We start from the raw sequence: 64,204 nt of genomic DNA, 5'->3' as shown, positions 1-64,204 counted from the left end.
TTTGCTTAACAATCATTATTGGAGTAACTAAAGTTGATTTAGGAAAGAAACATACAGTATCATGTAAAAGTACACATAAATTAATATAAAGAATATATTATTTACCTCTCGACAAAAATTCGTCCAATCAACTACACCGCTATCATTTAATTCCAATTCAATCTTTAAAAAATTCTGTCGTGGTGGAGGTAAGATTAAAAAATATGCAATACATCGACAAATTTTTGGTAAATCCATATGTGCTCGTACGAAACATGTTCCATGAAATGCACTAAGTTTAAAATTACACGTTACTTTTTGTCCTTTTGTCGTGTTTTCGATCTTTAACAATTTTGAAATATGTTTTTGTACAATGGAATAGATGGTTTTCCGCACTGTTTACTAATATTAATACGTTTTCACATCTTGGACACGTTATTTCGTTACGAATGACTTTCTTTTCGCACAAAAAATTCCATAAAGAATTAAAATTGTGTATCATATTAAGGAATTCGTATAAACGCATATTGAAAATTCGGATAATCTTTCCTACTGCGTAATAAAGAAGTCTATGACACACTTGTCTGACTTTTGAAATTTGACTATTCTAACTGTAAATATCGACGCTACATCCTGAACATACTTCTTTTTTAAATATTTAAAGCGTTGATGTTTAGTCACAATAGTACCAAATATTTATAGACGATAATACAAATTCCAAGTTAGATAGCCAGTAGTATGTTATATTTATGTATACCAAATTATATATTTACCTTTGAAATGTACACGGTGTCAAAAAACTATACTCTTTTGAAATGAAACTTTTTTCTTTGTAACTTTCTTTGTTTTTCAATAAATAACGAGCGACGGCTAAAACCTTTTAAGCGTGAAAAGATACAGTGGGACTATATTATATATTATGTTATAATTAATATTGTATAAGGTTTAGAGTCTTTATCGTTGTTTTTCTCGAAAACTATCACTCGTATAATAAAAATGAATAGAATATAAAATGTGTATTTTGAAGAGACAACTTTTATTTGAAACATTTTTTCAAATTTTCAGTATTTGATAAAATAATTGCAAGAAACGTCAATTTAAAAAAAATTTTGTAACTTTTTAGTAAACAACGGCTAAAACCTTTTAAGCGTTACTCAGGGTGATGACCTTGACAACATATGTCAAAAGATCAAAGACATCGGAGCATCTTCCCCTAAACAGGATATTTACCAAAGTTTGTTTTTGTAAGAGTTATTGGAAGAGAGTGAAAATATTTAAGGAGTGAAATAGTTTCATATTTTAAACTAGAAAAAAGGAAGATATCAAGAAATCTTTAAAGAAAAATTTTGCAAAAATTTGTTTAGAATTAGAATTGTATGTGCTACTCTAAAATTATAATTTTTAATCTAAAAATTTTTAATTTTTTTTTTACATTTATTAAAAGAAAGTTATAAAAATTTAATCAACCGAAAAATTATAGATCATAGTTTAAAATTTATAAAAAACAATATTTTATTATCTTACTAAATCAACTGCAACCTGTGTTCTTAAAATAGACTATTGCTCAAAGAATTCATCCAATGATAAATGTGCTATTTTTCTAATAGGAAAAGATAATTTCCAAGGATGAAAAGTTTCATGTTTGGGTTCACGATTATGCATAAGCCATATCTGACTCTCTTGCATTTCTCTTGATATATCTAAAAAAATTATAAATTATTTTCCATCACAAATATTTTCTTACAAATTTTAATACATTTAAATTAATAACATTTTAATTAAAATAATTTCCTATAACAAAGAATTTTACTAACTATAAGCTAATAATTTCATATATAATTCAAATTTACCTTGTTTTTCCTTTAATACTTCAGGAGTTTCAGAGTCTATTAAAGTTTTTCTTAGTTAGTTTATTTCTGTGTTTATCTATTAATTTTCCTTTAGCTACTTCTGGTTTATTAGGACGTGATCTATTTTTTCCAATAGAGCTAACATAATACGTAGATCTTTTTTCTTCTGGAAACATTTCAACTATTTTATCTACTAAAATGCTTATCGTTGCATTATTTAATTGTTTTTCTTCATTTAAAAAATGGCATATAATAATATCACATAAATGATTGCGATCTTTATTGTCAATACATTTTGCTTTTTCATATTTCAATAATATAGCCCTTCCTATGATATGATTCTTTAAGAGAGATTTTAGATCAAAATTAATAACATCACGTGTTCTCACAACAATATTAACATTCATTGTTTTATTTTCGATGTTTTCAGAAGTCTCTGTTTCATGAGAAAAGGATAATGTAGAAACAATACTAGAAGTACTAGTAATACTAGATGTACTAACAATACTAGATTCTTCTGAAGATAAAAGTCTTAGTTTTTTTGCTGAAGGCTCTTTCTCCGTTTGTGTAAAAATTTCAATATTTTCCGAAGGCATCTAGAAATAAAATTATATAAAATAAATATTTAAACAAGTTTATTTTAAAATAAGAATGATAACATTTATTAATAAAGCATAAAAATAAATAATGAAATTATTCTCATCTCAAAAACTAAAAAAAGAATAGTATAAATACATAATAAAAAAAAAAAAAATTAAATAAAAAATAAGGTATAATTTAGCTAATATGGATACTTTTTATTTGGCAATACACAAGTCCACACAAACATCATTCTATCTTTGTTGTTTCCTGGTGTATCGCTAAATGAAAAGCACTTTATAAAGTTATAAAGATGTTTCACAATTAATTTTTATCATTTTTAATATATAAATTAGGTTATTTTAAAATATCAAATAAAAATATCTATTTTAATAATTTCCACATAACAGAAAATTTATAAATATAAAATATTTACTATTATGTTTTCACATGACAATATTGAAGGTAAAGTTTAGGTAAAATTTTTGTGCAAAGCCATTTTAAATCTTTTTCTATCTCCTAGAAAAGGAATTAATTCCTTAAGTTCTTCATCTGTTAATAAATCCAAAAGAGTTATGTTATCTATTTTTTGTTCTGAAATGATACAAAAAATAGGAAAAAAAATAATTTTTTAACTTATATATTGCTATATATGTAGCTTGAAACATAATACAATAAAAATTGATGAAAAGAATTTAAGAACATAAAATATTAAAAGAAAATAACTGAATTATCTCACAAATGAGAATATAACTGGATAATCTCACAGATGTGCATAGTATTGAAAAGATAATAGTTAAAATAGCTATGATAGGTTCGGTGATTATATTTTTATAACAATTTTCAGGAAATGCATAATTATGGAATATTATAAATATGATTGGAAAATATATGGAATATATTACTATACTTACCGACAAATGCTGAAGATAAGTGCGCTAAACCGCAATCTTCCAGAAATGATGTGACGATATTGGAACACATCTTTTCTTTCCAAAATATCCGTAGTGTATAAAACGAAATGTGCGTAGTCGGATACATGGTAATCTCTTACGTACGTGCAAATTGAGACAATGCCAGATAATGCTACCGACGATTATCGGTATAAGCAATCAATTACTAGGCAGACACTTCACCATAATAACTTTTACAACAATAGCTTTTACGACAGTAGCAATAGTTTTCACGACAATAGCAATAGTTTTTACGACAATAGCAATAGTTTTCACGACAATAATGATAGTTTTTACGACAAGCTTTTGCGACCGTTCCCCTGCTCGGCTCAACCAAGACTAATCACAAGTTTCTAGAAATGTAACACTAATATTAAAACACGTTTTTTTAAAATACGCGAAACAAAACGTATATAATGACCGAACACGCAGCAACGTGTTACGTGTATATACGTGCACGCTGAGACAAAGAGATAATGCAACATGGAACGCTGGGACACCGGGTAAATGCTAGCTGGCGCTATAACCACAGTCAGTGCCGTGATTAAACAGTACGCAATAAATGTTTAATGCGCCCTAGCATAAGGTGCAAAATTTTAATAAATATCAATAAAATTTTTAAAGTATCTACAAATCTTTTGGTATATGTTACTCCTTAATAGTAAATAATGTAGCTAGTGTAGCATTAAAATTATTCAAAATTTTTATATATAATATATATAAGAATTTTTTTATTTTTTTTCTACATTATGATGGGACATTTAAAGAAAAATATTTCAAACAGCTTAAGGCTTATTGGTAAAATATTTTTATATGCTATGATTTTTACGAATATAATTTATTTATATAAGTCTATATGAACTTAATAATTTATATGTGTATGTTACATCATTTCAAATAATAAATTAATTGAAACAAAACAAGCTTTTTTTAATTAAACAAATTTGAATTATTATTTCAAATAATAGTTATTTTTTCGTTAAACAATATAATTTTTTGAACAATATGATCATTCCAAATAATAAGTTAATTGAAACAAAACATGCTTTTTTTGAATTGAACAAATTTGAAGTATTATTTCAAATAATAGTTATTTTTCCATTAAACAATATGATTTAATGCAACGAAATAATCAAATTTCCATTTAATAAAATTTTGTTTTATCTAAACAAATGTTATTTCAATGAAATAAATATAAGTCAAACAAATACATATTTTAAATTCAAAGAAACGTTTCTCTCTGTGTATTTTAGAATACCACGAGCATCATTTTTTATAAAAATTATTTTTTCTATGTGATAAAAGACAATGTTGCCATAGTAAAAGTTACACTGAAATCATGTAAACATTTTAAATTCAATAATTTGAGAAAGAAACTCGAGAAAGAAGTGATAGACGCTGCTCGCAAGAAACAGTCAAAACGCGTAAATCTTGTTGAACATGTAACGCTGTGCGCAGCACATAATACGCAGTCATTTGCGTGCGTTAGTCCTATGTCCTACCACATTCAGCGAGCAGCATTGTGATATCTCCGAACGGATAAGAACATTCTGTATGTCTCGGCAATTTTTCAGTTTTCTTCAGTTAGTTATAGTCCCAGATAGGAAGGCATGCAGAAAAATTTTCGTATTATTTTAATTTTAAAATGTAATGTGTAACATACTATACTATAACTCTAAATTAAAATTTTGAAATTACTGATCCTAAATTTAATTATTGTAACATGTAGTGATCTTTGTGAAATTGACACCTAAAATAGATGCTAATATAATTGTAATATTAGCAAGAAATATTTAGCACAATTATTGCTGAATACATTTTAGAAACTAATTTTGTAATTATTGTGAAAATTGTTACAGCATAAAATTGTACAATTATTATCCAAACATTCTTAAACAAAAATTTCACATAGAAATTTGAAATAGCATGCATAAAATAAATAAACTATTTCAATATCATTTATTAAATAGAAATTAAAGAAACATAAAGTTACAATTATTGCGGCATTTTATAAAAGTCGACTATCAGCGTTGATCGCGTCGTTCTATCCTTGTTTATCTTTCAGCGAGTGACGAGGATAGAATGACTTTGTCAGCGTTGATAGCGTCTTCCCGAACGTCACGTTAGTCTCTCTCCTTCTCTACCGCTACCGTTGCGTGTCCGTTCCGGTTTATTCTGAAAGGAAATATCAACAAAGTAGTGTCATGATTCGTGATCTATAGTGATTTTATAAGTGCTTTTGCATTAATACTATTTAGCAGGTAAGCTGTGTAATATACATATATATTATTAATCTTTATTCCTTACACATATATATGTGTATGTGTAACCTTCGACAATTAAAGATTGGGCGTCCGAACTGCAATATAAGAATATTGTCTGTCGGCCACGAGACCTTTGTTCTCGGCGGTGACGCATTTCGGAAAATTGTTTTGTGCAGAAAATACAAAATACGCTAACATGATGAAAGCTTTCGTTATAATCCAATAAAAGTAAAAATATTTTATTAGACCATTATTTATTATTGTACAAGAAGACGAAGAACAAGGCATTATTGGATTCTAAAATTGGTTTCACGATTGGTTTCAGAAATCTGACAGTAAAAAAAGGTGACTACCTAATATAGATCGATAGAGAAAGAAAAGCAAGAAGTTAATTATGTCCTGCCTCTTGTCTGCACTGTAAGTATGGTCAACGCAAGATGTTAATTTTTCTATATATATATAATATTCAAAAACAACACATTAGCTATAATTATAAAAATTTGATAAAACATTAATTAATAAGAATAATTACACAGTGAAATATAGTCGATCAGAACAAAAAAATCATAACTCCAATTTTATTAAAAATTATCAAGTGAGTCTCAGAGAAATTTAAAGAGAGGGAGAGAGAGAGAGAGAGAGAGAGAGAAAGTGTACTAATATTTTTATGAAAGAATGCAAGGACTTAGTGAAATGACATATACTTGACATATAATTTTAAAACAATGCTTTATGTGGTTTAAATCTGTGTATTTAAATACATACACATATAACTATCTTGTGTTTCAAGTTTGAAATGTGTATATATAAAGATAATGTTTGCAAGAAATAACATATATATAAAAACAAGAAACTAACGCTTTTACTGCACGATTATTAATAATAGATAAGTTTTATAAAATATTGTTTTAAAATTATAAGTCAAGGCCTTAGCAGAATGGTTGACTTATATAATTTCAAGGCATTGTTTTATAAAATATTTGTCTATTATTAGGAATTGTTACTTGTTTTTTATGTGTTTTTGTACATATGTTATTCCTTACAAACATTGTCTTTGTATACATCGACACAGGCGACAGCGCGGACCATAAAGAGTGCCGAAATTGAACCAAGCTCTCTCATTGGTTCTAACTCGCTGCCTGCCGTTAAGCTGCGTCTACACTATATAACAAAACACTGTTATATAACAAATTTGTTTTTATCTTTGTTGTACAACTTGTTATATAATTTGTTATTGGATTATACTATTGTTGTAAAAATAATTTTATGTAACAAGTTGTAAAACATTTTTCAGTTTAGTATTGACGTCTCAGTATTTGATAATGGCGTCAAACGTAGAGGAAACAATTCTCGCAGCAGCAAATTGTGTAATTTTGACAACATATTAGGACTAAACGACTAATCTGGATGCGGCCATCATTAAAAGCTCGAGAAAAATAGTGTTACAACTCTTCTAACAGATCTTGAAAGAGATGACAGAGATCTATTGACCGGAGAAATTCGATGTGACGGTAGTTTCAAAAACTTTGCTAGGATGACAAATTCTAATTTTGAATATCTCATAAACAAAATCGGCCACAAGATAGGTAGAAAGGACACAACATTTCGAGATGCAATACCAGTAAAAGAAAGACTAACAGTTACATTAAGGTTTTTAGCTAGTGGAGATTCATACCAAAGTTTAAGTTTTTTGTCCAAAATATCTAAGCAGAGTATTTCAAACATTGTGCCAGAAGTATGCAAAGCTATCATTGACTTTTTGAAGGATCAAATCAAAGTAAGTACAAGACAATCCTTTTAAATTATTTTATTTAGATATTATTTAGATAAACTATTTTATTTAATAACAATAGAATGACTCAACTCTATTTTATTCAGATTGATAGATATAAAATAAACTTATAAATAACAGTAAGTCAATATAATGTCTTATAAATCAAAGTAAGTTTTATAAATTCATTAAAACGTTTTCAAATTCAACGTTATTTCCATCATTTTCTGTATTCCATGAATGATTTGAGGGAACTGATGTAGCATTAAATGAGATAGGTGTCGATGTACCAGAGAATGTAGCTGGACTAGATGTGCTATTTGATGCTTGCTCGTCATTTATCTCAGCTCGATAGAGAAATCTACTTATCTCAAATTTTGTGTGGCTTTGAATTGATCTGCTCTTTAGATTTCGCAAAGAATTCGCAACATGTTCCCCAAACACATCAAACTCATCTCGTTTCTTCACGTTACTTGATAGCTGTTTCATTACTGCATACGCTTCTTCAGACATCTTGTCTACTTTTCTCTTGGTGCTTTTAACTTTGGATTTGTGAGGAATGCTTTTGTCTACAGTTTTTTGTTGACAGCTTTCTGTGTCATCTTGCACTTGATATAACTCATTTAATAATTGTCCATCATTCTAAAAACAAATGAAAATAAGTATATTTTTAAAACAACTATATTTTTAAAATAAATCGAATTCTTTTTTCAGATGCCTAATTCTCAAGAAGAACGGCTAGCAGTTGCAAGTGATTTTTACAAGAAGTGGAATTTTCCCCACTGTTGTGGCAGTATTGATGGCAAACATATATGCTTACAAGCTCCAATAAAAAGTGGCAGCGACTATTTTAATTATAAGGGATTTTTTAGTATTGTACTTTTAGCTATAGTCGATGCTAAGTACTGCTTTACATTTATAAATGTAGGATGTCAAGGACGTTTGTCTGATGGTGGTGTATTTGCGAGTACAAAATTTAAAGAGCTGCTTGAAACGTCATCTTTGAATTTGCCACCAATGAGAGTTCTACCTAGAAGAACGTCGCTGACACCTTTTGTATTTGTAGCTGATGATGCATTTCCTTTACAACCACATATTATGAAACCCTTCCCAGGTGCTCAACCTAAAGGTTCACTAGAGCGAATTTACAACGGCAGACACAACAGAGCAAGGCGTATCGTAGAAAATGTGTTTGGCATTATATCTACTGTGTTCAGAGTCTTAAGAAAACCAATGCTTCTTGAACCTGAGAAGGCAGAAAAAGTGATTCTAGCATGTGCTTATCTCCACAACTTCTTGCGGAAGAGTCAGTCGTTTTCATCGTACTGCCCACCAGGAACCTTTGACTCAGAAGACACAGTCACCGGTGAATTAATACCTGGCGAATGGAGAGTTATAGGCCAACCAAACGACACTTTATTAAAACTTAAAAGGATTTCAAGGAAAGCTAGTGTGCTTGGTAAACATATAAGAGAAGAATTTTCTTTGTTCTTTTTGAGTGAAGAGGAAAAGTACTGTGGCAGAATAATTATTAAAATTTCGAATTTGTATTTTAAATGTTTATTTAAATGTTTATTGAAAAAAAATATTTAAATATTTATTTAATTAAGGCCAAGTCACACTTAGAACGTATTGTTCTGTTGCGACAAAAATTTGAAGTTGAAATTTTGGCATTTTCATATATTGTACATTACTTTATTTTCAGGTAAAATCATTGATAATATTGGAAAAATTTAGAAAAAAAAATTTTATCAGTTTAACATTAACGAACTGTAACGTTTTTAATTGTGACACATGAAAAATAAAAACGGAATAAAACAACATGACACGTTTTAATTGTGATCCAGGATTTACCATTCCTACTTATTTTTATTACTGTGTAATTTGTAACGTACATATATATATCTATATACAGGGTGTCCGATAATAATTGTCCAATCTTTTATGGGTAGATAGAGCAAGTCAAACCGAATAGTAAAGTCCTTTATCATTTTGCGATCTTCGTAATAATTACCGAGAAATTAATTAACAAAGATTGACAAATCCGAGCGAGTACAAGCGCGCTGCAAAAAAGATGGCGAGAAGGACGACCCACCACTAGGCCGGTCGCTAAATAATAACCGCTAATCTATTATTCTTATCAACGCTTCTCGTCTGCCCCTGGTAACCGCGAGACAATGGCGCCTATTTACGCCGCGCGCGCTTAGCGACCGTCCTTAGGGCCGTCCTTCTCGCCATCTTTTTTGCAGCCGGCTGATACTCGCGCCGGATTTGCCGATCTTTGTAAATTAATTTCTCAATAATTATTCTGAAAATCGCAAAATGGTATAGGACTTTACTATTCGGTTTGACTTGCTCTATCTGCCCATGAAAGGTTGGGCGATTATTATCGGACACCCTGTATATATATATATTATATATATATATTTTTTTCATTTTATATTTTATATATAATTATATATAAAAATATATATATATATATGTATTTATGAAAATAAATAAAAAAAGAGAGAAAATAAATAGAGTTTTTAATTTACTTTAAATTAATATTTAATATTAATATATGTATAATTTAATCATTAATATTTAAAAAAATTTTATGAAGATATCTAAATTTTTGTAATATTACGCAGCATAACGTTATCTTCCCTAAATTAGTTACATTTTTATATAAGTATTGTAAATTTACAGTTAAATGCTCGTTGGTTCATTTGTGACAAACCATGAATTCGATCAGATATCGATATTGTGTTATAAACCCGGTAAAAAATTTTTATATATAATCAGACAAAAATAGTCGTATCTAATTATACAAATTTATATACGAAATTTGTCCATTTTATATATAATTATATATAATTATTAATAATTATACATAAAATGTTGCAGGCATTGTGTATAAGTATGTATAAGCTTACATATACATAATTCTAATTGTAGCTATCAATCCATTTATATATAAATATACGTAACGTTTCATACGGTGTCATCTATAATAATTATACATATTTTTACACAATTGTGTTGAATCCTGTATTATAATATTCAATTCTGCATAACTATACATAAGAAATTTTTTATAGGAAATTTAAAATTTGAGTTTTGTAATAATACAATTACGAAAAATATTTTATATCACGAATTATCATTTCTACACATTTATTTATATATAATTATAAATTTAATTACAAACGGGTGCAAGTTTACAATTACTGTTCTAGTGAATTTCAAAATTACTCATAATGATACATGTATATATATTTTTCACCAAATTTTTTTACATAAATAGAAAAAAAAATTACGCAATCATAAATAAATTAATATTTAATTAGAATAATCATATGTTTTTTTGCTATATATGAAACCGAACTTCTAATATTAATATAATATAATTATAATTTTACGAATGCCGGCATTCGATGCGCAGGGTTCAGCCACGTTTCTTGAAGGAATAAGAAAGAAAGCATGATATAAGTGCGAGAGCGAACGAGACGCATATAGAGACAACGCGGTGTCCTATAGCTCTCTCGCTCATTCCTTCTGCATTCATGCGTAGAGTGAGTGAGGCAGTGCTACAGGACACCACTAATCGGCATTGTCATGCTTTTTCTCTCGATCGTGCGGCTTGCGCTAAGGATGCAACATCGGATTGCCTCCCACTTTTTTCTCCTCCGCTGCATGAACTCCGCCGCGCTTCAAGTGACACGTACGTACACGCTGCATGTGTATGTGATGCTCTCGGTTGTCATACACGTACGTACATACACATTTACCGACGGACACCATTTATGCCGGTGCGTGTGCCCGTACAGTAACGACAATCTGTTATTTATAAATCTGCGTTTTAGTAACATATGCGGGAGAGTCTCATTTGATCACGTTGTTATTGACCACAGATACTTTTGATCACGTTGCATTTAACCACATTGCTTTTGATCACGTTGCATTTGACTACGTTACGATTGACCACGCGTTGCATTTGACCACCTTGCGATTGACCACGCGTCGCAATTGACCACGTTGCGATTGACGACGTGGGTTTGCAACTTTCTACGCGAAACGAGGTGAACAGGATGGGTGCGAGAGGAGGAGGACCGGAGGCTCCCCCTTGCATCCTTGCGTGTGTGTGTGTGTGTGTGTGTGTGTGGTCAATATTTACGTGATCAATCGCGACGTGGTCAATTGCAACGTGGTCAATTGCAACGCGTGGTCAATCGCAACGTGATCAAATGCAACGCGTCGTCAAATGCAACGTGGTCAAAAGTATCTGTGGTCAATAACAACGTGGTCAAATGACTCCCACTCACACAGGCGCATATACTTTAGTTTCGTCCCGTGTTACTATTGTAAGCGCGACAAAAATTGTAACGATAAAATAGCGATCGATCCCCCTAATCTGTCAACGCCGAAAATCTCTTGGTTTTTACCTTGAAAGTCAAAAATTGAGAGAAGGAGCAGCAGTCAGCCAAAAACAGTCGAAGAGCAAACACGTGTGAGTTAGCGAAGGACCGTCTATCTCGAAAGATAGTGAGTGAAGGACTGCTTCACTTATTTAAAGTTTGCGAAAGTGTATAAATCACGGAATATCTTGATTTACTTTTATTTTATATTTTTTTGTAGTGCAATATCGTGTGTTAAATATATATATGTGTTTTTTTTTTGTTAAACAAAGATCTCATTTACATATAGACCAGCCATCCTAACAGTATTGCTAACAGTCTTACACTATCTCATGAAACGCTGTACGACGAATTGATCTAAAGTGAAGGTTTCGGGCTGAAAATCGAATTTTCAGCCCGATATTTCTCGCTTTTGTCATTTTTATTTACTCTCTCTTTGAATAATAATAAATTTTTTATATTACTGAAATTTATCAACTGTGAATTTTGATAATTTAGGTTTATACCCTTCATTTTACAACATTCACGTGATCGCCCGTCTGGCATACGAACAACGTAGGCATAAAATTTTGGGCCGCCAGACACAAATGCTTCAATATAACTACCACGGCCGTAGCTTTCGAGTTCATCCGTCATGTCGCCCAAAAAATTTTCCGTACGCGGTTCATATTCATTTTGGTCACTGCTGTTCATGTAAATACATGAATCAGTATCGTAATATAAAACGTGACGATTTAATCACTCTAAATACGAATATAATTTTAAACGTGCCTGTGCTGTCGTGTACGCTGCTATCACTACATTTGTTAACGGGGAGAGAACAACGGATTCTTGTCACAATCGCCAGGAAACATATATTACATCGTTGTTTACAGGTAATATATCGGTTATCTCATGCTCGATGCTCATTAATAAAGTTACGAAACGATGTCGCGTTTTCTGATTACTTCTGTCTTTGGCAAATTAGAACGCTGGCCGAATTTTCTTCAAAATGAATTTAAACATAGTTTCGCGACCGAACGTAAACCAGAATGTCGAGCAATGTTGCGCTTATCGAGAACGATACCTTCGGTTTTTTCGTATTCCCGTAAGTATTGTTCTTTCGTTACATCGTCGTTTTCTCCGCATTCGCTCGGCCATTCACTGGCTTCTTGTTTGAGCTGTAAAAAGGTATTTATATATTCGAAAAACATTCCGCTTTTTCGTTTTGCGTGATCGAATTGGCTGACTTTATATTGCCAAATTTCGCTTACGATCGTTACGATATAACCCTTCTCGACAACCTTATGTAATTCGCATGACACCCATGTACCCATGAATTCGCGTTCGTAAGCGTTTTCATGCATACACTCCGCTTGTGAAAATGTTTCATAGCAACTGCGACATAAAGCAAAAAGTAATTTTCCGCGTACGCGATACGGGAGTACCGGGTGGAATACATCACGCGGCGGAAGTACTGTACATCGAATAAGACCTTTAAGAGAGTCAAAATTATAATTCGGTGGCGTACCGATTAAAGCGGAACATTCATCCCCGACATAAATATCGGGATGGCCAATTGGAAAAGCGCCCGTCTTTAAAACAAACGAGTACAAAGAACACACGTCCACGTAACATTTTTTCTCTGTACCTGTAATTTCATATCGTGTCACGATATTACCCGTGCGACCGCCGAAAAATGCTTCGCGAGAATCGAAGCGGAGGCGTTTCCACTAACGAATACTTTTCTAGATATTTAAACATCTCTCAATTATCGTGCATTTCTCGGTTGAAATTCCCACTTTTCAGTCAACATTTATCCGCGCTGACGAAGCCGCCACGAGATCGCGAGAGTTCGCTCGTAACGCGATTCGATTGTATCTTTACGATCTGATGTCGAAAGGGAGGGTGACACCCGTTTGGACACGGAACGATTGGACACGTAGTATTGGACATGTTCAGATTGGACACCGCACGATTGGACACTGAACGATTGAACACTGAACGATTGGACACTGAACGATTGGACATTAAACGATTGGACACCGCACGATTGGACACCGTACATGGAAACTTTATCTTGATATATATTTTCAATATTTTCATAATACACACACACACACACACACACGAGAGGGGGGTACAAGGGGGACCTCCGGCCCTCCCCCTCCCGCACCCACCTCATCCACCTCGCTTCGTGTGGAAAGTTGCAAATCCATGTAAACTTTGCTATGTCTTGCAATGTACATGCGAAGCGAGATGTCCAATCGTGCAAAGTATATGTCCAATCGTGCAGTGTCCAAACAGAATCCTCCCGAAAGAGATCTATCGTGAATTAAAGGAAAACAAGATGGATATCCGTGTCAAAAACAACCGTGAAACTGTAATACATGACGTTGTGACACTCCCGCATCAGACGTTTCATAATATCCATCAACGAGCGTACCCTTGCTCGTGCGATATTCGCGTGCTCGCTCTGCGTGGTTTATAGGATGACCGAGCTCGCGCACCATCCATACCAACCACTGTAAAACTTTACGCGAATAATTGCTCGCTTTTTTATAACCGCCCGTAGAAATGACGCCTATCGTATTCGATCGCAAAAAATTTTTTTCGAAAAATTGTCATGCACGTCGAAGCAATAGTTGTGCATTCCTCGAATAAGCATACATTTCCGCGATCTATAAAAATTTTTCTAAATGCCATGCACGCGCGTCGAAGTATATCTATGTCTGTTCAACAGTAATTTACTATTTCGCGTTGGAAATCAAATACAATATTTTTCTGCGTCATTGCTGCATGCCATGCAAGAAAACGCTCGCGCTCATCCGATTTCATCGTTTTCGGAGAATAATAATGCGGGGGATCGACATACGATTCATTTTCGATAGTATTGAATAAATGCGGAAAAATGTCTTTATCCGCTGTATCCTGTAGACTAAAAGCTTTAGAGTAATTTGGATAATCGCATCGACATATAATGCTATCGATAAATTTCGTATGTCTTACCGTTAATACTACAATTTTCGACCCGTTTAAAATTATTTTCGGCTCTATATTATTACACTGTTCTACGATATAATGTAAAATAAATTGTGCGTCGAACGCTTTCGCATTATGCGCTATGCAAATAAGCCGTCTAAAGTATTTTGTCGGTCGCGTTGCAAAATCTACAAATTGTTTCACCGGACCGTGTTGAATACGAATTCGCGTACCCCGCACCAACGACATCGCACGGACATGTCTTCTTTATCAGCGCACGTCTCGCAAATCTGTTGCGCTACGCAATGGGAACGTGTTTTTTTACGGACGATGTACCTTCGAGCATCTCGTCCTGCCGCGTTTCGAAATCATAAAATATAACAGCTACGCGATTTTTTTTACGTTTGTTCGTCTCTTCGTCATTAATCTCACCGTTTTCCTCCGCCGCGCGTATATCGGCTGTCGACATCAAAGACGACAGTTCGTCAGTCGAGTGTTACGTCTAAGCGGGGTCGCGGCTCCTAAGAGTACTTGGACCACCTGACCGGGTCGCTTATTTCAGAAGCTGAGCTTCTAGGGATGCCCACGACTAAGGCTATCCGGACGATGAATATTCTCCCTTGAAGGCGATGTATGAGGTGATATGATGGCACGACGCGTTTTTTATTATCGGCGATGGTGTTACCAGCTGTAGTATTAGTGATGATATAGCACCGGCGAAAGCGGCAATTATTGATTAAGGGAAGTCTCGTAGTATAAATCCCTCGGGGATGGTTCAACTAACGAATACCTTGATTGGGTCCGCTAACGAATGGTAGAAAATATTTTTATCTCTTAGATCTCGGAGGAAGTCGGCGTAGGCACTGATACACCTTTCGCAGTCAAACAGAAAAAACTCCGCTAGATTACGAGAACATGCAGTGCAATATACACTGGTGTAACGCGCTGTCGATGACAAGGTGAGCGTTGAAGTACGCGTAAGAGTTCTTATTGATACTATCCGAGTTCACAAAACAAAAGGCGCAATACGGGATCAGTTCCGATTTATGAGCGAACCCGGAGATATAAGCGCAGCGAACGTTCTCTAGTCAGTGGCGTGCTTCAACGGCTGGAGGGGAGGGGTGTCCCTCCTGAACAGAGCGCGGACGTCCGTAGCACATGTGTTCTTAATTGTTTATAATTTTTTATTATTATTATTCATACAAAATGTTACTGCTATTCGCTGCCGGGAGAGTAGGGGTAACTAGATCTACAAAAATTTCTAATAACGGTGGGAAGGTTTCTTGTATTTATTTAGATTTTGTAATGATCCACCTTCTCCGACGTCTCGGACAAGCTCGTCGGTTCCAGGATTCGGGAGAAGGACAGGTACGGCGGGTGATAGACTCCCTTTCTTATGTCGTGCTTAGACGCGTTTATTATATTCGTACATTTATGCGTGGACACGGTATTTTACAGTCGCTGGCGGGGAAATATGTACAAGGGGCGGTATATACAAGGTGATCCCGCGTGAGGCCGTCGATGTTTGTCCTGATGACGCTGGTCCGGTCAGGGGCGTCCTGGTGGCGGACGACTTGGCGGCTCGGTCTGTGGCGTTCTGATGGCGGATGGTTCTCTTTCTCGTGTCGCCCGAAGACGGACGGATTGATAGGTGTCGCCCGGAAACGAGCGGTTTGTTTGTGGGCGTCCGGAAACGGATGGTTTCTAACTCCTGTAAGGGGCTGGGGCCGGAGACGTCCGGTCGGATCAACGAGGATTCCCGTTGTCCGGAGGATGGTTGGTAATGCCGGAGGCCGGGGATGCCCGGTCGGATCGACGAGAACTCCCGTTGTCCGGAGTAGTCCTGTTACTGAGGCGGGTCTAACTCGTCTCACTTCAGTCGAGTCTGAGTTTGAGGCGAGGCGAGCCTGAGTTTATTTTAAATGATTATAAAACGAGGTGAGGCGAGTCTTAAACGAGTTAAGCCTAAATGAGGCGAGTTAACTCGCGAGGCAACTCAATAAAGTTAAAATGTTTAATTGAGTTTAAATTTATAGTTTAAATTTAGTTTTTAATATTTACACTCATTTTCTTTTTATAGTTAACCTATAAATAGTGAGAGCGCCGGCGGCGCGGTTTAAGTACATACATAAAAGATTAAACACAAGTAAATCTAAATAATAAATAATAAATAATAAAAATATTTTATAAATAAAAGTAAATGTGCATATTAGAGGTGATTCATTAATTTCAATGATCTGAAAGTATGTTTTGGAGGAAAATCACTGACAATATTGTTAAAAATATTAAGTGTATCGTGTTTAGTACAAGATGCAATCAGCGATTTTTCGTTTATAACATATACTTCTAAATTATTGAAATCGATGAAATTTCGCCTCTAACTCAGATAAGAAAACATGCAAAAAAACTTTAGCATTATTTTGATTTAAAAATGTATAATAAAATGCGATATATTATATTAAAATTCTAAATTTAAATTTTGAAATCATTGAGTCTAAATTTAATTATTGTAAGTAATGTAGTAATTTTTGTAAAAATAACACGTTATATAAATGCTAATTATAGTATTAGCAACAATTATCTTAGCATTTATTACTAAATATATTTTAGAAACTTGTGATTATTATGAAAATTGTTCAGCATAAAATCATACAATTATTATTCAAATATTCTTAAATGAAAATTTTGCAAAGAAACTTGAAGATACATGCATTAAACACACACACACACACACACACACACACACACACACACACACACACACACACACACACACACACACACACACACACACACACACACACACACACACACACACACACACACACACACACACACACACACACACACACACACACACACACACACACACACACACACACACACACACACACACACACACACACACACACACACACACACACACACACACACACACACACACACACACACACACACACACACACACACACACACACACACACACACACACACACACACACACACACACACACACACACACACACACACACACACACACACACACACACACACACACACACACACACACACACACACACACACACACACACACACACACACACACACACACACACACACACACACACACACACACACACACACACACACACACACACACACACACACACACACACACACACACACACACACACACACACACACACACACACACACACACACACACACACACACACACACACACACACACACACACACACACACACACACACACACACACACACACACACACACACACACACACACACACACACACACACACACACACACACACACACACACACACACACACACACACACACACACACACACACACACACACACACACACACACACACACACACACACACACACACACACACACACACACACACACACACACACACACACACACACACACACACACACACACACACACACACACACACACACACACACACACACACACACACACACACACACACACACACACACACACACACACACACACACACACACACACACACACACACACACACACACACACGCACACTCTCTCTCACATTTACAAATATATATATATATATATATATATATATATATATAGGTATATACTCTTTCAAAATTATTTATAAACAATTTTTCTTACAATTTTCTCAATATTTATAACTTACAATTAAAAAATTATTTTTTAGCAAAAAATGTGTTTTGCAGAATCACCTTACAACATTTATTAAGAAACTTTTTTATCTGAGTATATGCGAAACTCTCTTATCTCGGTATATATATATATTTAAAAAATAAATATACATATATTTAAATAAATATATGTATATTGAAAGTAAATAAATAATATTTGTTATATTTAGTGTCACAAACTTCAAAAGATGAGAGAAATGAAGTTGACAATCAGGATGAACAATCAAGAAATTATTCGAAAAGGAAATTAACATCTTATGTACACAATCATTTCTCTTGTAAATTAATCTTGGGGACTACATTTTATATTTGCAAATATTGCAATATTCAATATAAAAAATCTGGAGGAGTTACAACGACAATGAAGAAACATTTAAAGACAAAACATCCAAATATTTTCACTAATAATGATAATAATAATGATCTCATTATTGAAGCAACAAACTCTTGTGACGAACATGCGTATCCCTTAAATAATGACACACTATTTAGACAAATGTTAACAAAATTTATAGCTCTGAGTAATCAGCCGTTTTCTATTGTAAATGAAAAAGCCTTTCAAGATTTATTAAAAACACTCAAACCAACAATAAATATTCCATTGAGAGGAACTATTCGGAAGGTCATAACTGAAATGTTTATTCAAGAAAAATAGTTGGTAAAACAATAGTGTCTCTCAATACCTGGAAAATTGTCTTTTATTGTAGATTGTTGGACTTCAAAAAATCAATGGCCGTTTCAAGACATAATTGTACAAGGAATTAATGAAGATTGGGAATTATTTACTCTTCCTTTAGATTTAACAATTTTAGAAGGTCCTCATACAGGACAAAACCTAGCAAAATCTTTTGTAAGCGTATTAGAAAACTTTCAGCTTCTTGACAAGATACAATCAATTACAACTGACTGTTACGGCTGTGAAGCCTATCGGCTCCACGTTTTTCCTCCCACGAAATGAACAATAATCGTCCGATCGGTCACAAAAAACGGGTCGCGCAATAAAAAAGAACCGTTATTATCAAATAATGTTTAGATCTACTAAAAACGATATCTAAACAAATACCGGAAGGGATTAATAACGAAATCCTCTAAACAACGAAACAGACAAACACAGCTGCATAATCTTAAGAAAGAAACAAATAATGCCGCTACGCACTGTCGGCTCCACGTTTTTCCTCCCACGAAAATGAAGCAATAATCGCCCGACTAATCATAAAAGGGATCGCGCGACGAAAAATATTTTAAAACATTGGAATCGATGTTCAAAGGAAACGACCGGAAAGAATCGATAGTGAGATCCTCTAAATGAATAAATCAACAAACACAGCTGCATAATCCTAAGAAAGAAACAAATAATGCCGCTACGCACTGTCGGCTCCACGTCTTTACCTTCTATAAAGATAAAGCAATAATTGCCCGACCAGTCATAAGAGGGCCGCGGAACGAAAAATGTTTTAAACATTGAAATCGATGTTCAAAGAAATGACCAAAAAATACCGAAAGCGAGATCCCCTAAATAAATAATGGATAAAAACAGCCGCATAATCCCAGGAGATAACCAAATGAAGAATCTCCAAATTTCCTAAGAGGCCGTACAGAGCCCACCAATCAGCAACAATCAAAAATAAGGAGGAGAAGGATTTCACCGAACGACAGCTTTTACACGTCAAAATCTCAAAAATACTCCCGCCCAAATTGTTAACACGTCCTCAAAATTTAATATAAAAAGGGAAGACTCGCGCATTACGATCATTCCAAAATTTAAAATCAGTTGACAGTACATCAGATTCATTTCGGTCGTTCGCTGACTCAAGCAATTCGTCTACGTCTCAAAAACTATTAGAGTCAGTGCTCAACAAGACCACCCGCCAAGTAAGACCATAACTACATCAGCAGCTAAAACGCAACCAATCTGTCTAAGTAGTAAGTTTAATTTCCTTCTCTTTTGTTTTTTTTTACATCGTTTCCTTTCCCCTTTATTCAACCCTGCTCTTTATTTAAAGTGCCTAAAATCGCGCCGACCCGCCGATTCTCGCGTGCAACCGAGACCATAGATCGGACGACACGACCGTGTGCAAAATCGCGCCGTAACATACATAACACTTTTCGCAAATTTTTATTATTATATTTTTTTTTCTTATTATAAACTATTGTAACAAATACCAACCAGAATAAAATCTTTAGAATCGCACTCGTTCCCCTTCTTTTCTGGTTGATGACCTCCGTACTTTTGTTTTTACGCAGTTTCTTTACGCATCAATATTCGCGCATGGCTCTCATTGCCTAGTATATCTCATCATGTTTGTAAATATTGGAGCCTTATATATTTTCAAATTATTAAATATCAATAAAGTTGTATGTATAATGGTAGGGATCAATTGAATAAATGTTAATTTAAAAATTAAATGATCGGTAAACTTATTTAGCTCCCTCACTCCCTCCACGCGAAAGATCACACAAGGTCTCGTCCCGCGTAAAAGAGATTCGATTCTCTTACCAAAAAGGGACCACCGAGAGAGAGCGTTCGCATAACAGAGTAATAACGACACCCGTCGTTTACCTGTTTGCTAACCTGCAGTTCGCTCGACCAAGTCACTCGTCGATAAGACTTTTGACATCGGAACAGTTCCTGTTACGCCCTTCCTCTGACCCATCCTTTCTACGGGCCTGGACGTAACAGACAATGCCGCAAATATGAATTCTTTTTTGATTGGTTACAAGTGAAATTAGAAAAGAAGAACATTACATTTGATATAATCAACAATCGTGTACGATGCTTAGCTCATATCATTAATCTTTCTTGTCAAAGCGCAATTGATAAACTTAAAAGTAAAAATCACGATGTGAACAATCTTGATGATTCAGAAGATTATAATCGAAATTTGTCCGTATTAACTAAATTAAAGAAGTATTCAATATTTTTAATAAGAAGTTCACCACAAAGGAGAGAACAATTTAGATTCCAGTGTGCATCAATGAAAATAGAACCAAAGGAACTTATTCTTGATGTTAAGACTCGTTGAAACTGCACATATTTAATGATGGAAAGAACTTTACAATTTAAAGAACCCTTGGATAATGTACTATTCAATGATAGAAAATTATCAACTTGGCAACTAAATGAAAATGAATGAGAAATGGTAAAACTAATGATTGAATTCCTAAAAGTAAATTTAAATTAATTTTCATATTTTACACATTTTTTTATTACTCACGCCAGTATTAATTTAGCTTTAATTATTTTTCAGCCATTTAAAGTCATTACTGAGATGATCTCAGTTCAAAATCTGCCAACTATCTCATTCTGTACTGTTATTTATTCTACTCTTTTTAGACATTTAAAAAAATATATCGTTGATGAGAAAAGAAATTTGAAAGGAATTGATAGGGAGACTGGTGAAGTATATCCTCAGTGGCTTCAAGAAGCAGCATTATTGGCTTATAAGAAACTTGATAATTACTATCCAACATCTGATGGTTTAGCATATATCATTGGTATTGTTCTCGACCCAAGGTGTAAATTGGAATGGTTCCAGTCGGTATTCAATGACAAAATTATGACCAATTATTGCAAACAGATTACGAAATATTGGGAATCTAATTATAAGTGTGGCGGCCACAAGCCACCACAAGCGCCTGCAAAAGCGCTCGCCGCACTACGCGCGAGCGCCCGCACGAAAAACTCGTTGCGCGGAGCACCGCTACGTGGCGCAAGCACGCGAGGATCAAATCCACGCGAACGTCCGCGCGCAAAACTCGTAACGCGGAGCGCCGCTACGCGGCGCAAGTACGCAAGAGGCAAACCACGAGCAGAATCTAGCGTGCAGCATATAAGAGCCGACGCCCATACGCCTCGGAAGCACGTCTCGCTCTGCGTAGCCACATATTACGCAGAAGGCGCGCATTTTGAACCAGCATATCAGTACGAAGGAGCCGAATTCCAAAGCCGCTGCTCACGCCCCGTTCACCAGGGCCGATAAGAGAGCTCCGGGCGCCTAAGAATTTGCCAACATCGCCGCCACGAAGGGTGAACTTCACCCTTAGGCCGTGGAAGCTGACACCGATCGACCTGCCTCCGCTGCGACGGACTCGACCACCGAGGAGCTTGCTACACCCGTGAGATCTACGGGTGAGGAGGTATACCTCATCTTTGCAAGCGTGGGAGGTTCCCGAGCACCTTTCGCCGCTGCCGCCATTACCTCAACGGCCAGACACACAGGAGCAGGCCACACAGACAACCAGCACAAGGACTATAAGTACGAGGACGCAGTGCCGAGTTGCCAGTACGGAGCAAGCCGTACAACACTACACGTCTACGAGCAACAAGGCCTGCCAGTACGAGAGTGGCAGCGAGCAGGAGGTTACCACCCGGGAGCACGGCACCCAAACGAAGCCCAAGAAGCCACGGAAGACTAAGGGAAGCGGGCGGAGACAACAAAGTTCCAAGACGGACGAGAATAATAACCTCACCGACCGTTGGGGGCCAGCGAAGACTACGAAGACACAGCCCCCAATCACCTGGTGCCTGTTGCGTCGATAGGCGCACAAACGGCCCTTTTCAGGGCCACCACAAAGAAACACACGCACACTACACATTGTAAATAAACATATCAACATCCATGTAAATAGTCACACAGAATAAACCATCATCAAAGGAAAACACGCACTGCGTCTCGTACACTTTCCCCACGCCTCTTCCTCTGCGACTACCAAGCGAACGAACACGAAGGCGGGACGATACGTACTACCCGCCATAATAAGAAAACAAAATATATGGAAACATCTTCCTCGGATGAAAGTACTAAGGATGATTTTTTTTGCAACTCTATAATTATAATAAAAAGAATAAGTCAAACATGAAAGATGACCTTGAACGATATTTAGAAGAGCCAACTGTTACTCCATATCAAATGCAAGATGGATTACTTGGTTGGTGGAAGACTCATCATTTGGAATATCCGGATTTATCAAAACTAGCAAGGGATTTTTTTAGCAATATCTGGTACCGGTGTTCCTGTAGAGAGACTCTTTTCAACTAGTCCTGATTTACTGAGTCATAGACGTTTGTCAATGACTCTTGAGACAATTCAACAGTGTCTACTTTTAAAAGGATGGTTACATGCAAAAAATCATCATATCGATTTTAAGCAAACCATTTGTCATGCAGTATGCGACAAAATATTTGGCTTATAGTACAATATATTAATAATATACGTTTAATATAAATACATATGTATATCTTTAATATATTAATATTTATAAATTATTATTAAATAATGTTAATAATAACAAATTAATATTAATTATTAATATTAATTATTTATATAATTAATCTTTAATATATTAATAATAAAAATTAATATTTAGTATATTAATAATAAGATTTTTTATACTGATTATTTTTAAACATTCTTGTACACACACACACACACACACACACACACACACACACACACACACACACACACACACACACACACACACACACACACACACACACACACACACACACACACACACACACACACACACACACACACACACACACACACACACACACACACACACACACACACACACACACACACACACACACACACACACACACACACACACACACACACACACACACACACACACACACACACACACACACACACACACACACACACACATCTATACAATAGTAAATATACAGAAGAAATCATACCTTACCGATTTCATCGTCAATTAGATATGTTATAGAGGGAAGTAAAACAAAAAAAATTAAATAAAAATTAAATTTTATTTATACGTTATTAAAGATTAAATCCTTTCTCGAAGCATTCGATAACTAAATATAATATATCTAATAATATATCTAAATAGCTATAAATCAGTAAGGTATAATTTTTTCTGTATTTCTGAACATATTTAATTATTTTTGAACATAATTAACTTTTATATAATTGAGTCTAACTTGCCTCGCCTCAATTGAGTCTGAGTCTGAAGCAATGTGAAGCGAGCCCACCTCGATTTTGGAACGAGGTAGACTCACCTCGCCTCGTTATTAATGAGTCGAGTCGAGTCTGATCAAAAACTCGCCTCGGCTCGCTTCACTAACAGTACTAGTCCGGAGGATGGTTGGTAATGCCGGAGGCCGGGGACGCCCGGTCGAATCAACGAGCACGCCCGTTGTCCGGAGGATAGGGTAGGAACAGTCGCTTGTGTCTGGAGCCTCGAGAGAACTCTCTCGAGGAAGGATCAGGACAGGACTAGGTGTCGGCTCTTCGGCCGAGCCGGCTTATATACCCGGCGGCCGGCTTCCCACTCTCTTGGTTACAAGTAGAGTAGGGAGGCGGTCGAGTGGGGAGACCGGGAGCCCCAACATTGTAACGTTTGGTGGCGCCGAAAGGCGCCGATTATTTTAATGATGCGACCACATTCCTGACAAAATCGTACGGCAGTACAAATATTTACGTTTGATTTACCGTCGAACGATTTATCACTACGATGACGCTCGAAGCACCCCGTACCGAAAAACGAACGATTACACGCGTTGCATTTTCTAATTTCAATGTTGGACTGATTACACGATGATGCGGTGAAACATCGCGGACACTTATTTGGGCAGCGGTGACCATTCTTATTCCAAAACCCTATATTACACGATTCGCAGTAATAATTACATCCCGCGGCAGATTTTAAATTTAAAATAGGCTTATAATGATGCGAACGCTCATAATGTTTAGACGAAATACGGGTTCGTGGTCAAGAGAAGCGAGTATCGCGGTTCCGTCGTACATCGGTTTTACCCCACGTGCGAAAGTTTTCAAATCATGAACAACGATCGCAATATTGTCTGCAAGATATTGCTAGAAGCGTTCGATTTTTAGAATTTCGCAACCTTCTTCAGGTAATACGACACTGATATTCCTTTTTTTCTTTTTTTTTTTTTACGTACAGAAAATGCGTTACGCATCCCCCGAAGGATCGGGAACTCCTCCGGGGGTATGTGGGACTTTCCCTATTTAACGGACATACCCACTAAAATCCCTACGGGTGGTCTTCCCGGGCGATTTAAAGGGAGGGCGGGCCTCGCCAGCGGCACTATCCCGCGATCTTCCTCTCGCCCAAGCTCCCTTAAAGAGGGAAGGGCTCCCTTCATGTGGTGCGCCATTGAGATAAGTCTTAATGACGCACCATTGACGGCGTTGCGGGAACCACCACCGCAAGGCCGTCCCTTCACTGGGGTCAAGGTGCAATGGGGAGTGAGTGTTCCCGCATTCACCCCCCTTGATTCCGAGGGATGGGAGGTGTTCTACCCGTCCCTAAGTGGCCGCCGGATTCGACGGCCTGGTTTGGGGCGAAGAGGGCCCAGACCCCCCGTGTTCACGACCTCGGTTGGATACACGGGGCGAGCACTGGAGGACATTACATCCCTTACCGCTTCGCAGAGAGCCTCAACCCCCCTTATGTGTCATCGGAAACCACCCCTGTCTCTGTCTCGCTTTGGTCCTCCTCCCCCAGAAGGGGGAGGGCCTCCGCGAGTCCCGACAGGGGAGACAGGGGGAGCTCCCCCTATATCCTCCGTCACATCCCCGGGTGCGGAACATTAACTCCCTTCTTCGAGGGTGTGACCTTCCTCTCTCCCGGTGCCTCGACACACGGGGCATCTAGGGTGCATCTTACACCCCACCGTCCTGTGTCCAGGGTAGCCGCACCTGTAACAAAGGTGCTCCCTGGAAACAGCCGAGGTGCAACAGGAGCCGATGTGTTCGACTAGGAGGCACCTGTAACACCTGGGTAACCAAGCACCACAGGCCCTCACCCAGGCCTTTGTTCACGTAGGGGAAATCTGCAAGGAGATACCCAATGCCCGCGGGGCGGAACATTGGGTTATGTGAGTTTTAGGAGCACTGAGATGGTGTTTGCGCCCCCGACCCACTAAAACCCCTGCGGTAGCCTGGCCCGGGCTTTTTCGGGGCCCTCCGGGAACGAGCAGTTGCATTACTTCCGGAGGATCCTTTGCCTTTTTCTGCTCGTGGGGTCTACGTCCGGTTTGTGTATCCAGACGTGACCCCATTCCTCTCCAATGTATAACGGGCAGAGGAGGCCTTCTCGTTGTTTAATCGTGTCGCAGGGGGGCCACACCCTCACACCACCTCCTCGGGGAGGAAAGACATTCCCCCCCGGGGGAGGACGAGAACTCGAGTCACCCGCTCGAGCCCCCATCTTTGTGCCCTTGTCCCAAGAATTTGAGACGGCTGCTCCTTCTAATGACGGCAACGAGGTTCTACGGATTCTTTTATTTCTTCTACCCCCGCCACCGTCCCTATTGATATCGTCACTGTCGCTGTCCATGGTGACAGTGGCAGCTTCTCTTTCTCTTTCGGCCATCTCCTTCTGCGTCATTACTGACTTGCAGAAGGAAGTGACCGCCTGCCAATTTTCCTCGCACTCGACCATCTTCTGAGTTACGGTCGAGAGCGAGAGGTCATCCCCAATGATGTTTTGAAGGACACGGCGCTTATTCGCCCACGCTGGACAATATTCCAGCGTGTGCTGCGCCATGTCCCTCTCCTCCGTGCAATGGTGGCATTGTGCCGTGCTTTCCCTTCCGATTTTTTCCAGGTATGCACCGAAACATCCATGTCCGGTGAATACCTGGGTCAGGTGGAATGATAGTTTGCTGTGGGACCTCTCTGTCCACTCGTTAAGGACTGGTCCCACGGTCCCGGCGACCCTATTCCTGAAATCAGTTAGAGGAATGGAGGTACGTACATACACCCCCATTCCCCCGTCATTTGTCGCCGGGCTTGGAGCCTCGTGACGACCCTAATCCCGGAATCAGTTGGAGGAATGGAGGTATATATTGTAACCGTATAATTTTTTGTTGATTAATATAATTGCTCCTTGGGATGGTTTTCGGCCGGTGGACTTGCCTACGGCACACCATCGCGCGATCGCTCTTTCGAATCGAAATTTTATCCCCGAAACGACAATGATATTGGGTGCCAGGCGCGAAAAACCGCGCCGCTCTAAATCGATATGATACTTTCACATTACGCGACAAAATACCAAGATAATCACAATCACGACGGTAACTACAGCGATCGAGAATCAATAGTGTTAGTCGTTGAATTATCTCAATAAAAGATACAATAATTTTAAATATGAATAAAAGATATATTTGACAAGAAATACTTAAAACGGAAATTGAATGTACATGAGATCTATAGAAATGACGTTGAACTTTACAAGAGAAAGTTAAAATTATTTAGCGACAATTATGCGTAGTGGCCGCACTTGTTGAGCACGTGAAGGGCGTGTGACGACGCGGCGCCGCGGCCGAGTGAGGGATATCAGATTACGCTCGATTTCGGATATTCTTTATGATTTCAGAAGTCACTCGGCTTGTTAAGGTTGCAGCGATAGCACGAGTAAATATCGAGAACATACCGTAAGTCTCGGCCACGGAACGTCCGTCAATCGTGCGATTCACATTGCGAGAGAAATATTCGATGGAATACGCGTAAACACACGGTCGGCACGCATCGACCTTCGATATCGATCGCTATGACGTTTACTTTTCGCTATACCAACTATACGATAATCGCCTCACACGTAAATTATAACTGTTCGACACAATCTTCACATGAATTTTAACACTCTGGTGAATCACTACTACATAAGTTATTTCCGGATCGCGAGTCGATGGGCGGCACGGAATCTCGAAGTCGCACGTAGCACGCGGTATACGAACTCGCTTCCCGACGGATACAATACGACAAATACTACCATTAATTCGCGACAACTAAAACGACAATTAACGCGACAATACAAATGTGAGTATCGGCGGCTTATAGAAGGAGAGACTTTATGCCCTTGTGCGATTCGGACGAAGCGAAGCCTCTCGTGGAACTCTAAATGAAACGGTACGGCAACAATTACACGACAGCGGAATATGATTTTCCCTGTTAATCGCGACAACTAAAGATACGGTAATTGTGACAGGGCAAAGCTCGTTCGAATCGCGTAAGTTACTGGTTTGGCGGCCTTACAAAATGCTTCCTTCTCTCGTCGTCCAGTTTCGCTCGGGATCTTAGAGTTTCGGGTCGATAGGGCCTGTCGTCCTCGATCGCTCACTGAACAGTGACGAGCGTGAGGCTTACGGGAGACACGCCGGCGAATTCGTGTGCGATTAGGCCACCTGTGGCGCTATCGCGGCTGTTAGGGCCACTCGCGGCCGATTTGATCCGGCTTATTGACCCTCGATACGTCGATTTCCGCGAGTCTTCCCAGGGCGGCTTGTCAGCAGCTTCCGTTCGGCTCGTTCCGGTGCTCTTGGCTTCCCCGGACTCCATGGTTGAATCCGACGTCCATTACGTCGGGAGTGGCCATCCCCTCGACCGTTTCCTTTCGGTCCTTTGCTCCGGGTACGATCCTGCGGGTATGAATCTTTTAACGGCAGCCGATGTTTCCACCGATTTATCAATTATCGATTAAAATGTATAATTCTTACCGGGCGTGATCTCTCCGCGTCGGCTTTGCCTCCGCTCGCCGTCGGAATCAGCCTCCTGAATCCCTGTAGCTTCCAAATACGAAGATGTTGCTGCCGCCAAACTCATGCAAACGCGTGCAAACGAGAAAAATAAAAGTCGCAAGGGCGCCCTCTCTCTAAATGGAGGACGCAGGCCCTGCAAAACCCTTCCCGATCGGGCCGTTCGGTCCTTGTGACGGACGAAAAAAATAGTCACGTCACAGTATATGCTCCACCCACTCCCCCATCATTTGTCGCCGGGCTTGGAGCCTCGTGACAGCCCGGATCCTGGCGGTGATTGGTACTCTCAGCTCCTGGAGCTTTTTTATCCTCTCGTATGTACGAACGTGAGCTCAAACCAGGAGCTCCATAGGTGGGAGACCAGCCAGGATCCAGGCCGCAGCGTGCGATACCATCCTATACCCGCGGACGAGGCGAATGGCCATCTTGCGCTGTGGACGGCGCAGGATATCACGTCTGAACTTTATGGCCATTGCCTCGCCCGCCTACACCGGTGCTCCGTACAGGGCAACCGAGTTGACGGTGTGCGCGTATAAGCTGCGCACTTTGTCGTCCGACCCTCTCAAATTGGACATCAGGCGGCTAAGTGCCCCTGATACCCTGTTCACTTTGTCGGCCAGACGACTAAAGTGGTCACGGAAGCTCCATCTCCCATCCAGTTGGAGACCCAAGTACTTCAAACTTTCTCCCAGTTGGACGGGGGTATCATCCACCTTAATATGGGCCCTTGGTGGCTTCCCCTGGAGACCATCATGGAAAAATATGGCCTCCGTTTTCTTGGGGACCACCTTCAGGCTCATTATAAGTCTTAGGCTCTTGCACTGCGACTTGCAGCTTCTCCTCCAAGCGCTTGCAAACTTCCTCGAGCTGTAATAGAATAGAACAATATTCTTTTTCTTTCTGTGACAGAGTGTTCTCTAAACGATTTATTTCCTTTCTTTGTACATCTTGATCAGCCAGTTGTCCTTCTAAATCTCTAAAAGATAAAAGCCAACGAAGAGAAATGTGATTAGTGCAAATCAGGAACTTTCTTCCATATAAATAATGATGAAAAAATTTTATTGAATCCACAATAGCCAATAATTCTCTACGCGTAACACAGTAGTTCTTTTCTGTTTTAGTCAAAATTTGACTGTAATAGGCGATAACGTTTTCAGAATTATTCTGCACCCTCTCTCCGCACAAGGTCGCCTCGATAATCCATCGGCATTTTGATGCAAACGACCTTTTCGATGAATTACTTCGAATTCGTACTGCTGAAGTCTTTCCATCCAGCAAGCCAATTGTATGATTTGTTACAAAAAAATTACGGATATTTAATTATTGATATTAGACAAAAAAGTAGTTATGCCAAATCTAGAATAGTATCTGATAGATGCATTAACATTCCACAATCTAAAATTAGAAAAGGATTGCTGGGTCATCGCTTTTTGAAATATTTATATTATTATGAAGATAAACATTCCCATACAGCACGGAAATGTTGCAGAAACATTGCATAGATATTACACTAAAACATTGTAATATTGCATAGAAGTTGCGAAATATTGCTGCAAGATTGCTGCAAGATTGCTGCAACGGTAAAATGTCCGCTTTAGAACTGTTACTGTATAATATTGTAGCAATATTGCAGTAAAATATATATGCAATATTATTATATAATATTGTAGCAATATTACAGTAAAATATATATGCAATATTATTACAAGGCTATTCAAAATAATTCATCCAATTTCAAATGACTGTATTTTGTAATTTAACAAATGCAAAGTAATGAGTAACTTTTATATATATATATATATATATATATATATATATATATATATATATACATATATACACACATATATATATATTGTTACGTCCCGGCACCAAAATTTTTCTCATTTACTTTTAAGAAACACTAAACTTATAATATAAAGTCAAACGACAAGTTACCGACTACATTTTAGCCGATAAGTTATTCACTAAGACAAGTTACCCATTATAACCGTTACCGACTCTAGCTGACAGTACGAAACGTTAATCATAAAATAGCTGCTCTCCCACCACCATAAGACGCTCCCGCTACTCCGAACCCTTAGATAACCGAGGGACCTTGAAACAGTCCCAAAAATCGACACATCAATTCGAGACTCTTAGCGATGCACTTCTCTCTCTAGAAGTGCTCCTCATCCTTGCGATTCTATTTCTATACGCGATTTCATTTCCAAACACTGTTCCAAATCAGCACGCTTTCCATATCCACATTCGTTTCCATTTCGGTACGCGATCCTATTCCATACAGTTCCTCTGCAACGTCATTCTACCTCATGCGAGCGCCTGTTATATCGTTATTTCATTATACTACGTCCGTACACCCTGCGTCAGTTCTCCGCGCCGATAGCTCTCCGATTCATATTCACGCGTCACCACTGTAACCATCCAATGTAAGGTTAGTCAAAAATACACGTATTTACGAAACCTTATTGTGCATTAATACCAAAACGTACCTGAACCCAGTCTGCATTTTCTACGTTCGGCGTCATATTAAATTTCAATCCGACCCTCAACAGACCTGGTTTCGACCATTAACCAAACCAGCGACGTAGCGGTGCAAACAATTGCACGCTCGTTACTACCCCTTCCCAGCCGATATCGTGCTAATACTCTGCACATACGGTACTCCTAAACCTAAAACCAAACTTATACCTTCTCCTGGAAGCATCGTGTTAATATTCTGCACATGCCACCTCCCTACCTCAAAACCAATGGTCGAACCCAGCGAACACGCGAAATTAATTTGATCTTTTTGTAGATGCCAAAAATAGGAAGAGGCGGACACAAATTCCACGCGCGACGTTTATATTACGAATACAAATACGCCCCCGTCAGTGAAGCGGATAGTGAATTCCTCGAGACGGATCGTCTATATTTTGACTTAGAGTACGAGGCGTACTTTAACCCGACGCTACGAACAAAGCAGGTCAAACCTCTGAGGATGGACATCCGCATAAAGTCTATGGGATATTTTCCGTGGCCGCGCAAACTGATACAGTTGGACACACAGCTACTGTTCCCCCCTTTGCCGCCCGCGAATTACGTACCGGGAGATCCGAGGAGGACCCACTACCTCCAGATACGCGACGAAATATTATACCTAAATTACGGGTGTTCCACCCCCGAGCACTGGGGTTCCGCGGAACAACCGATAGTAATAGATTAATATTACGCGGAACGAAATATAACAATATCTCGTAGCAGCGTTACTCAAAATACGAAGCTTGGAAAACCTAGAGTTTTCTCGTGCCTACACTTTTACGACCGACCCTTTTTTTTGCTTCCTGCGTTTCGCTTGGGCCAGCTCGCCCTCCGCTAAACCCTTCCAAAATAGTATTTTCGCTCCGCGCTGCCGAGACCGGTTTACGACCGACCCTTTTTTTTTTTATTTCCTGCATTTCGCGTTGACCATTCTCTCTTTTGTCGAGATTTTCCCGAAGACAATACTTGTTTCCAAATTAATACTCGTTTCAAATATTGTATAACGCGCGTGTTATTTTATTCATTAATTTGTAAACAATTAATATCTAAACTAAATAAATATAAGAAACCTATTTCTCGTTACTCAATTATTTGTACTCCTTCCTTATTCTGACCACGACTAATAACAACACTTTATGCAAGCAATAACAATAATAGTATTTAACCATAACCTATTGACAACACACCTACATGTGTTACGGACAACTGCGCCCCATACAGGAGGGCCACCCCTCCCCTCCCGCCGTCGAAGCGCGTCACCGATTAGAAAACGTCCGTTGCACCTACATCTCGGGATTCGCTCATAAATTAGAACTTACCCCGTATTGCGCATCTTGCTTTGTAAATTCCGACGACCTTGATAGAGATTCTTGCGCGTACTTCAACGTACACCTCGCGCTCGACAGCACGCGCTATTCTGGCGTGTATTGCACGGTCTGCTCTCGTAATCTAGCAGAGTTTTTCCCGTTCGACTGCGACCGGTGCGTTAACACCTACGCCGACTTCCTCAGAGATTTGAGAAATAGAAACATCTATTACTATTCGTTAGCGGACCCTATTAAAGTCTTCGTTAGCGGAACCATCCCCGAGGCGTTCACATCACGCGACTTCCCTTAGTCAGTAATCGCCATATCCCTATTACTTCGCCTTTGGTAAGGGAAAACATCCATCGTCCGGATAAGCCTAGTCGCGAGGAATCCCCTGAAGCTTAGCTTCTGAAATACGCGACCGGTCAGGCGAAAGGTCCGACCACTCTTAGGAGCCGCGTCCCCGCTTGACGTAACAATATATATATGACTTAATAATTAATTTGCATTCGTTAAATTACAAAATAATACATCAGTCATTTGAAATTGAATGAATTATTTCGAATTTGTGTATGTGTGTGTGTGTGTGTGTGTGTGTGTGTGTGTGTGTGTGTGTGTGTGTGTGTGTGTGTGTGTATGTGTGTGTGCGCGCGTGTGTGCGTGCGTGCGTGCGTGCGTGTGCGTGCGTGTGTTATAAATATATTATACGTGTATATATAATAATATTATTATATAAATAAATGTTTTTTATTTCTTATTCCTTTATAAGATTATATTATTAATTTTACAAAAATACATAGTTATTAACGTTATATATGCTATACATATAAAACAATTATGTCTTTGGTATCCAAGACAAATATACTAACTTTTACAAAAATTATATTGTGGACATCTGTCTTTTAAAACAAAAAATAAAATATAAAAAACGAATATACTATGCATGTGTCATAATAAATCACAGACTAAAGAATTACAAATAAACATCATGAAAATAATAATATAAAATGCAACTTTACGTATAGTGTATATTAATTATGTATATAATGGATATATATTCTTATTTTTCTGTTTCTTCAACTTTTTCTCTTGTAATTCTTATAGTGGCTTGGGCAAGCCACTTTGATGCATACTCTGCAATGTCGCTATCTGTAATATCTTTATGCGACATATGGACAGCTTCTGTAATACATAGAGGTATATTATTTAATATATATATATTTTAAATTAATTTTATATTAATGTAAATCTAAAATTTGTCAGATTTTTTTAAATTAAATAAAATTAATGTTAAATGATATATAAAAATGACACTTACGGATGACAACTTTTGAAAGTTTTAAATCTTTAAAGCTTCGTTTATTTTTTTTCCCAGCCCAACTAAAATGTTTGGCTACATTATCGGTTAATACTTTTTTAAATATATTTCGTATTATAATATTTGCCGTATTTCCACCAACGAGTTTTAAAAAATGTAGCTGAAAGAAATAGTCAAGTTTTCAAATAATATCATACAATTGTTATCAAATAATACCATATTACCAAATAATACTAAAACATACTATTAACAACATAATATTATAATTTCCCCTTCACTTTAATTTTTTTAATTCAACTTTATAATGCACATATAGTATTATAAATAGTAAATACTAATTTAGGAAAACTTTGTATATGTCATACATACCACATTGTCCTGAAATTTTCTTTCTTCCAGTTTTTCTTCGAAGGATATTAAATCAAACATTGTACATATCGGAAATAGATTATCGATTTCTGGGTTATTGCAAAATTCATACGATTTCTCCTGTGATATACCCATAACTCTGTTTTTAATATTATTCAATTGATATAATATTTTGTTTAATTTCCACAGGATATTTTTCTTAAAATCTGAATCTAAAATAAATACACATTATTTAGTTAATAAAATTATTGTATATCTGCATCTCGATAACTGAACTGAATTGATCTACAGTGTATCTGAATTTTCTTGTTGAATGACCTCTAAACATATTCTACATCTAAATATATATACAAGTTTGTCGATTTAAACGCGAAACACTCTGCATATTTCTTAGTATGTATATAACATATAAAAAAATAATTATTTTCAAAACTTACCATAAGTATCATCAAGATGTTCATTATTAGTAGGATTTTGTGTATAACGTGTTACATTACTTATTGTAATGTCATTATATGAGTCTAAAAATTAAAGTATAAATATTATTTAACAAATATCATATATCGTGCAAATATACATCATATTTAATAAATTATATATGTATACTTACCATTACTGTTTACTGTATTAAAGGAAGTGTTATCGCATAATACATTTTTCGTATTTTGTTTAGATGTGCTTGGTAACTGATAATTTTCGATTGAAACAAACTGACGTTTTTGCGGAAGAGCAGGCAGGATTTTATTTTGTGGGACATTATTTTCTTTCTCTTTAACAGAAGATAAATCTGAATCATCTGAATCTTCAGAACTAGATACATGTTTTCTTGCTGCTTTTTGACGTCTTCTGTTTTTACTTTCTTGTTCTCGTTTTTGTAATTCACTTGATGATACAGGAGTATCTACATTGGATGTATCCTCTGCTAGTTTTAATTTCTTTAAGCCTTCTTCATACGTATCTAAATCATTAAAAATAAAATAAAATGATATAAAAGTTACATATAATAAAAAAATTTATGTATTGCATTATTCATTTACCTGTAAAGCCAATAACTTTTTTAATTGGTAACTCATCCCAATCAGATTTTTCTTTTGGCATCTCTTTTTTTATAATAGCCTTATTAATACGTAATTTAGTTTTAAAATGGCTAGGCCAAATGGTTGACAAAATAACTGCATTGTACCATATTGAAGGTATAACTTGCAGCCCATCTTGAAATTCCACAATTACAAATCTGGCGGTACTCATTTCTTATTTATGGGTATTCCATGTACGCAATTGTAAATATGCCTTCTATTGTTTTAAGAAAAATCTATTATAGCGTTTTCCAGCGGTACGGATTAATCCAACCCGGGTTCCGTGTTTTCTAATCACATCAGTCATTCCATTCTTCTGGAAAATGATTCTACCACTCGAAAACGCTATTAGATAACGCACGAAATTATATTTGATGATTCAGAGGAAATATTGCAAACGTATTTCGATCATTCCCATAAGGAATTTTCCATGTTTTGCACAATAAATCAGTAATTGGACAAAAGATAATTTTATCATGATCTAGTTTTACTACTTTAATATTAAAATCATTGGACAAGGTAATGTATAGACTTCTTTTACATACTTAAGTTTCTTTCCAATAAGAAAAATGTCCTTATTCTTTTTTTGCACTATGTTCAGAACTAAAATACATGTACTATTTCTTAATAAACAACAATTATTGCAACTTTTGCAATTTATATTAAATTTTTCATTTGATATCATTTGATATTGAAACTGGACATCAAAAGTATCAGGTATCGGACCATTGTTATGTAAAAATTTACATGAATATGCCTCATTATTGCTATTGTGTTCTGAACGTAAAATATTACAGTTATCAATTTCATGATATCTTTTAAATAATTGTTGTAATGGTTTCTCATTTTTTCGTAATCGTCTTTTAATAAATGACATATAGTTTTCAAAGCGCTGAAGTTGTCCAAAGAACCAAATAATCTTACATCATTACATATATGTAGAAGATTATGTACGTTATGCGAAATATATTGTTTGCCGTATAGTATTTCAAACGATTTAACAAAATGATCCAATAAAGCTTCCACAAAATTTATTAATTCTTTATTTTGACATAAATGTTGACGTATTAGAATTGTTATAGCTACATGTAGTGTCAAAAAGTGAATATATATCTCTCGTTTTAATACGTATTTTAATACAATAGGACCCGTATATAATAAAAAATTTCTAAACTCAACAGCTTTCCAGTGTTTAACTTCTTTTATTGATCTGGGTTTTCTAACAAAATCATTTGGCATAGTATTTCTAAATAACATCAACAAATGTGATATTTTGTTAATAGATCTTGTATTTAAACGGACAGAATATGAGCCTTTCATCCATAGAATTATCATTTTTTTTACAACTCCTAAACATATAAGGTGCATATAGTCTAATGGTGTATTAGTTAAAGGTAAAAATTCTGGAACATTATTTAAAATAGAATGACTAATCTGAAAATTTTTATATGCATTAATGCCAAATAATTCGTCTTTTCTTAAAGGATAAGTTTTATCATTTGGAAAACAAATTCTATTCTTTACATATTTTCCTTTAATTAAACATTTAGTGCAACTATAAAAACCAGTGTGTCCTTTTATCATAAAACAAAAGATTTTGCAGGTGCATCACATATTAAAGCAAATAATCTAATTGTGATTATATTTCCAGCATGATTATAACCATTATTAATTAAATTAATTAAGTCGTCGACAAGAGGTTACAAAAAAACATTAGGATCAGTAGGTTTTTGGAAACCGAAATAAGTACCAACAAGATACACTGCCATATTGATCGTATTAGAACATAAAATTGTCCATAAAGATACTTGCGATGATTTTGCTAATGGAAGCCCATCAATATTTATAGTTAAATTAATAGAAGTACTATAATTTTTTGAGAGCATTTTTTTAATAATATCTTTGAAACCTAAATGAAAATATTCTCCTTCACACATTTTAAAAACATTAGTTGCTCTTGGAGTTTGTAATAGTGTCCGTATATCTGCAGGTATATTATACGATGTATATCGCCGAAAAATATGTAATAAATCATTACATGCGTTTTGAGTAATATTATGGGATACTGCCCATGTAGCTATAGCATTCCTTAATTCGTTTTCATCATTATTATCATCAATATTGTTTATATCATTGATAATGCAGTTTTGATAGTTAGAGCTGTTTGCTATATTATTATTACTATATTGAAAATTATTGTGATCCTCTGAGAGTGTACATTCAATAAATACTTTCTTATCATTAGTATCATGCGAATTAGAAATATCAATATTATCATCATTTAAATCTAAATTAGAACAATCCTTAGAAAAAATATTTGTAGAATCATAATTTGAAACATATTCAGAACACCCTGCAATATCTACATTAGTATTATTTGAAATAATTCGCCTAGCATGACGTTTAGAAATAAGTTTTTTTTGTGCGTTATTCATATTTCCCAATAAACAATAATTGCATAAATACAATATCATACTGCAAAAAAATGTATTATTGTTAAGCAGGTAATATAATAAGAAACCTAAAAAATTTAATAAATATACATTTGTGCAAATTAATCACTTATTTCAATATATATATATATATATATATATATATGTAGCTTTACCTTTATAAGTTATATAGAATTTTCTTTTCATATATTTCAAAGTGTCATTTACAGTATAATAGGAGCATTTATCTTTTATCGATAAACTACTGGAATTAAATAATGTTTTAAAATGCATTGAATAAAATAAATGACATATATTTAAGTCTGTGTCTTTAAGTAATGCACATTGCAATAATCTGTCTTGTACGTTAAGTCTTACAAAAACGTCTTTGTATATGTATACATTTAAAACATTAATACATAAGATAGTTATTGTGCATTACTTTATTAAAGACACAGACTTAAACCATAAAATATTGTTTTAAAATTATGAGTCAGTTATTCTGCTATAAAGCCCTTATAGTTTTCCAAATGTATTTATATGATTTTACATACCAGTAATTATATGTATATGCGGTTATAGTATACCGCTGTCCACTGACACTCTTTTATCTCCTATATATCGTTTTATTTTTCTTTATTTCTTCAAAAAATATCGATGAAAGCAAGTGTCGCAATCGGGATGAATTTCTTCTGAGAAGATTCTTCTATATAATTGTTGAAATTCTCTATAATTATTCTCACAGCTGGAATCAGATGCATTATATTATTCAATAGACTTTTGCGATCAATATACTTTATAAGAAATTACAAAATATCTGCATGAAAGATATTAGTCAAAAATTAGGTTAAGTGGATTTATATAATCATCGCTATAAAATTGAATATTGTTAAAAAAATAATTATACATTTACATACCTTCTCTATATATATATATTGTTTTTCTCGCACTTATTTTAATATTTATTTGCATTAAATAAGTTACTTTTCTTTATATGAATTATGCAGGCAGTGTTAGCCACGTGGCACGTGTGTAACTATAACCTCGAAAAGTTCACCCATAAGACACTTCTGCATGTGATACAACACAACCTCGCTGCATTCATAAAGACCGTACAATATCGTATAAGATTGAAAATTTTAAAAATATTTTTGTTTATAATGACAGGCATTTATAACTTCTTGTATACTCTTTTACTTTAAGCAATATACGCACATATATAATAAAAAGCATAAAATACATTATTTTTACAATATTGTTGAAATGTTGCTATAACATTGTTCGAACTATATTGCAAATCATGCCTATACAATGTTTCTGCAATAGTGCACTGCAACGTACAATATTGTACCGTTGCTGCAATGTTGCTGCAATATTGCACTGCAACGTGCAATATTGCAACGTTGCTGCAATGTCGCTGCAACTTTTTGTGCTATATGGGTTTACATGAATTATTTCGAGAGCGATCAGCAAGTCATGCGGATGTTATAATTTTGGTAGACTGAGATACTACGCAAAAGTCTCTGACATCCACTACTCAATATCTATATATATTGGAAGATATTTTAGAGAATTGGGATCTTGGTATAAAGTATGAGATCCAGATTTTAATTAAAGGATATCAAGAGTGGCTGCAGAGATACCCGGCATTCGTGACAGATCCTAATGTAGATAATCAAATAACCGAATCTGAAAAATATAGCAAACCAGTTGCCTCGCAAACGTATGATCCGCCACGTGAAGAAAAAATATCATTAAAGAAAGGGATAAAGGAAATGAAGAAGTTAAAACTGGAACTGGCCAAAAAGGTGTCAAATAAAAAATGCGAGCTCTATTTATCACAACATGATAAAAAATACAACTTCAGTGACGAAAAGTCTTCACGCAACAGGATAAAGTCTTTAGAAGTTAAACTGAAGAACATGCACAAAATGTATATCAAGATTAACAATGCGTACATAAAAGAAGCAGATATGATTAAATTTAATCCCAGTGATGACAAGGAGAGGAACAATCTTGGATTCAATCTCTCTTTCTCTCTCTCTCTCTCTCTCTCTCTCTCTCTCTCTCTCTCTCTCTCTCTCTCTCGAAAAACAAAATCAAAGAAATTGAAAGTAAACGAAAAAAGCATGATTTCATAAAATACGCAAGTCTTTGTAATATCACTCTGCATATTGGAAACGTGTGCATTTCGACCTGGAGCGAGAGAGGAAGCATCAACAAGAGCAAAGGATTATACGCTGTTGTGAGAAACGCAGTGGCGCGGCCCAGGCTGTGATACATAGAGAACAGTACAGAGAATGAATATATATAAAGAAAGTAACGAATATAAACAAAGTTTATAAAACATTAGAAGATATAACAACTTTAGGGAGACAAAATAAATTGAAAAAAACGATCACATTCGGAATTATTAACGCCGGGTCGGAAGACCGGTAAAAGTTAATAGGGAAATGATTACGCAAAAAATCTTAAATTGCAAAGATCAAATTATGCCTGCCACAGGTAAAATCATTTCCAAAAATGATCCCATATGGAGGATCATTTCTACGCAGTTGAATAATAAGATATCAGGGAAATCTTTATACAGCTACGTAGTGTCAAACGTATCCCAATTAAAGGATAAGGAAAAATTGTATATCATTCTTCAACGTAAACTGAAAGATAATAGAAGAGAACACGAAACTGCTCTCATGGTAAAGAAGGGTACTACAATGAATCATTTAAGACAAGCACTGGAAAAAAGTCAAGCTCAATGCCGTAATCTTATGGCCGCGAATTAGACTCAAAAAGTAATGCAGTTATTAGCACAAATAAAAATATTGACTCAGGAAAAGGAAGAGGGGCATAAAATTGTACAAGAATTGCAGAACAAATTGGAGGTGGTCGAGGGTGACATAGCGAAACACGATTTGTTATTGATCACAATTTTGGATGTCGAATCTGATTCTATAAGACAGATGATATTAAGATCGATACCGATTGATGATATTATAAATAAATCGAGAGGCGAACTGCAAAGATCTTTGACAGCTGTCAAGCTGGACGGTCGCGTCTTACATTAATATTTGTGATATTGTTATTGGTGTTTCTGAAGTTTGTGTTCACTATTAAAGTTATCCCTTTTAATTTAAAAGTGTATATTATTTACGAGTGCGATCCGCGAGTGTCAGTCGCGTCGCGTTCGATATTCTGATTGCACGCATGACGCAAGTCACCCCTATGTCTGCCGTTCTTACGGCTTTCCCCCAGTCATTTTCCCCGGCCAGTAGCAGTATGTCATCGGCATAACACACTGTTTTGCAGCCGAGGGGGAGGGAATTCTCAGGACACGGTCGTATGTGATGTCCCATAAGAGGGGTCCTAGGACTGACCCTTGAGAGACACCGCAATACATATCCCGCCGGCAGTGAGTATCGGAAAGAGGGTGGAGAGGGTGTTCTCTAGAACCTCGAGGTCCAGCGATTCCGTCACGGGAGGCGCCCAATGCCTTATTTTATTTAACACTATCTTATAGAGACGCTCCTAAGGATCTGAGTCGAGGAAGAGCAACTGCTCCTCCTATGCATCAGTCTTGGCCCTTCTGATGGCGGCACTGAAGGAGTTTCTCGCTTCTCTATATTCCCCCAGTACCTCTTCCGCAGCGTTGGAGGCCGCCCCTTCTCAATCTTGTGAGGCGGCGTCTGGCTCGGACAGAGGTTACACGTAGTTCTGCAATCTCCACTGTCCACCAGTACGCCGCCCTGCGCGGCCTGGGTCTGGCTCGGGGCATGGCCAGGTCACATGCTCTGGTCATAAGCTCCCCGAGCCACCCCACCCGGTCCTCGGTGCTCTCTGGGAGTTGAACACCGGGCCAGGTCTCCGACATTACTGCAGCCATCAGCCTATCGGAATCTAACTGTTTCAGAACCCATCTCCTGGGTGGTGGGTTCCCCCCCTCGTCACTGGGGCGGCGGTTGAGCACCCCGTGGCAGGTGATATCGACTCCCATTCGTATATAATGGTGATCCAAGAGGTTCTCTTGTGACATCTACCGCCAGTTGGCTATTCTGTCAGCCGCAGAGGGAGATGCCCATGTAAGGTCAACAATAGACTCTCCCTGCGGTCTGACCAGGGTGCTGCTCGACCCTTGGTTAATTAGTACCAGGTCGAGCACCGCTGCCCAATCCTCCATAACCCTGCCTTTCTGGTCAGTTGCCGAGAACCCCATAGCCTATTCCAGGCGGTGAAATCCCCGGCCACTATAATAGGCTCGGGGAGTCTCCTTTAAGGTGAGGTCTCACGGCGCGTGGTTTGCTTAAGCTTGCTTAGGCTTGTCAATAAGTTCGTCTCCAAATAGCAAGCAACGAACAATGACGAGTCGCATAGGTTCCACGGCGCGTTAGCTCGTCCAGTTTGTGGCTCGCATTCGTGATGTGTAATCCAAAATGGATAGCGAACGAGAAAAGATTATGGTCTGTGCAGCGATGTATATTATTTTAAGTAAAGAAATGTTAAAAACATTTAAAAAACGCAAAAGGCGATGGTGGATAACGTCTCTTTTCAAAAATTAACACAGGTAACAAAAAATTATGAAAAAATACGTGTAATTATAAAAAAATGTGTGTAATTATACTACACATTGACACACACACGCACACACACGCACACGCACACGCACACACACACACACACACTATATATATACACTTATATTCTCTAATATATATTGTATATACACCCAAAATGTTCTGTTAGTATTTTATTAGTAATAAAATCAATATTTTTAATATTAATTACATTTTATAGATATAATGCAATAAACATGCTTGAGGATTTAAAAAGAAAACCTTCTGGATATTTTGAAAATTTTTGTAGAATGTCAGCAATGGACTTTGAACAGCTTCTGAACGGAATTGGTTTTGTTATTGCGAAAAAAGATACAAATATGCGTAAATGCATTACAGTTACAGAAAAATTAGCTATTACCCTAAGATTTTTAGCTACAGGAGATAATTTTAAAAGTCTGTCTTATTTATTTAAAGTATCAAAACAAAGTGTTTCAAGATGTGTCCAAGAAACTTGCAAAGCTTTGATAAACGAATTAAAAGACGAAATAAAGATAATTAGATATATATATTATTTTTTGAGAAATGTACTTATGCGCATATTATCTGTTCGAATATTTATCGAAAAAACAAAAAATATAAACTAAAAGAAAATAATAAACAATAGATATAATAAACTAAAAAAAGAAAAAGAATGCAACCATCGTTACAGGAACAAATTATATAATTTTTTTGTTAGAGTAATTATATTTTTAAAAATTGTTTAATATATTTATTAAAGTAACAAAAGCAATAGAGAAATAAATTCTAAAGATTATAATAAATATCAGAATCCTGAGACTCAACAGATGGTGATGGAGGTGGATTATAAGATTCTGAAGGTAAATGAGACAATGAAGCAGATGAATGTTCTTTTTGAGTAATATTATTATTTTCTGAAGACCATTGCGAATAAGAATTTGAAAAATTTCTTGCATTAAATTGCTGGTAATTAATCTGCGTTGAAGACCAGGGATCATTGTTAGAATAAAAAGATTGTGAAAAGTTATATTTTGGAATATTATCAGAGTAATATCCGCTATGTTGTAACGATGAATTTTTTTTTTAAAGAAAATAATAAATTGTCAATTTCTAACATAGCAATTTCTCGGAGATTCTCATCTAAACTTCTTAATTTTGTTCAAAGCAATTCTGTGTATAGAGTGCATTGATCTTTTTCGGGAGGATCGCTTTTTACTAGTTTCTCAGCCACTATTTTTAAAATTTTTAAGGCTTCATCCATTTGATTATTAATATCCGATCTTGAGAGCTTTCGTTTTTTGTGTGATTTTACATGTTCTATTGGAGTTTTAAAGTTTTCAGTATTCTCTTCAATGTCTTTGTCCGATTTTTCATTCAATTCATCTAAAAAAATAGGTTCCTGTGTATATTTTCGTCATTATCAATGTCACTATCAAATTCTTTGATAATTTCATCCTACAATAAAGCATAAGAAATAAATTGTTAAATTTTAAAAGTGTACTCAAGAATGGAAAAAGAAATATATGAGTTTATAGACAAATTATGAGATTTAGCTAAATATTTTATATTATTTTGTATTTATTCTTTTCTAGATACCTAAAACTGAACAAGAATGGTTAAAGATAGCAATAGATTTCGAGCAAAAATGGAATTTTTCTCATTGCATTGAAGCATTGGACGGAAAACATATTATTAGACAATCACCAATATGTAGCGGATCGGAATACTTTAATTATAAAAGCACATTTAGTATTGTTTTAATGGCATTAGTTGATGCTAATTATTATTTTACATTTGTTGACTTTGTAGGATGTCAAGGAAGAATTAGTGATGGTGGTGTTTTTCGCAACACTATATTATTTTAAAAAATGGAAAATAATAATTTAATGCTTCCTGCAAAAATACTTTTTGTCTCAAGAGAAATGCCTGTGCCTTACGTAATAGTAGCAGACGATGCATTTCCTCTTAGTCCAAATATAATGAAACCATTTCCCGGAAATCACGAAAAAGAAAGTTTACAAAGAATTTTCAATTATCGTTGTTCATTTATACCTTTACAAAGAACAACTAGAAAATCAGGATTTGAAGCCAAATTTATTAGACAAGAATTTGCAGAATATTCTATAACGAATGGTAAAGTACCGTGGCAAGATAAAATATAATTTCTTAAGTTAAAGATGTTTCAAATTTTTCGTCCTTTAAGAAAGTTGATTAAATTTATGTATTTATGAAGTTACGTGTAAAAAATAAAAATAATTGTAAAAATAAATATGAAAATAGAAATAATTATTTAATCGAAAGACTTTGAGTATTTTACTACAATATTTTTATCATTGTCTATTTTATCTTTGTTCTATTTTACTTCTTAAATACATTGAATATACTGAACGGAAAAAATGCTGTCTATAAACAAAGAATTTTTTGGATTAAGAAGTTTTTGCTTATAAAGTTTTTTTTTCATTCAGTGTATCTCTTTACTTTTAACTCATCTCCGAACTCATGATTGTTGTTGGCACATTTATATATGTAAAAATTGTGCCATTTTTTCATATGCAAACCACGTTGGCTTATACACATCTGACACTCGACTACCTGTTTTCGTAGAAGCTCGTACTTTTTTCGCTAACTTTCTATATGTTGCTAATAAAGCTTCTTTTTTTTTAATTCTTTCACTGAAACATTAAATATTGTTCCGATTCTTCTCCAAGAATCATTTATAGCATTTCGATTTTTATGTAAATGATGCTTTGGATTCCACAATATATCTTCTTTTTGATACACTTCTAAAAAAATCTAAGATTTTTTCGTTCGACCACTCCATAATGCAACTGGGCGATCCAACGGCGCGTGATGCGTGATCGTCAGTTGATGGCCCGATAGTCCTTTGACTCGCGGTCTGTTTACCGCTACTCGATGAAAAGGACGAGCCACGAATCGCAAGCCGCGAGCAATAGCGAGCCATCCCGGTCCCATGGCGCGTGGCGCGGATAGTTCGCCAAGGCTCGTCAAGCCTTCACGCGCCGTGGGACCCCGCCTTTAGACGAGTAAGGCGATCTCGTCCAGGATATCTCTGAACCGGGCAGAACCTCTTATGCTGGGGGGAATATAGCAACCCACCACCCAAACTAAGGGATCCTATACGGCTCTACCGCTATTTCTACTCCGCACCTGTTCTCCGCCATGGCATGCAGGAACAGGTCCAGTGCCCTGGCGCAATGGTTCAGGTTGGATTGGAGGAGGCCTATGTTGCTTATAAAAAAAAGAAATGAGACTTAGACTTCCTCCATGACCACTTCTTCTAGGACAAGGAGGTTGCCAACGGGAACCTCTTTTGCTGTGGTTTTTATTACGGCCTCTTCTTTCTTCTTTAGCGTCCCTTTCCCCTTTCTCTGGGGTTGGGGGGCGACGCTCTCTTCCTTCTGTCCCTTGTTAGAGGCAGCGACTGGGAGGGAGAGGATCTTTTCACCCTTTTGTTTCTCCCCAGTCTTTAGGGCGGCTTTGGCGTTGCTATCCCTTTTTTCTTTTGGGTGGCAGCTTTCACCGCCCACCATTTGGTTGTTAGGCAGCCCACTCTTCGCACAAGACACATCTTGTCCGCGCGAAGCAGTTGGCTGCCTTGTGCCCTGCTGTACCACAGTTGTAGCAGAGACCACTTCTGTCCGTAGCATTTGTGCAGCGCTCCCGGACGTAGCCCCGCTCTAGGCACCTGTGGTACTGCAGGGGATAGGCTTTCAGTGACTCCACCCTTGCTACCACCCATCCTATTTTTAAATTGCCGGCTGCTATTATTTTATTGGCAGCAGCCAGCGGGTATTGGACCCAGAAGATACCCATGTTTTTGGGGGAGAATCTGATCTCCCCTGTTTTGATATCTGAGGGCTGACATTCACCTACCCTCACTATCTTCCCCACTACCTCCTCTATGGAGGCCAATTGGTCCAGGTCGCGGAGCCTAAACTTGCCCTTTTTACAGGGCCACGTGACCCACGCCATGGACAGGTGTGGCCTTTGCTACAATTGTGGCATCTTAGAGCACAAGGTGGCCAACTGCTCGGCGAAGACTAGATGCGTTTTATGTGCGGAGAGTGGGCTACCCTATACCATAGGGTCGGAAGCAAGACCTGCCACCCTAAAAAAGGAAGAAAGAACAACAATAGCAACAAAGCTGCCCCTAAAGCTGGGGAGAAACTAAAGGATGACAATACACCCCCACCCGCTCTCCAGCCAAAGTCTTTAAGGGCAAAAAAGAGAAACTGCAGTCCTGAAGCCCCAGAAGAAGGGAAAAAGGGCTGCGCAGAAAAAGAGGAGGCTGCAGTAAAGGCAGCGACAAAGGAGGTTTGCGTTAGGAACCTTATCGTACTAGAGGAAGTGATCATGGAGGAGGCCTAAGTCTTATAGTTAGATGAGCAAGATAGACCTCCTCCAATCAAACTTGAATCACTGCGCCAGGGCACAGGACCTGTTCCTACATACCCTGACGCAGTACAAGTGTGGAGTAGGGATAGCGGCAGATCTACATAGGATCTCGCCTAACCATCCATGTTGGGCGAGAGACGACCAGGGCTCTATCGCTATTACCTGGAAGGAAGAGGTCGGCTCTTCCTCCTGTATCAAAATAGGGGCGGGGAGACACCATGTCGCCGTAGAGTGGGGCCCGGTCTGGATGGTGGGTTGTTATATCCCCCCCAGTATCAGGGACCTTACCCGGTTCGGAGATGTCCTAGACGAGATTGCTGTACTCGTCCAGAGGAGACTCTCCGAACCTATTATTGTGGCCGGGGACTTCAACGTCTGGAATAGGCTATGGGGTTTCCGGCACACCAACGGTAACGGCAGGGTTATGAAGGATTGGGCGGCGGTGCTCACCCTGGTACTAATTAACCAAGGGTCGAACAGCACCCTGGTCAGACCGCAGAGGGAGTCTATTGTTGACCTTACATGGGCATCTCCCTCTGCGGCTGACAGAATAGCCAACTGGCGGTAGATGTCACAAGAGAACCTCTCGGATCACCTTTATATCCGAATGGAAGTCGACATCACCTGCCACGGGGTGCTCAACCAACGCCCCAGTGACGAGGGGGGAACCCACCACCCAAGAGATGGGTCCTGAAACAGTTAGATTCCGATAGGCTGATGGCTGCAGTAATGTCAGAGACCTGGCCCGATGTTCAGATTCCAGAGAACACCGAGGACCGGGTGGGCTGGCTCGGCGAGCTCATGGCCAGAACATCTGACCTGGCAATGCCCTGAGTCAGACCCAGGCCGCGCAAGGCGGCGTACTGGTGGACAGTGAAGATTGCAGAATTACGAGCAACCTCTGTCCGAGCCAGGCGCCGCCTCACAAAACTGAGAAGGCGCGGTCTCTCCGACTCTGCGGAAGAGGCACTGAGGGAATACAGGGAAGCGAGAAATTTCCTCAGTGCTGCCATCAAACGGGCCAAGGTTAATGCGTGGGAGGAGCAACTGTTCTCCTTGAACTCAGACCCAATAGGAGCGTCCATATAAAATTGTACTCAACAAATTAAAACATTGGGCGAGTGACGGGCCCAGTGACGGAGTCGCTGGGATCGAGGTTCTCGAGAACACCTTCCTCACCCTCTTTCCGAAGACTGGGGATAATTCCCATATCGGCGATCGGGGGAGGGTGAACTGGGACGAGAACCTCGAAGTTTCTGGCGACAAAATGGTCGAGGTAATTAAGAAACTAAGGGCTCGGGGCAACAAAGCTCCGGGTCCTGATGGGATCCCCGGCCGGGTCTGGGTTCTAACCTTGGCCCATATGTCGGTATTGATTAGGGACACCTTCACTAGGTGTCTCAGGGAAAGGTTTCCCCCCCCCAGTCTGGGAGAGGGCCAAATTGGTCCTCATCCCCAAGGGGGGCAAACCTGCAGGTACCCCGTCGGCGGACAGGCCAATCTGCCTGCTGAACGAGCTCGGAAAACTTCTCGAAAGGGTTATAGTGGACCGATTTGTCTGGCACCTAAAGGAGATTAGGCCTGACCTCCACGAGAACCAGTTCAAATTCCGCGAGGGTCGCTCTACCACAGACGCAATTAAACGCGTCAGAACCCTCGTGGAGTCCGAGACAGAACAGAGCAGGGTGGTCGTTGCTATATCGTTAGATATAAATAACGCGTTTAACACCCTGCCCTGGGGGAAGGTGGGGAACGCACTACAATACTATGGTGTTCCCCAGTACCTCGTGGAACTTATAGACTCTTACTTCGAAAGTAGGAGCCTAGAGTACCGCGACAAAAACAGTACTCAAAGCCGACGGGAGAACCGGTGCGGTGTCCCTCAGGGGTTGATCCTAGGACCCCTCTTGTGGGATATCGCGTACGACCGCATCCTCAGGATTATTCTCCCCCCCCCCCGGTTGTAGGACGGTGTGTTACGCTGATGACACACTGCTGCTCGCCGGGGGGTAATGACTGGGAGGAAACCATTAGAACAGCGGAGATGGCGGTAGCATGCGCCGTGCGCGCCATTAAGGAGTTAGGCCTGAAGGTTGGCCCCCAGAAAACTGAGGCCATCTTTTTTCACGATGGTCTCAGGGGGAAGCCACCATAAGCCCAAATTACATGGATGACATCCCCGTCCAGCCGAGCAACAGTTTTAAGTATCTGGGACTTCAGCTGAATGGAAAATGAAGCTTTTGTGACCACTTTGGTCATCTGGCCGAGAAAATAAATAGGATAATGGCGGCAGTCTGCCCCCTAATGCCTAATCTCGGGGAACCGGATGACCGAGTGCACAAGCTGTACGGAGGCACCGTCAACTCAGGGGCCCTTTATGGGGCCCCAGTATGGGCGGACGAGGCGATGGCCACAAAACGCATTTGCGACACTGCGTCAAATTCAGCGCAAAATGGCCGTTCGCCTCGTCCGTGGTTACAGGACGGTGTCTCACGCTGCGGCCTCCATACTGGCAGGTCTCTCTCCCATGGAACTCTTAACAAGAGCACATGCTCGTACGCGTGCCAGGATTAAGGAGATCCAGCGGATGAGAGCAATAACCGCCAGGGTGAGAGGTGTCACAAGGCTTCAAGCCCGGCGACAAATGATGAAGGAATGAGGGGACTATTTAACTTTCATTCCTCCAACGGAATCAGGAAAGGAGTCGCCGAGGCTGTGGGTCCTAGATGAGTGGACAAATAGGTCTCACGGCAAACGGATGTCATTCCACTTGACGCAGGTGCTCGCCGGACATGGGTGTTTCGGCGAGTACCTGTGTAAAATCGGGAAGGAGCGCATCGCTGCATGCCACCATTGCGAGGAGGAGGAGAGGAACACGGCGCAGCACACGCTGGAATTTTGTTCAGCGTGGGCTAGAGAGCGCCGTGTCCTACAAAACATCATCAGGGAGGATTTGTCGCTCTCGGCCGTCGTTGCACGCATGGTTGAAAGCGACGAAAACTGGAAAGCGGTCACCTCCTTCTGCAAGTCAGTAATGACGCAGAAGGAGGTGGCCAAGAGGAAGAGAGAAGCTGTCACTGGGCAGCGACAGCGACGATACAGACGATAGCGGCGGCGGGGACAGAAGAAGAAAATTAGAAGTCGTCGAAGACCCTGACTCCGTCGCCGCCAATAGAGGCACCCGCCCTCCCTACCAGGTGTTGGGACAAGGGCACAAGGACGGGGGTTCGAGCGGGAGACTCGTGTCCTTGTCCTTCCCCGGGGGAATGTCTCTTTTTTCTCCCCCTGAGGGGGTGGCATGGAGGTGGTAGCTCCCCTGCGCCACGATTAACGACAGGAAGGCCTCCCCCTCGCTACACATGAGAGAAATGGGGTCACGTCCGGACACATTATCCGGACGTAGACCCCACGGGCAGAAATAGCCTAGGGACCCTCCGAAAGTAATGCAAATGCACGTTCCCGGAAGGTCCCGAAAAAGCCCGGGCCAGGCCACCGCAGAGGTTTTAGTGGGTCGGGGGCGCCAACAACATCTAGCGCCCCTAAAACCCACTGCCCAGTTCGGCGAGAGTCATGACTTTCGAGTTGAGACGGGAGTTCTCTTCCCTCAGCTCGCGGATTTGATCTTCCATCCCCTTCAGTCTGTCACTCTCTTCTGTGCTAACCCAGTGCTCCGTCCCTGCATCTTCTTGGAGATTTCCCCTGCGTGAAAAAAAAGGGCCGCGCGACCCAAACACCCTTCTTATCTTGGAGGGCCTTGCGCAGCTCCTCCGCGAATCTGTCGGCCTTTACAGCCTTGTCCTCTCCGGGGATTTCGTATAATAGCCAGTAGTAGCTTTTTCCACTTTTAGGTTTTTTATGCCCAGCCGCTCAATGTCCACTTTCTGTCGGGCCAGCTTCAATGTCTCACTGTATAGCCCTTCTGGGCAAGTGATGGACACAGCCGCCGTTCGCGGGACTTTTCTTTTCTTATTCCCCGCTGGTTTAGTGGGCTCTACTGCCTTCTCCGCCCTCCCAGAACTAGGAGGGGGGAGGCCTTCTTGCTATCTGCATCAGCGGGTTTGCGGGGCGTGATATTCTTCGCCTCCTCTTGTCTCCTCGCCTTCCTTCCGACTACTTTGTCCAGGGTGTTCCCTGATCCACCGAAGGCGGTGGAGGAGCTTGAGGAGTGGTGGGCTGGGGAGCGGTCCTTGCCTGTCCCTTCTTGGGATTAGGCTTCGATCCCTTCTTTTCCTTCCCTTTTGGGGACCGTACAGGGACCACGGCTTTGACTTTGATTGAGGTCGCGACATACTGCGGGTCCCCGGATGGAAGGGTCTTGCCCAGGGGGGTGTTTTTCTTCTACCCAATTTCTCCTCCTCTCTAGAAGGTAACCTATGCTCGCCGTGAGGTGATCATAGGTACGGGGGTCTTCATCGGACTTTACCTTTGGAGGGTATTTTTCACCCAGCTCCTTCCTCTTCTCCTTGATCGAGAGTAGTAGGAAAAGAGGCTGAACGGGCAGGTCTTCTACCCTCGTAACTGGGTCGACCTCCATTAAGTCGGACTTGTCTGGCTCGACTGCTTGAGCGGCGGAAGCCTGCACTACCTTCTTTTCACCAGGTCCAATGTTGGTAGTAAAGCGGGGGATCCAGTTTTTTCCCTTTCTTCCTGCTAAGTTCGGCGAGGGCCATGACTTTCGAGTTGAGACGGGAGTTCTCTTCCCTCAGTTCGCGGATTTGATCTTCCATCCCCTTCAGTTTGTCACTTTCTTCTGTGCTGGCTCCCGTCAACCCCGCGATGGGTACTTTCTAAAGCACCGTAACGCTGTCGAGGCACCATGAGGATATCTCATTGAGAGAGCTCTCTCTCATATCGTCAATGAGTTCCCTGACGTCCTCGTATCTGCCCCAAGCCTGGGATTCCGAGAGAGGGGTGTTATCGATCAGTTCTCACTCCTCCTTTTCCGCTCTTCTCTTTTTTTCCTCGGCTTTCCTGGCCTTTTTCAACTCATATTCCCTGGTGGTGACGGAGCGCTCCCGCTTCCTTTTTTTGGGAAGCGGCGCGTTTTCCGATTCCGGGGTGTATTCCTCAGCAGTTTTTTTGCTTGTTCTCGGTGTCGAGCTGAATTTAAAAACGCAAGGTCCTGCCTGCGTAAGCGGATTTGCACCAGTTTAGTATCCACGACCTTAACCTTGGAACACCGCGGTCCAGGTCTCCTTGGTGTGGTCGTCTCCTCATCTTTGTTGGTTGTGTTAGGCGTAAAATTCATTTTAAAAGAATCCCACGCCCCGCTGCGGTTCCGTCACCTAGGATGTACCCTCATCGACCGCAGAGTGTCCCAGAACATGTTCGGAAGTACTCCACGACCGGGCCCCAAGTTCCCCCGGGGGAGTGACATACAACTCTGGCCGGCGGAATGTTACATCCCCGGCACTGGTCTCTAGCTGCTTACTCATCCATAGAGATTTTTACGTTTCTATGGGCTTTTGGGGGTTCCTGGCCTTCGACCTCCAGCATACCGCAACGGGTGGCGCCACCCAGGAGGGCCCATGAACGGTTGGGGCTGGGTCGCCGCTCCCTGGCCCAGCCTTACCCGTCATGGCAGCCAACGTACCGTGTTAACATCCTTCCCGAGAGAGATCTCGGAGGGAACTCGACGGTGCACCGTTTTGGAAGGAGAAAAACGTCCCACTCCTCCTCGTGGCCGCGCACTTAGGAGCAAGCCCACTTAGGAGCAAGCCCACTAAGTTGTCTGTCCGCGAGAGAAGAGCCCCCCACTGTGGGACGCCAACCGAAGTCGACACCCACATCCCTCCGAGGGACGCCACGCAGTGGGAGCACCCACTGCGTGGAAACTTTTGTGTGCCGGAAGCACCCAGCCATGTCACGGACGAGGGGTAAGCCCCCCCTAACGATGCCGTACCACCGGGTGATTGAAGTCAGGGCCGCCAATCCCTACAGACGAATGAAGACAAGTCTCTAATAGAGTAGCCGGGCTCCAGGTCTACTCCGCAGGCTGCAGAGCACGGTGTGCTCCTAGCTAGCCTCCGCCCGCCTCGGCCCTCGCCACAAATGGATCGTGGGTACTACCCAGGACGACCGAAGATCAGAGCCCCCTCACCACGACAAGTTGATAGATCACGAGGGGGCTTTTACCCAGGGCACACCCGCTCCTTCTCCGCGCGGAAGCAGGGGGGGTAGTCTCACCCCGTCGAGATCCGCCTCCGCTAACCAAAGAGGGGAGGGCGGTTTTGACGCAGCTACCTTCCCCCTTACTCCTCAAGAAAGCAGAAGCGGTGGACATGCTTATCCGAACTTCCACCCCCGCTATCCAAAGAGGGGGAGCTGTTTTTACGCCGCCACTTCCTCTCTCCCTTCTCTTGTTGGTAGGTCCTGAGCCTCCGTTTGCAACGAGGAAAACCCAGGAATTTCCCTTCACCCTTACGCCCTTCGTGTCCTTCGGCGGACACGAAGGGGGTGGAATCTGCCACCACCAACTGGATCTCTTCTCTTATAATGGTTCCGACCCTCCCCCAGTCTAAAGCTGGAGAAGGAATCAGGGCTCCTAACACGCTCGCCTCCTGACCCACGCCGGGAACCTCTCCCGACGTGGGCAGTGACGAGGGGATCGAATTAACGACCTCATACACAAAGGCTTTGAGGTCGGCCTCGGCCATATTTACCTCTGGGACCATTTGAGCATCAAGCTCCCTTTCCGGTCCGGAGGCGACTGGTCCTAATTTGGCAACCTCAGCGGGAGGGGTCTGTGACCCAGCGTCCCACACCCCTCCCCTCGTCTGAGTTTCCCCATCGCAAGTGTCGGAGGAGGCCAGTGACATAACGTCACAGGTTGCCCCCCCCCCCTCGACGTGCAATGTCGCCTCACGGGTCTCGAATGAGGCTTGTGCCACCATCTCTCGTGTGGGGACCGTATCGCCACTCGTGGGAAGAACTAATCCATCAGGGGACCGAAACCTCTCCTTAATTTCCTCCCACTCAGTGACGACCCTCTCCATAGACGCGTCAAAAACGTCACCAAAATCTGCGAAGGCGCGTATTGCGCCAGTAAATGCCCTTATCCCCTCCTGTCTCCGCTCCGAGTTACTGTTAGCCTCCGACACTCTCTTTACTGTCCCCTCAATAACCCAGCGAACCCCCTTCTTGTGGATTACTTGTGCCTTTCACAAGGCACGCGAGAATGAGATCATTAACTCCATTATTGGGGCGGACGCCAATTCCCCCAGGGACCCCGCACCAAATCTCTGGGTAGCCCATTGCCGGATGACAATTCGGAGGAGACTGGGACGATACCCCCTCCGTGCTGGTGTCCGGTACCCGAATCCGGACAGTTCTCCACGTTTCGTCGGTCTTCTATACTTCGTTTTGGTGCGCTCTTAGCATTCCTCCGGATCGCCCGGGAGTTGTAAGTCCTAAGACCCGACGACCACACCGGGGTCGACCTTCGGGGTGAGCCCCCCTACCACGACAAGATGGCACACCGTCAGAGAGGTGCACCCTCCGTAGAGGGCTGATAGATGGCCCGTATGGCCGCGTACATGGCCGAGACCGTACCATTTGGCCGGACCGGGCTACATCCCTTTTGGTCCATAGCTCGCCCGGGCCACACCGCTTTTGGCTTCCCCCGCGTGATACCACTGGTCTTTTGCCTCCGGTGAACACCCTTTTTTTGTTCACGCAGGAGAAATCTCCAAGGAGATACCCAATGCCCGCGGGGACGGGACATTGGGTTATGTAAGTTTTAGGGGCGCTAAGATGGTGTTTGCGCTCCCGACCCACTAAAACCTTTGCGGCAGCCTGGCCCGGGCTTATTCAGGGCCCTCTGGGAACGAGCAACTGCATTACTTCCGGAGGGCCCCTTGTCTTATTCTGCCTGTGGGGCTAACGTCCGACTTATGTGTCCGGACGTGGCCCCACTTTTTCTTTTTTGTGTGGCAGGGAGAGGAGGCCTTTTCCTTGTTTAATCGTGGCGTAGAGAGGCAACACCCTTAACGCCATCTCCTCAAGGGGGGGGGAGAAGTATTCCCCCGTGGGAGGACGAGGGATCGAGTCACCCGCTCGAACCCCCGTCCTTGTGCCCTTGCCCCAAGATTTGTTTGGGAGGGATACTTCCTCTACTGACCGCGGCGGGGTCTTCGGCGGATTCTTCCGCGTCTTCTACCCCCGCCGCCGTCTGCCTCGTCGTTGCTACTATCGCTGTTGCTACTCAACGCGGCAAAGGCAGCCTCTTTCTCTCTCTCTCTCTCTCTCTCTCTCTCTCTCTCTCTCTCTCTTTCAGCCACCTCTTTCTGCGTTATCACTGATTTGCAGAAGAAAGTGACTGCATCTCAGATTTCGTCGTTTTTGACGATGTGGGTAACAACGGTTGGAAGCGACAGGTTAGGTCCTCCCCAATTATGCTAGTGAGGATACGGCGCTCGTTTGCTCACGTTGGACAATGTTCCAGCGTGTGCTACGCCGTGTCGCTCTCTTCCTCGCAATGGTGGCATGCTGCCTTGCGTTTTTTCCCGATTTTCCTCAGGTACTCGCCGAAACATCCATGTCCGGCGAGCACTTGAGTTAAGTAGAACGACATCTTTTTGCTATGGGATCTACTAGTCCATTCTTCCAGGACAGATCCCACGGCCCGACGACCCTTCTTCCCTTCTATTGGAGGAATGGAGATTATGTACTCCTTCCATTCCTCCATCATATGTCGCCGGGCTTAGAACCTTGCGACACTTTTTACTCCGGCGGTTATCGTTATTCCCATCCCCTGGAGCTCTTTGACTCTGGCGTAAATACTGTGCCCCAGCTAGGGACTCCATGAGAGGGAGACCCGCCATTATAGAAGCCGCTGCATGAGACACTGTTCTGTAGCCTCGGACGAGACGAATGGCCACTCTGCACTGTATCCAGCGCAATATGTCACGGATGCACTACATGGCCATTTTTTTACGTAGGGGAAATGCATTACGCATCCCCCAAGGATCGGGAACTCCCCGGGGGTATGTGGGACTCTCCTTATTTAACGGGCACACCCAATAAAACCCCTACGAGTGCCTACACTGGCCATTCGCGGGAAGAGCAGGCTTCGCCGGCGGTACTATCCCGCGATCCTCCCCTGACCTGAGTTCACCCCCGAGAGGGAACTCCCTTCACTGTAACCCAGATGTTGTTGGATCACATTTTCTTCACTGGCCTATTTAACGGCCTGACGGCGGAGTGTGCACCACTCACTCCGCTGCCCTTCACTGGGGAGGTTGGATGGAGACTCGGGTTTCCCGCCTGAGTCTCCTCTCCCCAGCGAAGGGAAGAGGTGGAGCTCAGGAGCGTACGCATACGCGTTCACCCGCTGTGCTCCGCCTTTCCCCTGTCTTCACGCGCCGTAGGATGGGTGTTCCGGAAGGGAAATTGGAGGGACACCAAAGTGTATCTTCCGGACCCGACCGGTTCCTGTGGCAAAGGGCGATGGATCGGTATATTAAATATACTGACCCCGTGTTCACGGCCCCGTCCAGATCCCCTTTCCCCAACTCCATCCCACACCCAATGGGGCGCACCCACCAAGGCGCAAGAACGCCAACAGGGGACGCCACCATCGAAGAGAAAGGACAAGGAAGAGGGGAAATGGGGGGGGGTACCGGTCTTGGTAATCTACGCCGTAGTTAGGGGCGAGGGGGGCCTAGGGCCCTCCGTGTTCACCGCCCGGTCAGATAACTAGGGGGGAGGGCGAGTGTCAGGGGCAGGCAAAGTCTTAACCCCTGAGTCACCCCGCCCCCCTGTTAACTGTCATCCGACCCCACTTCTGTTTCGCTTTGGTCCCCCCCAAACGAAGGAAGGCCCCCGCGAGTTGTCACAAGGGGGAAAGGAAACACGTCCCTTGTGTCACACCCCTGGGTACGGAGCACAAGCTTCCTTCCCCGAGAGTGTGACCCTCCTTTCTGCCGGTGCCCCAGCAGATGGGGCACCGGGGAGGCTTTTTACATCCCCGCATCCTGTGTTCAGGGGAACCGCACCTGTAACAAAACCCCTGGACACAGCCGAGGTGCAGCAGGAGCCGGTGTGCCCGACCAAGAGGCACCTGTAGCATTTGGGTAACCAGACGTCACAGATCCTCACCCAGGTCCGGGCACACCCGCTCCGCGCTCCTCCGCCTTTCCTTCTCTCGGGAGCAGGGGGGGGGTGGTTAGGGGGCAAATCGATCCATTTTTAATATTAATATATAACTAAAATATAATATGATATAACTAAAATTTTATGAATGCCAGTATTCGAGCCGCAAGGCTCAGCCACGTTTCTTGAAGGAATAAGAAAGAAAACATGACATAAGCGCGAGAGCGAACGAGACACATATAGAGACAACGCGGTGTCCTATAGCTCTCTCATTCCTCCTGCATTCAAGCGTAGAGTGAGTGAGGCAGAGCTACAGAACACCACTAATCGGCATCACGTCTTGTCATGCTTTCTCTCTCGATCGTACGGTTTGCGCTAAGGGTGCAACATCGGATTGCCTCCCACTTTTTTCTCCTCCGCTGCATGAACTCCGCCTCGCTTCAAGTGACACGTACGTATGCGCTGCATGTGTATGTGACTACGTTTACACGACTTCTAACTTCGACTTAGTAACGCTGATGTTATAACTCCTACTTAAGGTGAGTTGCGTTTACATGTTCAGGCTTATCTTATTTCCGTCAAGCTGAAATAGCTTAATAACTTTCGAGTGAAGTGAGTCAAGGATATCCATGAGTACTAATATAAAAGAACGAAAAATTAAATGCTTGCTTGTGGTAGGATTGTGATCTGAATGTAAAAGAATCTGAATTGAAAAGAATGTTTGTAAACGAAGTGAACTTTTAGGTTACATTATGAATTTGGAAATCATTAAATATTTATTTGTCTAGTAAAATGTAATATAACTAACAAGTGAAATTAAAATTTTAGGTTATCAATTTTGGAAACAATTAATCGGGGAGAGGATGGAAAGCATTCACTCGTTTGTTGCCGTGTATTTGACAACTGTAGAAAACATGATCGTGCAATGTACATTACATGTCCGAAATAATTTGATTAAACGGCGAAGACGTCTGAAAGAAATTATATTACAACACTTGTTGAATTCAACGCCACCAAATCATTTGCTTGACCTCGGATCTATATTACAATTTTCACGAGAAAAAGAAATATGGATGAAAGAACGAAGTTTTGATTGGTGGCATTGAATTGTTAATGGTCATTTTAAGAATGAAGACTGGGTAGAAACATTTCGGATGACGAAAGCAACTTTTCTCTGGTTATGTGATCAATTACGAAAAAAACTCGTTCCAAATTTAAACCAGATAGGAACCTGAGAACCAGTATCGGTAGAAAAGCAGGTCGCTGTTTGTCTGTATTTCTTATCTAGCTGCTGTAAATATCGCATAGTCGGAAATAATTTTGGGATTCATAAGGCAACTGTGTGGAAGTGTATTCATAAAGTATTTGATGCAATTAATGCAGAACTAATGAGTTCGTGGATAACCATAGCCATGGCAATGATGAGTGCCATAAAATAGCTGCGGCCTTGAGAAAAAAACGCATGTTCAATTAATTAGAGCAATTGATGGAACACATATTCCTATTCTTCCTCCTAGCGATGGATACAGAGACTATATTAATAATATAGAAAAGGATGGCCCTCTATGATATTGCAAGCGGTTATAGATAACAACTATAGGTATGTGCAAGTATATCATCTCACTATTTTTGTCTTTAATAGAATGATTGATTAACGCTATTATTTTTCAGGTTTCGTAATATTTATTGTGGTTCACCAGAATCATGTCATGATGCTGCGGTTTTTCAAACTTCAAAATTGTACAAAAACTATAATTTATTAATTCCCAAAGTTGGTAACAAATGTTTCATTCCTTACTAAAGTTGATATTATAATTTCATAAAATTTACATAAAACTTATATTTCAGGAAACGAAAACGGTATTAAATGTGTCAGTGCCTTATCTTATAATAGGAGATCCTGCTTATCCGTTACTGGAATAGCTCATCAAAGGATACACTAAAAATGCTCGTCTCACTCCTGAGGAAGAATCCTTCAATGTATATCTGAATTCTGCCCGCGTATGTGTTGAAATAGCTTTTGGAAGACTGAAAGCTCGCTGGCGACAACTACTTAAACGAATTGACGTACATTATACTTACGTACCACATATAATATCAGCTGCCTGCATTTTACATAATATAGTCGAGACGCGAAACGAAACATTTTTATCTGCGTGGGAACATGCAGTAACAGATGTACAAACCGAAATTCAACAACCAGAACTAACAAGAACTCGAAACTTAGATAACTTTGTTGCCAGTCAGATAAGGGATACCTTAAAAAATTATTTAAGTGAAAATTTTGAGTTCCGAAGAACATTTATAACATAAATAATATAATATATATAAAAATAACTTGTATAATAAAATGTAAATAACTAATAATAACTAATAATGTATAATTGATAATATAACTAATAATAACTATATGTAAATACTTGCATTACTTATTTAATTTTTATATAATATAAAAAAATTTTGTACTCTTCATGAGTTATTTTTTCGCTGCCTATCTTATAGCACAAATTATAATATAATAAAATAATTATTAAAAAATTGTACAATGTTCATATGTGATTATCGGTATTTAAAGTAATTTATAATTTATAAAATAATTTTCATTTGTAATTTTTAAATTAATTTATAATTTACTTTTTTTATTTATTTTTATTATAGTAATCACATAATACAATCAGTATAAGTCAATCAGTACAATTATTATATATATATATATATATATATATATATATCTATGATAATCACAGTACAATCACAACTTATTATCTATAATCCTATCAAATTCACAGTACAGTCAATACAACTTAAAATATATCGCAAAAAAAGAAAGATAATGAGATAACAAAATAATTTTTAAGCATCACAAAAAGATATGAATGTCAGTTTATGCGGGAATGACATTTGAATTAACTGCGATAAATAAAAACAAAATATTTTATAGGTCCATAATAATAATAATAATAATAAAAATAAGTAAGCAAAAATCTTTAAAATTTTAACCAAATATTAGCTTTTAACTTTTTTTAGCTTTTAGCTTTTAATCAATAATAATGTGTTCATTTTAATTGCACATTAAAGAATACTATTTAAAGTACTATTTAAAATACTATTTAAAGACTTTTCACATTTAATAATACTTTAGGGAAAAGACTTGAAGAACGAAAGGCTTGCGAATCAAGATTAGATGATGAAAATGAAGAGGAATGATGAACTGGGGACATTGCAAAAGGACTTTGAGAGATTGGATTGACTGTAGGAACTAAAATTGTGGACAGTTGAGCCGGGTAAACAGTTGAGCTCTTAGAAGCAAAAATGTTTTGCAAGCCATTTAATAATTGATTAGTTGTTTCTTTTAATATACTTCTTTGGCTTTCAAGCATATTGTTAACTTTCTTTTTCTAATTTTTTTTCAGATTCCATTAATTGTTCAATGAAGCATCAATTCTCTGTCATAATCTTACTTTGAATTTCTTCATAATTTTCCTTTAATTTGTCCGCGTATCTCAAGGTAATAACTTCATTTGAGCTGCTCAGTTTACGTTTCTTTTTTACTGGAATAGCACTATTAACTGTACTTAGATTTACGGTATTCGATTCATTTGATGAATTTTCTTGTAACAGGCAATCTGTTGTCGAATTGTCCGATGTCGACGAACATCCTGGAATTGCGCCGTCTCGTAGATCTGGTTATCTTCATAGATGCTTTTGCTTGAATCTAGTATAGAATAATTTGTTTATATTATCTTAAATATATACTGTCATTATATAGGTTCTTATCTACTACACTTCATAAAATTGATATAACCTTTATCTTTCATGGGCGATTCTAAATATTTAAAAATTTCATCTGCTCGGAGAAACCTTTTTCCATCTAAACTTTTCATCACTTACCATTCTCTCATCAATTTGAGAAAATATTGAGTTTCCTCGGTTTCCCAACTTTCACGCTTTTTTATTTCCATTTGTAAGAAAATCACTTACAACTATTATTATTGCTCTCAGGGAAATCTTGTAATGGTATGCTGTCTACAACATCCCCTACAGCAATGGGACGGAAATCCAAAAGTTGGCTCATTTCTTCAGCATATGGAAATGAAGACATGCAGTTACCAGATCCACTTTTTCCTATTTGTCTTCGGATTTTGTTATATTGAACTGAAAATTGCAAGTAACGTTACAATATGAAACTAAGTTTTCAAGCTCTTTTCCTAAAGTATTACTAAGTTTAAAAAGTCCAGCTTCGGTGAGAGCAACAGCTGCAAGTGTTCAACAAACTATTACTGTAAAGAAATATCAACAAACTGAAATAAAAAGCCTATTCTCGTACAATCATTATTCATCGTAACGTTGCAAGACTCGCAGAATTTAAAATGTTCAAGTATTCAAGATTCTTTATAATTATCATCAATTATCATTCAATAAATCAAAAGCATTATTAACTACGTTACATATATTTACTTCGCATAAAATATATTTTTACTTACGCCTCAAAGTTCTAAATCTAGTCTGCATTTGCTTTGACATCTTGATATAACCTTTATCTTTCATGGGCGATTCTAAATATTTAAAAATTTCATCTGCTCGAAACCTTTTTCCATCTAAACTTTTCATCACTTACCATTCTCTCATCAATTTGAGAAAATATTGAGTTTCCTCGGTTTCCCAACTTTCACGCTTTTTTATTTCCATTTCTTTTACTTTTTCTTTGCCTTCTGTACTATAGTATGGAATACAGAATAACCAACTCCGCAAACAATGGAGAGTTAATGTTTAATTTTTATATGGTTGGCATTATTACCATCATTACTCTGCGATCGTTTACACGTCCTTTTTACGTCGATGTAGTAACTCTAAGCCTCTTTTCCAAATGACTTTGAGTTATTACATCGATGTAATAACTTCATCATAAAAGAGCGTTTACACGGCATCTAACGTCAGTAGTTATAACATCGATGTTATAACTTCGGCTTAAATCGGGCCGTGTAAACGTAGTCTGTGACGCTTTCAGTTGTCATACACGTACGTACATACACATTTACCGACGGACACCATTTATGCCGGTGCGTGTACACAATTGGTGTAAAGAAAACACATAATTATGTTAAAGTAAAAATGTGTAACTTAGTTGCAAATTCAGATTTTTATTTTAACATAATTATGCCAATTGATTCGTCTCGTTATTCTGTGCATAAAAGTATTAGAGTAAGATAATCAAAAAATGAATATTTTACGAGATATCTTGTATTTTATGTCAAAATACTGCAACTTTGAAGTCTTATAATTCAAAAAATACTTAATGAAAAATACTTTGTCATAAGTGTTTTGGAAAGCTCTCGAGATGAGCTATAAGAATATGTAAAAATATATAGGGTGTTCCATTTAAAAAACTTGAAGTGACCTTCACGTGACCTTCAAATGACTTTTCAAGGTCAAACCAATGGTGCCATCTTATGGCCCCCTCGAAACTATACAACATTTATCTGAAACATTTTTCTCTCCCGGGCTTGGTTTTCGAGATATTCGACTGGATGGATTAAAATGGTCCACCCTGTATATATATATATATATTTTTTTTTATTTTATATTTTATATATAATTATATATAAAAATATATATATATGTATTTATGAAAATAAATAAAAAAGAGAGAAAATAAATAGAGTTTTTAATTTACTTTAAATTAATATTTAATATTAATATATGTATAATTTAATCATTAATATTTAAAAAACTTTTTTATGAAGATATCTAAATTTTTGTAATATTACGCAGCATAACGTTATCTTCCTTAAATTAGTTACATTTTTATATAAGTATTGTAAATTTACAGTTAAATGCTCGTTGGTTCATTTGTGACAAACCATGAATTCGATCAGATATCGATATTGTGTTATAAACCCGGTAAAAAATTTTTATATATAATCAGACAAAAATAGTCGTATCTAATTATACAAATTTATATACGAAATTTGTCCATTTTATATATGATTATATATAATTATTAATAATTATACATAAAATGTTGCAGGCATCGTGTATAAGTATGTATAAGCTTACATATACATAATTCTAATTGTAGCTATCAATCCATTTATATATAAATATACGTAACGTTTTATACGGTGTCATCTATAATAATTATACATATTTTTACACAATTGTGTTGAATCCTGTATAATAATATTCAATTCTGTATAACTATACATAAGAAATTTTTTATCGGGAATTTAAAATTTGAGTTTTGTAATAATACAATTACGAAAAATATTTTATATCACGAATTATCATTTCTACACGTTTATTTATAAGTAATTATAAATTTAATTACAAACGGATGCAAGTTTACAATTACTGTTCTAGTGAATCTCAAAATTACTTATAATGATACATGTATATATATATTTTTTAGCAAATTTTTTTACATAAATAGAAAAAAAAATACGCAATCATAAATAAATTAATATTTAATTAGAATAATCATATTTTTTTAATATATGTGAAACCGAACTTCTAATATTAATATAATATAATTATAATTTTACGAATGCCGGCATTCGATGCGCAGAGTTCAGCCACGTTTCTTGAAAGAATAAAAAAGAAAGCATGACATAAGCGCGAGAGCGAACGAGACGCATATAGAGACAACGCGGTGTCCTATAGCTCTCTCGCTCATTCCTCCTGCATTCAAGCGTAGAGTGAGTGAGGCAGTGCTACAGGACACCACTAATCGGCATCACGTCTTGTCATGCTTTCTCTCTCGATCGTGCGGCTTGCGCTAAGGATGCAACATCGAATTGCCTCTCACTTTTTTCTCCTCCGCTGCATGAACTCCGCCGCGCTTCAAGTGACACGTACGTACGCGCTGCATGTGTATGTGACGCTCTCGGTTGTCATACACGTATGTACATACACATTTACCGACGGACACCATTTATGCCGGTGAGTGTACACCATATTTAAATAATATGGTCATCGTCTTGACCCGGTTTGCGGCCACTCCGTCAAATTTCTCCGGGTTTACTTCACGGTCTTTCAGTATTTCGCACACACGAATCTCACCCTATCGAG

At 39.2% G+C, this 64,204-nt stretch overlaps 5 protein-coding genes across 5 annotated transcripts; 3 read left to right on the top strand and 2 right to left on the bottom strand.

The window, feature by feature from the left end:
• Positions 1 to 5,550: 5,550 nt before the first annotated feature.
• On the top strand, positions 5,551 to 23,035 carry LOC140671999 (uncharacterized). The gene is made up of 6 exons (XM_072903793.1): positions 5,551 to 5,622; positions 5,951 to 6,042; positions 6,920 to 7,402; positions 8,111 to 8,943; positions 21,830 to 22,417; positions 22,633 to 23,035. The coding sequence occupies exons 3-6, from the start codon at positions 7,160 to 7,162 to the stop codon at positions 23,033 to 23,035; spliced, it is 2,067 nt and encodes a 688-aa protein (XP_072759894.1). The 5' UTR covers positions 5,551 to 5,622; positions 5,951 to 6,042; positions 6,920 to 7,159.
• Positions 23,036 to 33,925: 10,890 nt separating this feature from the next.
• On the bottom strand, positions 33,926 to 35,800 carry LOC140671998 (uncharacterized). The gene is made up of 6 exons (XM_072903792.1): positions 35,590 to 35,800; positions 35,163 to 35,510; positions 34,990 to 35,073; positions 34,553 to 34,764; positions 34,184 to 34,343; positions 33,926 to 34,047 (listed from the first exon to the last, which is right to left on the bottom strand). Exons 1-6 carry the CDS (start codon positions 35,798 to 35,800, stop codon positions 33,926 to 33,928), a joined length of 1,137 nt encoding a protein of 378 aa, XP_072759893.1.
• A 10,386-nt stretch (positions 35,801 to 46,186) lies between these two features.
• Positions 46,187 to 46,621, bottom strand: LOC140671997 (uncharacterized). Its single transcript, XM_072903790.1, has one exon. The coding sequence runs from the start codon at positions 46,619 to 46,621 to the stop codon at positions 46,187 to 46,189; it is 435 nt and encodes a 144-aa protein (XP_072759891.1).
• Positions 46,622 to 47,030: 409 nt separating this feature from the next.
• Positions 47,031 to 47,612, top strand: LOC140671996 (uncharacterized). Its single transcript, XM_072903789.1, has one exon. The coding sequence runs from the start codon at positions 47,031 to 47,033 to the stop codon at positions 47,610 to 47,612; it is 582 nt and encodes a 193-aa protein (XP_072759890.1).
• A 2,190-nt stretch (positions 47,613 to 49,802) lies between these two features.
• Positions 49,803 to 50,153, top strand: LOC140671995 (uncharacterized). Its single transcript, XM_072903788.1, has one exon. It carries the CDS (start codon positions 49,803 to 49,805, stop codon positions 50,151 to 50,153), a length of 351 nt encoding a protein of 116 aa, XP_072759889.1.
• Positions 50,154 to 64,204: the final 14,051 nt, after the last annotated feature.

The sequence above is a fragment of the Anoplolepis gracilipes genome, chromosome 12 (genome assembly GCF_047496725.1).
Source record: "Anoplolepis gracilipes chromosome 12, ASM4749672v1, whole genome shotgun sequence".
NCBI classification, from domain to species: Eukaryota; Metazoa; Arthropoda; class Insecta; order Hymenoptera; family Formicidae; genus Anoplolepis; species Anoplolepis gracilipes.
This window is presented reverse-complemented; position numbering and strand designations above follow the sequence as displayed.

Excerpts from the sequence above, each read along its gene's own strand:
- LOC140671999 (XM_072903793.1), top strand. The coding sequence starts at position 7,160 with ATGACAAATTCTAATTTTGAATATCTCATAAACAAAATCGGCCACAAG. Across the intron at positions 7,403-8,110 it reads TTTTGAAGGATCAAATCAAA|ATGCCTAATTCTCAAGAAGA; the intron begins GTAAGTACAAGA and ends TTCTTTTTTCAG. Across the intron at positions 22,418-22,632 it reads CATTTTGAACCAGCATATCA|GTATACCTCATCTTTGCAAG; the intron begins GTACGAAGGAGC and ends ACGGGTGAGGAG.
- LOC140671998 (XM_072903792.1), bottom strand. The coding sequence starts at position 35,800 with ATGAGTACCGCCAGATTTGTAATTGTGGAATTTCAAGATGGGCTGCAA. Across the intron at positions 35,511-35,589 it reads AAAAGTTATTGGCTTTACAG|ATACGTATGAAGAAGGCTTA; the intron begins GTAAATGAATAA and ends TTAATGATTTAG. Across the intron at positions 34,765-34,989 it reads ACATCTTGATGATACTTATG|ATTCAGATTTTAAGAAAAAT; the intron begins GTAAGTTTTGAA and ends TATTTATTTTAG.
- LOC140671997 (XM_072903790.1), bottom strand. The coding sequence starts at position 46,621 with ATGGCGTGGGTCACGTGGCCCTGTAAAAAGGGCAAGTTTAGGCTCCGC.
- LOC140671996 (XM_072903789.1), top strand. The coding sequence starts at position 47,031 with ATGAGCAAGATAGACCTCCTCCAATCAAACTTGAATCACTGCGCCAGG.
- LOC140671995 (XM_072903788.1), top strand. The coding sequence starts at position 49,803 with ATGTCATTCCACTTGACGCAGGTGCTCGCCGGACATGGGTGTTTCGGC.